The 69,612-nt window shown below is 43.8% G+C and overlaps 2 protein-coding genes across 2 annotated transcripts in view; one reads left to right on the top strand and one right to left on the bottom strand.

Annotated features, from left to right (window-relative positions):
- The first annotated feature begins 8,879 nt into the window (after window positions 1-8,879).
- Window positions 8,880-59,034, top strand: PPP1R13B (protein phosphatase 1, regulatory subunit 13B). Its single transcript, XM_009072309.1, has 16 exons — window positions 8,880-9,027; window positions 16,243-16,362; window positions 18,321-18,388; window positions 38,921-39,022; window positions 40,320-40,494; window positions 40,876-41,072; window positions 42,832-42,972; window positions 44,422-44,602; window positions 49,962-50,131; window positions 50,955-51,456; window positions 52,400-53,160; window positions 54,691-54,828; window positions 54,905-55,038; window positions 55,863-56,029; window positions 57,100-57,299; window positions 58,885-59,034. Exons 1-16 carry the CDS (start codon window positions 8,880-8,882, stop codon window positions 58,924-58,926), a joined length of 3,246 nt encoding a protein of 1,081 aa, XP_009070557.1. The 3' UTR covers window positions 58,927-59,034.
- A 2,595-nt stretch (window positions 59,035-61,629) lies between these two features.
- Window positions 61,630-69,612, bottom strand: part of ZFYVE21 (zinc finger, FYVE domain containing 21) — a gene marked incomplete at its 5' end in the record, with an annotated part of 10,097 nt that continues 2,114 nt past the window's right edge. Inside the window, 6 exons of the mRNA XM_009072310.1 lie at window positions 61,630-61,665; window positions 63,149-63,291; window positions 65,371-65,424; window positions 66,271-66,362; window positions 67,019-67,094; window positions 69,145-69,313. Of these exons, the coding sequence (XP_009070558.1) occupies window positions 61,630-61,665; window positions 63,149-63,291; window positions 65,371-65,424; window positions 66,271-66,362; window positions 67,019-67,094; window positions 69,145-69,313 (570 nt within the window). The remainder of the gene's footprint in view (window positions 61,666-63,148; window positions 63,292-65,370; window positions 65,425-66,270; window positions 66,363-67,018; window positions 67,095-69,144; window positions 69,314-69,612) is intronic.

Here is a 69,612-nt window from a genome sequence, read left to right as displayed (position 1 = left end):
AGGAACTTGTCAGTGTACCTAGAATTATCTCTGCGTTCCAAAGTCTCTCACATGGTAACTGGTGTCTTGACAGTCCTTTGGTGGAATTATTTGCGTCAAGGAGCAACAACAAAATCTCTTGCTGTTTCTCCAGATGTAGCAATTTGGGAATCAAGCCAACAGATAATATGATGTAGGGATGTTGAACTCATTCTGTAGCAAGTGCCAAATTACATTTTCCACTAGAAAACATCACAAGAGGCATGTTTTATAGAGTTCTCTAACTTCAGGCTGTGTTGCTTTAGCTAAGAATGTTAAATATTGCACTTGGGCAGATGTTCTTTTAGAATCATAGAACCATCAGGGTTGGAGGAGGCTTCTGAGGTCATCGAGTCCAACCATTAACCTGTCACTGCTGGAACCCCTAAACCCTAAACCAGATCCTCCAGCACCAGATCCAGATGCCTCTTTAACACTTCCAGGGATGGTGACTCCACCACCTCCCTGGGCAATATCCCAGGGCCTCAACACCACAACAGGGAAAACATTTCTCCTCACATCCAATCTGACTCTGCCCTGGCTCAGCTCGAGGCCATTCCCTCTATCCTCTCCCTGCAGCCCTGGCAGGACACACATCCCACACCTCTCTCCAGCCTTGGCAGGAGTTTGCAGACAGCCATGAGGCTTGAGCAAGGAAGTTGGACCAGGTGACCCATTGTGGTCCTTTCCACGCTAACTGATCCTGTATCACTCTTCTGTCTCAGGCAGGTGTTAGAAGCTTAACATTTGTCAAGTCAGCTGAGGTTTTTCCAGCCCTATTCATGTCTTGCTTCTCACAGCCTGTGGACTCTGTGGGTTCCTTGTGGTGTTTACACAGTGAACTTCCAGTTCCTATTGTTTGCATTAGGTATTGTTTTCTTGGAGCTCTGGAAGTCTTTCAGTTAACTACTACATACCTTTCATTTAATAATCTGTGCCTCTATCTTGCTTGGTTGAATACCTTTAATTAGGTGACGATAGGTGTTCTTTCTTTCCTTTACCAAAGGTGTTGGCTGATATCCCAGCCCTGCAGAAAGGCTGTCACTGCAGGAGTAAGGGGCTTCAAATTCCTTAGCCACCATTGATGCTGCACTTTTTTTTTTTATTCTTTCAGTAGCAAAGAGTAAAAAACTGTCATAATTGTCCCTTCAGCAAATAAATATCAGATAGGTGTAGGGTTTGAAAGAGTGAATCCTGTTGAACACCTGCTGTCACATATGGAAGCTCATTTACTGCAGAGGGCAAAGGTTTCAGTCATGAAAGTCGTGAGAGGAAATGTCTGTGTGTTCTGTCAGTTCTTTAAGCCATCACATACATGTAGACCTTAGAAAAATGTAGGAAAATCATGTTAAGGTTTTCTTTTAATGCTGTACTTCAATATGGCTGTAAGAGGAGTTTAATAGTTTTTCTTAATTGAAATTATTTTTGTGCTCCAGGAAGAGAAGTAATTTTTTACCCTGTCAGTAAGTCTGTTGGTACAACTATTGTCTGACAAGATCCTGGTTGTGTTTGCTGTGGGCAAGGTTGTCCTGTGCAGAACATGGTGAAGGTTGATTAAATTGGTTGTGTACAAATTGAAGGTTGGGTACAAATTGAAAGAGGAGAAATTTAGGTTACATTTTGGTCAGAAGTTTTCCCTGTTCTGGTGGTGAGACACTGTCCCAGGTTACCCAGGGAGGCTGTGGCTGCCCCAACCCTGGCAGTGTTCACAGCCAGGTTGGCTGAGCCTTGAGCAACCTGCTCTGGTAGGAGGTGTCCCTACCCTGGGCAGGGTTTGGGGCTGGATCATCTCTAAGCTCTATTCCAACCCCTAAAATTCTGTGTTTCTATGATCTCAGAGTAGATCAAATTTTAACTTTTCAGTGATTGCAAAATAGCAAGTTAATGTAACTAGTGCATGAGCTGATGCAAAAAATCTTTTGTGAGAGGGGTATATTGAAGTACGTTTAGGTAATGTGAAATTTTCAGATATGGTCAAAATCATCCATGTTATCCATGAATAATATTACCTTGTTTGCATGTTTGAGTAGCCTGATGGATGCTTAAGTTTATCAGCATGGTTTGGATGGTTTTAGTAGCCCATAGCTGAGTGCTTCATATTTGAGTGTCTGAGATGTACTCCCAGTTCTGTGGATTCCTTTGCAGCCCATATGGAGGCAATTGGCTTCCAAATTCCAAGTGTAGTAAGGAACTGTTGGTTTCACAACTCTGCATTTTGGCAGAAAATTCGACTCGTTTTTGTATTCCTTGCAAACTGAAGTCTGTTGGTTGCTGTACCTTTGTGGCTTTTACTAATATAGTCAGGAGGCATCACTAGGCTTTAATTTTGTCCTGATCTCAATGTTTGTACAGCTTGAGTGTGAGGAGGATGTGAGGAAAGGTGCTGAGGAATGTGGAGAGAGTTATTTTTCACCCCATGTATGAGGAAGGGAGATGAAAAGATGTTAGGTAAAGAAATCTGATGAAAACCACAGTAATTGGTAATAACTTTGCTGAATCTCTTGATGCTTTTCTTTGAGACAAGGCTTGGAAATATACAGCAGGAAATTCTGTAGATCTGTTGTTCAATATAGCAACTTCATTCTGAAGGTAAATAATTATTGTTGCTGGTGGATAACTTTTGTATTAGATGGACTTCAAATGTTTCCTTTTAATATACAGAAGTGAAATTGTTTTATCTTTCTGCTGTTTTCCTGGGGTTTACACATAATAATTCCAGAGATTTATTTGGGATTTGTTTGCTCTGAAATCTCCGTGGTATAAAGAAATACTCATGACTTGAGTTGAGACAGTATCTTTAGATGCCTTTAATTAAAACAGTTCCGGGGTTATAATTTCGTAGTCTGGTTTGTTTTAAGATGTAATTGCTTAAAGCTTCACCTAATTAAGACTATAATCTCAAAAAGGGGCAGTGCTCGTACTGCAAATCAAATCCAGTTAAAATTCTGCTTTAGTGCTTGAAATATGCAGCTAGAATTTCTGCAGCTGTAGGTGATGTGAGTTTGTGTAATGGCATGAATTCCAGGCAGGCAAACTTGTGTGAGAGAATTGATGATTTGTGACTTTTGTCTGATCATTCTACGTGGGAAGTTGTGCGTATTTAGAATGTCTCATCACCAAATCCCAGAATCTCAGAATCAGTTAGGTTGGAAGGGACCACAGTGGGTCATCTGGTCCCACCTCCCTGCTCAGGCAGGGCCAGCCCAGAGCACATGGCTCAGCATTGTGTCCAAACAGTTCTTGAACATCTCCAGTGAGGGAGAATCCACAACCTCTCTGGGCAATGTGTTCAGTGCTCAGTGACTGCACAGCAAAGAAGTTCTTCCTCGTGTTCAGGTGGAACTTCCTGGGCATCAGTGTTTGCTGTTCCCTCTTGTTTGATTGGTTTCCCCCACTGAGCAGAGTCTGATCATCCTCTTTGCACGTCCCATTTCTGGCCTTGAATCCATTCATGAGGTCCCTCTCAGTTGTCTCTTCTGGAGGCTGAACAGCCCCAACTCCCTCAGCCTTTGCTCATCCCTGAGGTGCTCCAGTCCCTTCAGCATCTTCCTTGCCCTCCCCTGGACCTGCTCCAGGAGCTCCATGTCCCTCTGGCCCTGAGGAGCCCAGAACTGGACACAACACTCAGGTGTGACCGCACGAGAGCTGAGGAGAGGGTAAGGATCACCTCCCTGACCTGCTGGCAGTGCTCTTCCCAATGCATCCCAGGACTCCATTGACCTTCTCAGCCAACAAGTACACACTCTTGGCTCATGGACAGCCTGTTGTCCATCTGGACCTCCAAAGGGATGTTTTTAAACCTCTTCACCTCTTACTTGCCTCTCAGTCTATAATTTAGAGTTAAAACTCCATTGCAGTAGCACCTTGAGTGCAGTAGGCTCTCAGGACTCCCAGGTTAGCAAAATCCATGATGAAAGTTATTAAAACTTCTTGGGTGATGGTGAAGTCTCTACAGTGCAAAAGAGACTTACTTTGAGGAAGTCTTGTCTTTTCTGATTGTTCCTGTCTGGGGACTGTAGGCACAACTAAATGCTCTGAAATTGCAAAGCACAAGAGCATGAATGGATGTTTTAAAACTCTTCATTAGGGGAAAATGCATAGTGAGAGGATAATGCCTTCCAGTTCCTGTGAAATAGAAGGAATGAAGTTGGAATTTTTATCAGCAATGTGTTTTCTGCTTTATATTCATTGTGTTTTAGCCTTGTGTTTGAAATGTCTGTTCACTGACCTGCTGGCAGAGAAGGGTTTTAGGTTCCTTTTTTTGTTTTCATTTACACAGTGAAATTTCTCTGTTGGTTTAAAGAAAAAAATTAAAAAAGGCAAAAGGAGAGTCTAACGTGACTGAACAGCAGTGAGTGAATTCAGCCATGTTAAATATCCAGTATGTTCCTACCTTGCAGTCATATCCCTGATAATTCTTAAACTGACAGAAGTCATTAACACAAAACTTCTCCATTATCTACTATACCTTTAATATCAGGTAGGACTTCCTATCTCTAAATTGAGATAATGAGAGTAATGAATAGCAGAAAGGGGAAGAAGTCATGGGTTTCATTTTCTTGGGATGTGGGGGGGGTTTTTTGTTAACCTTTGGTTCGCTGCTTGAGTGATTTTGCTTCTAAATTTTCATAGATGTGACTTATTTCTTTTTTAATTGATTGTTGTGGACATAAAATTATATGCAGGTGCAGTATTATCCTCTGAGTTTTTGCCAGGAAGAGGGCATGGAAAAAGGGGGAGACAACATACTAAGAGGAACATGTCCAACTGCTTGCAAAGCATCTGTTGGGCAGAGAAGATGTGGGTAGAGTATTGAGCCTCTCCTAGAATGAGGTCATCTGTAAGGTGAGAAATGAGTGAGATGACAGAGTAGTTTCGAGGGCAGGTTGTGAGGTTTATTGCTTATCTGGCATGGAAAAGACCTGAACTGTGAAGGGATACTCTAGGGTTTGCCAGGAAAAATCAGTAAAAAGGGTTGAGAATTCATCAAGTTGGAATCAAGCCATTGGTTTGGGAGCAGGAGCTGTAGAGGAGAGGAACAGACAGGTAACACTGGTGAGTGGGTTGAGCAGGAGGAGGGCAGTGCAGGATTGTTTGGAGCTTGATGTTCATTGTGGAAACAAATAGATGATTTCAAAGTCCTGAGGTGACTTGTTCCTGAGTGTTAGGTTGATCCTGTTGTGTGACATTGTGTTCAGGTATTAAAAGTTGTGAATGATTGAATTGAGAGATTATCCAAGAAATGTTCCAGTGCTTTACAAGATGAGGTTTATCCAGCTGTTCCTGTTTAGGAATCAATCTAAAATGAGAAATTCAAGGATTTATCAGTTCCCCTGTGTCCTAATCTTTGGCTAAGAATGTTTTTTTCATCAAGCTGATTTAGTTCAGTGGGTGTACTGTGTATTTCACTAGTGTATGTTTCACTTGTGCTCTTCAGCAGCAAATTTCCAGGCTCCATCCATGCTGATTTGTATTTTCTCTCTCTGAAATACCTCTGGTTCTTATTCCATCCCCACCACAACTAAGGACAGCTATGATACTGATTTGAAAATCTAACTCATATTGCCATCATGCTCAGTATTTTGACTCATGTTGTGTATATTTCAGGACACTTGTCTTGCAGCCCAGTGTTTCAGTTCCTGGGGTATTACTCAGACAACCTGTTAAAAATAAATCCTTGCTCAATCAGGTTTCTTTGAGGAGTATTATGCCAATGGTTGGCTCTAGCACCTTGTTTCCTCATTAGTGAGATGCCTTTCCCTGGGCTGAAACTGTGACACCCAGCTTGGCAGGAGACAATATTGGTACACCCTGAGCTGAGGGAATCAAGTGGTGTCCTTGAGGTGCAGTGAACTTTGGTCTGGTTTTGCCAAGGGGACTCTGAGTTTATGTAGTGGTTGAGAGCTGAATTTGTGGGCGATTGACAGAGACACAATAATCACATCACTAAGGTTTTTCCTTCTTTCACAGCCTGAGTGCAGGAGCAGATAGATGATCTTGAATATATGAAACATGTTTTCTGGGCCAGTGTTCCTTCTACAGCAAAAAAAATAAATCTCAACTTGGAAACCGTGTAAAATCACATGATGTTGAGCCACTCTGTCCTTTTACAACAAGGTAGCATCTTTCGCACAAGTGATTTAGAGGCAGGATGCATCACATCATGACTTCAGTAGAGCCAAGGTCTCTCGGTAGCCTCATAAAGCTCTGTCAAACTGGTGTTGTTTAATCTATTTAATTTACTTATATATTATAGTTTCCTTAAATGTAATGGCAGAGGGAAAAAAAGAGGAAAATATGTGTTTTCTCTTGCCCCCGTGGCTAGAAGAACTAGAGAGTTTAAATAGTGGTAAGGAAAGCTTTAACTAGACATGAAACTTCCTCTTGCACCAGGAATCCTGGATTTCTGGGCTGGATGGCTCAGGGAAGTGGTGGAATTTCCATCATGAAAGGATTTTTAGAACAGGTTAAACAAGCATCTCTACAGAATAATGTAGGTATAGTTGATCTGCCTGAGGCCAAGAGACTGCTTTAGATGACCTCTTAAGGTTTCTTCTAAGCCTGTTGGTTTATGGTCATATATGACTCTTCCTTCTTACATATGAATTCCAGTACTAGGTTCCACATCAGATATTTGTTGTGTAAAAGATTCCAGAGCCGCTGAATATGGAGATTGTCTGAATCTTCTGTTGAGGGAAAAACGACATTTTGAGCTGTTTAGAGTAGGTGGTTACTTTGGTTATTAATTGCTGGCAACATCCTATAGTTTCCTCCAGCTTGTACTATAGCTCTTGCTGTGGCTTCCTTAATGCTGTTGTTGGAGAAACTCGGGTGAAATTGAATATATTTACAGTCATAGAATCACAGAACCATCAGGGTTGGAGGGAACCTCTAAGATCATCAAGTCCAACCATTAACCTGTCACTGCTGGAACCTCTAAACCCTAAACCAGATCTTCCAGTGCCACATCCAGATGCCTCTTAAACACCTCCAGGGATGGTGACTCCACCACCTCCCTGGGCAATATCCCAGTGCCTGACCATTATACCATAACAATATAACATAACTCCCCTGTCAGGGAGTGGGAGAGAGCCATGAGGTCACCCCTGAGCCTCTTCTCCAGGCTGACCAAGCCCAAGTCCCTCAGCCCTTGCCCATGTGCTCTAGCCCTTTGCTGCCCTCGTTGCCCTTGGCTGGACTCGCTCCAGTGCCTCAATGGCCTTTGGGCAGTGAGTGCCCAAAGCTGAGCACAGCACTGAGCTGGGACCTCCCCAGTGCCCAGTGCAGGGGGATGACACTGCCCTAGTGCTGCTGCCACACTCTGCTGGAGCCAGGACAAGATGCCCTTGGCCTCCTTGGCCACCTGTGCACACTGTTGGTCACACTGAGTTGTGCCACCAGCACTGCCAAGTCCCTTTGTGCCCAACACCTCTGTCCCCACTCCTTCCCTAGCCTGGAGCTGCATGGGCTGTTGTGTGCCAAGGGCAGGACCAGCACTGAGCCTGACTGACCCTCATGCACTTGTCCACAGCCACTGGTCAGGTCGGTCCAGGTCTCTCTGTAGAGCTTTCCTACCCTCTGTCCTCACTGGTTGCTTCTAGTGTTGAAGTGGAGGTACTTGAAAACCTCAGGGTACAGCATACAAACTTGGCAGGCTGAGGGAGAGTAGAAACATGGACTGAAATAGCCTGGAGGACTGACAGGAGACTGAGCTTCCCTCTTGGGCTTTCTTGGAATTTGCCCTGTGTCTGGAGCAGACAGACTGCTCTGGCTCAGCGTCTCGCTCTTGTTCATGCAAATCTCTGGTTTGGCTGAGATGTCTGTCCCACAGATAAAAGTATTATGAATTTTTCTTCAAGAATTGCCTATGCAAATTGAAGCACAACTCTTGTGTAAGTTTGGAGTGCTCATTTAATGAAGAGCTGTTACATAATGAGGTTTAATCTTTGTGGTTCAGTATGTGGTGCCACATTTTATTTGTGGGAAAGATCTGGAAGAAGTTTTGTTGCGGACAAAGTTATGAATCGTGTCACATTCTTTAGGGCCACCTGTTGTTCTGGGATCTTTTGCCTTCTAAACATCAGGTTCTCTCTGTTCCATCCCCATGAGTTTATAGAACAGTTTTGTGACTACAGATGAGAAATTAGAAAGTGCAGAGAGAATGGATGAAATTATTTGGTTAATTTTAAGCTGGAGCTTAGAATTAGGTGTCTTGCAGAGGATTTAGTGAACCACAGGAATACTTTGACTACAACCTGAAGCTTCAGGTGACTTTCCCTAAAATATGTATTTATTTGCACCATTTAAATGCTACAGTTTTAAGCATCTAACATAGCCAAGACTTGGTCCTTCCCTCCCAGCCTAGTTTTCAGACAGAACTAATCCATTTCAACTGAAGCTTTTAAAATATAAAATGTCAATTCAATGCACTATCAAAAAAAGAGAACAAGGGGCAATAGATACGAATGGAAGGAGGGGAAATTTAGGCTGGATCTTAGGCAGAAGTTTTCCCTGTTCTGGTGGTGAGACACTGTCCCAGGTTGCCCAGGGAGGCTGTGGCTGCCCCAACCCTGGCAGTGTTCACAGCCAGGTTGGCTGAGCCTTGAGCAACCTGCTCTGGTGGGAGGTGTCCCTGCCCAGGGCAGGGGGTTGGGGCTGGATGATCTCTAAGCTCCATTCCAACCCCTAAAATTGTACGATTCTATGACTAAATCTTTGTCAGAGTTACAGGAAACTGAAAACTACTTTGGAACATGGTAACCAACCGTAATCATACATTTACAGAGGCATTATAAATCTTACCCATAATCCTTTTCTTCCCTTTTTAAAATTAATATTCTGCTCCTTTTTGTTTCTTTCAGATGATCCTAACTGTGTTTCTGAGCAACAATGAGCAGATCCTGACAGAAGTTCCAATCACACCAGAAACAACCTGTCGCGATGTCGTGGAGTTCTGCAAGGAGCCTGGAGAAGGAAGCTGCCACCTGGCTGAGGTGTGGCGTGGGAATGGTGAGTGAAATGTTCACTGCCCTTGGATTCCAATATGTGTCCCGATTTTCAAAATGTAGGACTGACTTGTCCATATTAATTCTTTCAAATTCTACTTTGGTTTTTTTCATTCAGGCTTTGATGCAAAGCATTGGAACTCAGTATCAGTAAAGATTGATGTCATTCTTGACTCTTTTCTGTTCTGTTTTCTTCCTCAGCAGTTGATAAAATGCATGTGTAAGATCTGTTAGTGTTCTAAACAAATGATAGGAGTATGTGTATTTTCACTTCTAGAAGCCATTTAGTTCCAATAGGATGGAGAGTATTTAAATGACAATATGGAATCTCATGATGGTTTTTTCTGTCCAGGGCTGCAAATCACCATCTGTATTCTTTCCAATCCTATTTCCTCACTGTTAGGCATGTGAGCACAGCCTGAAGTTTAAGAAGGGGCATAGAATTTTTCTTTCTAGATCATCAGGTACAAAAGGAAAAGTGACAAAGTGCTTGGGCACATGAGGAAGGGCTGAGAGAGTTGGGATTTTTAAGCCTTGAGAAGAGGCTCGGGGGTGACCTCATGGCTCTCCTCGTCTCCCTGCCAGGGCTGGAGAGAGGTGGGGGATGTGTGTCCTGCCATGGCTGCAGGGAGAGGATAGAGGGAATGGCCTTGAGCTGAGTCAGGGCAGAGTCAGATTGGATGTGAGGAGAAATGTTTTCCCTGTTGTGGTGTTTAGGCCCTGGGATATTGCCCAGGGAGGTGGTGCAGTCGCCATCCCTGGAGGTGTTTCAGAGGTGTCTGGATGTGGCACTGGAGGATCTCATTTAGGGTTTAGTAGTTCCAGCAGTGACAGGTTAATGTTTGGACTCGATGATCTTAGAGGTCTCCTCCAACCTTGATGGTTCTATGATTCGATGATATTACCATGAGTAGAACATGGAGATCACTGATTTCAGCTCTTTGTTATCTGCTCAGTATTGAGCACTGTAGCTCACCCAGTGTTGTGAAGTTGACATCTCCATGCATACAGCTGAGTATAGGAGCAAAATAGTGCCCAGAGCTTCTACTTGTTGTTGGCTCCAAGTTTCTTTTAAAACTCACATGAAGGTGCTTGACTTTGTCCACAAGCTTCACTTGCTAAATTCTCGAGGTGGCAATTGTATAGATCTGCTGCTTTGAAAGTGTGGAACAGAAGAGACTAGAGAGAATGAAAGAAAAAATTAAACACTGGCCTATCTTTCTGCATCTTTGAAACAGACCCTGTAGGGTCAGCAAAAAAGACATCCTGCACACTGGTTTTAAGGCTCTCTGGCAGGAATTTCAGTACAAGCTGAAATTTTGTTGTTCTTAAACGTAGGGCACCGTTACAAAATCTGTGACCCCAGCTCCTTGACCCAAAATACATCCATTTCTCAGTGAAATGACCTGATCTTGTTTCTGTTTTTTGACAGGGCATGAATATGATAATTTTTCCTTCTGCTGCTGCTGTGAGCTAAATTGAACTCCTTACACTGAAGTTTTTTTCATCTAATTTTGCCTGGAGCAGAGATTTGATGTAGAAAACAAGACTAAACAGTTAAATGCAACAGTTACAACAACGAAAACTTTAAACTGTGGTTCTGAGTGGGAAGTGTGAAGCAATTTGCAGTGAAACTGCTGCGTGTTGTGCCAGTGGAAGAGCATATTTTCTCTCTTCTGTTTCACTGTCTCTGAGCCCTCAGCCCTTATCCTCAAGAGAGGTCTGTGAGAGTTCCTTCAGAGGACATTTTGGGTAGTAAAATGCAAAAGTTTGGTTTTCAAAATTTTGGTCAGGCACTGGGATATTGCCCAGGGAGGTGGTGGAGTCACCATCCCTGGAGGTATTTGAGAGGCATCTGGATCTGGCACTGGAGGATCTGGTTTAGGGTTTAGGGGTTCCAGCACTGATAGGAGAATGGTTGGACTGGATGATCTTAGGTATCTCCTCCAACCTTGATGAGTCTATGATTCTTTGAAAAGAAATGTTAATACAGCAGTTCATGTGTTGACTAAACACATTAGGTTTATTCCCACAATATAAGTGATCTGTTTTCCTGGCAGCCTCCCCGTGTGGCACAGATGACAAATCACTACTCTTTGTGAGAGAGAGATGTCTACCAATCCTTGTGAATGTGCTCAACTCCTCTCTACAGGTAGCCACATCTTCTTTTAAATGGGTTGGTTGCTTATACTTTAACAACACAATAAATATTACAGAATCACAGGATAATCAGAGCTGGAAGTGACCCTTGAAGATCATCCACTCCAACTCCTGCCCTGCACAGACATCCCTGACAATCACACCCTGTGCCTGAGAGCATTGGCCAAACACCTCTGGAGCTCTGTCAGCCTTGGGGCTGTGACACTGCCCTGGGGAGCTGTTCCAATGCTCTTGGGGTGAGCAATAGTTGACAAAGTCAGTAGTATTCATGACTGATATCTCAGTGTACTTTGTACCACCTTGTGCCTTGTCAGTTTGAAGCTTCCTCTTCTCACATGGATTTCTCATGTTGTAACAGGAGAGAAAAAACCCCACAGAATATCTTCCGCATTCCACAGCTATTGCAAACAGGAGTTGGAAAGGAGGCTGACAGACAGGTGTGATGCCAGGAACTTGTAGTATGTTTCAACAGAGAATGGATTTCAACCACTAAATCCACCTAGTACTCGATTATTCACTTCGTTTACATCTGAAATTGCCCTTCAGCAGTTGGTATTAATTGGCATTCCTCAAGGTAGTGGTGACATAGAGGCAAGAGAGTGTGAAGGAAATAGTTGTTTACTACGAGTGTACTACTACAAACCTGAAAGGGGAAGACTCATTCCAGGTCCTGCAGCAAACTCCCCTGCTGTGGAGATAATCCACTGCTCTGTATTGAGATTTCATGCAGAGCAGGAATAAATGTGCTTATTGCACGTAGCAGGATACTTGTAGTCAGGAGAAAAACAGATTCTGAAGCCTGAAACTTATTTTACATAGTGGATCTATAGTTCCAACAGAAGGATTTTGCAACTCTCTTCTGAAACTTTGGTGTGGTATCTGTTTCAGTTGTAGAATATCAAGGTTGAAGGAGACCTCTAAGATCATCAACTCCAACCATTAACGTGTCACTGCTGGAACCCCTAAACTCTAAATGAGATCCTTCAGTGCCACATCCAGACACCTCTGAAACACCTCCAGGGATGGTGACTCCACCACCTCCCTGGGCAATATCCCAGTGCCTCAACACCCTCACAGGGAAAACATTTTTCCTAGCATCTAATCTGACTTTCCCCTGTCTCATTTTATGACCATTCCCTCTAGTCTTCCACCATAATCTTAGAGGGTGTTTCATTTTGGAATACTTAAAATTAGCTCATCCTTAAAATTTTTGTTTAAAATCAAAGGAGTCCAACTTAGTTCTTAAAAATATTTGAGAATTTTGATCCAACTTAAAATTTAAGGAAGTTCTTGCAAATAAGTAGGGGTAGCTGCATACATCATGGTTTTCCACTTTGTTATTTGTGAAAACAACTGTTCTCTAGGGTCAGCCATGTCCTGGGGGCCATCAGGCAAGGCATTACTAGATAAGGGAGGTGATTGTCCTGCTCTGCTCTGTGCTGGGGCAGCCTCCCCTGGAATATTGTGAGCAATTTGGGGTGCCACAGTGTCAGAAAGATAGTAAGTTATTGGAGAGTGTCCAAAGAAGGCAAGAAAGGTGGTAAAGGGCCTTGAGGGGAAGCCACAGGAGGAGTGACTGAGACACTTGGTCTGTTCAGCCTGGAGAAGAGAAGACTGAGGACAGAGCTCATGGCTGGATAACACTTCCTCAGGGAAGGAAGTGCAGGGGCAGCTCTGACCTCTTCTCTCTGGGACCAGGGACAGGACCCAGGGAATGGGCTGAAGTTGTGTCAGGGGAGGGTTAGGCTGGAGATTAGCAAATGGTTCTTCTGCCCCCAAGAGGTGTTTGGGCACTGAACAGCTCCCCAGGGCAGTGTCACAGCCCGAAAGCTGACAGAGCTCCAGAGGTGTTTGGCCAATGCTCTCAGGCACAGGGTGTGATTGTCAGGGATGTCTGTGCAGGGCAGGAGTTGGACTGATGATCCTCAAGGGACCAGATGATCCTCAAGGGTCACTTCCAGCTCTGATTATCCTGTGATTCTGTAATATTTAATGTGTTGTTAAAGTTTAGCAACCAACCAATTGATTATTAGTTTATACCCATTCTCCTATTTCACTTTTTCTTCATGCTCTTCTGTTTAAACTGCAAAAAATCAGTTTGAAATAGTGTTGTGAAAACAATTCCTGAGAAATATGTCTGCAGCTGTAACGACTGGGGAAAGTTTATCTGTAGCTTTTCTTTCCATGCTTTGTTTTGATTTTGATTGTTAAAGAACAGGGATTTCCAGAAAATGTCTTTGTGTTATTACACAGCAATATAAGATCATGCTTCCTTCTAGTAGTTTTTATGGACTTAAAGGATTTAAAGTGAAGGAAGGAATGGAGACTTCAATTCTCATCATGTCTGAAGTCAATTGTTCATGCCTATTTCTTCCTTTCTTTTCCCAATCTGTTCCATGTAGCTAAGTTGCTCAGAGTAGTTAGTGCTTCTTTATCTTTCTTTCCTCTGTTTCACTTCTGTTATTACTTTAACCTGTTTTCTCTCTAATTTAGGGCAACACATCCCAAATTATTTTGGGGAAGGAATTGCGAAAGCAGTAAAAAATGTCTTTGCCATTTCTTTCCACTGTCACATTTGAAAAATTATTAGCCTTAATTACTCAAGGTGCATTATGCAAATGAAACCTCTGACTTTGCCTAGCTCCTAGGACCAAGGCCTTGCTGTTAATGAGGCACCAGCTGAAGGAGGAGTGAGGCTGCAGCCACTCCTCACCATTCCAGGAGGAGCCCAACCCTGCTCAGACATCCAGTGTCTGTACCTTCTTACCAAGCTTCAGCTCTTGCAGAGTTCACCTAGCAATTCTTCTGTTTGGGAAAAAATCCCTAAAGATTCTTATCTTCTGTTTCCTGAAGTCTCTGAACTGAAGAGTTCAAATATATTTATGCTCTATGAACTTTGGACGACTCATGCTGCAATTTTAGTGGATATGCTTCAAAGCACTTGAAGTCTGACTTTGCTTTAGGAGTTGAAAAACCTGAAAGTCATGTTTTTAAAATGCCTTTTCAGACACTGAGGTGTAATGAGCCACTGACCTTATTCTTGTGTGCATAAACACTATTGACAATGTTTCTTGGCTTCCACTTGAGGGAGGAACAAGAAAAAGTTAAGAAAATCATCTATTTTTTTATAATCCGGGTGTTGTGACCTTTGTTGTTGTGAGGTTTTTCGGTGTTATTTTTAGGAAGATAAGTTAACCAGTCAGCTGATTAATATAATTAGCTTGTGGTTCAAAATGATCCTTCCACATTGACAGCAGCTAGATCTGATTTTGGCTAAGGTGTGTTAGTCACTGTTACCTATTGGACATGACAGATGTTGACAAAACATTTCATTGTATCAAATCCTTTATGAGTTAAGTGATGAGGTTTTATTCACACAATCAGTCAGGTTGGAAGGGACCACAGTGGATCATCTGGTCCCACCTCCCTGCTCAGGTAGGGCCAAGCCAGAGCACATGGCTCAGGATTGTGTCCAGGGGGTGCTTGAACACCTCAGTGAGGGAGAATCCACAACCTCTCTGGGCAATGTGTTCAGTGCTCAGTGATTGCACAGCAAAGAAGTTCTTCCTCGTGTTCAGGTGGAACTTCCTGGGCATCAGTGTTTGCTGTTCCCTCTTGTTTGATTGGTTTCCCCCACTGAGCAGAGTCTGATCATCCTCTTGGCACTTCCCATTGATGGCCTTGAATCCATTCATGAGGTCCCTCTCAGTTGTCTCTTCTGGAGGCTGAACAGCCCCAACTCCCTCAGCCTTTCCTCATCCCTGAGGTGCTCCAGTCCCTTCAGCATCTTCCTTGCCCTCCCCTGGACCTGCTCCAGGAGCTCCATGTCCCTCTGGTGCTGAGGAGCCCAGAACTGGACACAACTCTCAGGTGTGACCTCACCAGGGCTGAGTATTGTTCTTTAAATGCTACAATGAAGTGTCCCAAGAGTATCCGGATGTGTATATCTAAGCAATTCTAATATAGATAGATTTCATTATAAAAATCTGTCATGTGGTTTTCCCAAGCTTTCCCCAAAATGTCTGTTATATCATTTTGTCTTTTTATGTAAAATGGGTTAAGTGTGAAACAGATGACAAGTTGTCAGTGCTGCTTTTCCTGGGAGGAGATCCTGTGGTTTGGGTTTTGGTGGCAAAGAGGCTTTTAGGAATGGAGAAGGCAAAATGCAGAGTTTGATTTTCATCAAAGCCTGATTTTCTGTAGTACTATTGGTTTGACTTGGTGCTGCATGTAGAAAGCTCATTCAGTCTCTTCTAGTATGCTTTTATTCTGGTTAGAAGATATGTTTTAATATTATGCTTCGGATTAGATCTTAGAAGATCTTAAAATGGAGATTTTTCTTATCTTAGACATTTGGTAATCAATGCAAGTGTAATTATACTTGAAAGTGGGAGATAAAAAGGCAAAAAAAATTAAAACTTTGCTTTTCAAATGTATTTCCCTTTCGAACTACTAAATATATAATGTGAAGCCTCTTAGTGATGATATATTTGTTCAGTTTCAGAGAAATAACCACACTGTGAGAATGATTTCTATTTCTTTGGGGAAAACAGATCAACTTCTGCATAGAACTCATTCTGTATTTGTTCAGGGAGTCACCAGTAATTCCACATGTACCGGAAGTGACTCCCTGGCACAGAGTATTGGAGTGGGAGCACCTGCTCAAGTTCTTAGGGGATGAAATGTCAATATAATGCTAAGGCTTTTAGTCTGAGTGGAAACCTGGAGGTTTAAATGGAGTGAGTCATTTTAAGGATAGAACACAATATCCATCTGCTGCTGATGGGGAGCAAAGTTGCTGTTTCCTAAATTAGGGCTGCTAAATGCTGGTATTTTTGGTGTGGCTTTGCAGACCAGTTGTGCAGTTCTGTGGAAGAGTGAGCTGTGACACAGAACAGCTTTGCATCCCAGCAGATCCTGCTGTTGGTGCTTGTTGCTTGGACTTTGCCTAACATTGGATAGTTGGAGTTGCTACTAAAATGACGTTCTGATCCTTCATGAGAGTTTTAGATTGGTTAATTGAAGGAAGTTAAGTGCTGAGGTGTTTTTGTGCTTTCAGAACGTCCCATCCCCTTCGATCACATGATGTATGACCACCTGCAGAAGTGGGGACCCCGCAGGGAGGAGGTCAAGTTCTTCCTGCGGCATGAGGAGTCACCAGCTGAGAGCAATGAGCAGGGTAAGTACACTGAGCCTCTAGTGCTGCTACCTAAACACATTTCTAAGCTTTCTGAAGGGAGTTGGTTGTCAGTTCTTTCTCTGAACATGAATAGCTACAGGTAATACGACTTCCTTACACCAAAGCCATCTTGAGTCTTCTTCAGTGGCACCTTTATACTTCTCCTCAAATTTCCTTCTCTAGAAGAATTTCTGCCAGTCTGCTGAGTAATAGGAAGATCAATTTTTATTCTGCGTAGTTCTGATCCAAAAATATTGCTGTGTAATAGACTTGATGCAGTTTTTTCTCATTGAAAGTTTGAGAGGTCCAAACTCATATTGAGTTTTGAGAGGTTGGGGTTGTTCTTTTTGACCTCCTGTTCTTTCAGTTGCACCAGAGAAAGATTTTAGTTTCTAAAACGATTCAAATTAGTTGCCCAAGTCTATTTTACAGGCATCGTTGACAGATATTTCAATGCCTTTTACTTTCTCAGTACTTCATGTAGATATATTTAATAGTGGTGATAATTTGCATCACCATCACTGCTTGGTTCTACATGAAAAGGGTGTCTATAAACCAGTGCTCTATTAAGTGCCTTTCTTAAAAGGCTGGAATGAAAAAACAGAAGGATTTTAGTTTTCTGATCTAACTAGTATAGACTGTACTTAATTTAGGAGAAGAGTTTTGAGACTCTGCATTATATACTTGATGTCTGTCAGGCTGCCTGAAGGGTAGGAAAGGTATCTGTGTTTGCATGCTCACATTGTCCTTACTCAGCTCATCTGAATATGCTAACAACAGAATTTCAGGTTTTGGCTGTGTCCTTATTGCTTTGAGCTGAGGTTTCTTCCTTGTATTTCTAAGTAGTTCCTGGTTGCTTTGAATGCCGAAGTATCAGGCCAAATACTGTAAGAGGAGTTTCTACATTCATTAGGTTCTTGATAAAATATTTTGTCATCTTTTGAGCAATACAAAATATGTTAAGAAATTTAAGATGGACCTGAAGCCAGAGAGCTTCGTGTACAAGGAAGATGTTGCTTCTGAACGAGGGTTTTTAATTCATCATTGACCTATGGATTAATCTGTAGATTAAAGTTGTTTATAACTTTACAAGTCAGAAAAGCTTTTTCTACTTATATTAATTTTTATTGTTATTCAACTGGAGCTGCTGCTTCTTTTGGACACGAAGTATGAAACTTGAGTAGTCACACTCAGGACATCGTTGTCCAGACAGAAGTCAGAAAAGTAGAGCTGCATGTCTGTCCTTTAAACAGAGGAAGGCTGTAAAGTAAAAGATTTATTTAATATAACGACGTGGAACTGTTGGAGCAAGTTCAGGGGAGGCCACGAAGTTGCTAAGAGCACTGGAGCATCTCCCCTGTGAGGACAGGCTGAGGGAGTTGGGGCTCTTGAGCCTGGAGAAGAGAAGGTTGTGTGGAGACCTCAGAGCACCTTCCAGGAGCTGAAGGGGCTCCAGGGAAGCTGCAGAGGGATCTGTGTTAGGAGCTGCAGGGACAGGACAAGGGGCAATGGGCACAAATTGAAGGAGGGAAATTTAGATTAGATCTTAGGCAGAAGTTTTCCCTGTTCTGGTGGTGAGACACTGTCCCGGGTTGCCCAGGGAGGCTGTGGCTGCCCCAACCCTGGCAGTGTTCACAGCCAGGTTGGCTGAGCCTTGAACAACCTGCTCTGGTGGGAGGTGTCCCTGCCCAGGGCAGGAGGTTGGGACTGGTGATTTCTAAGGCTTATTCCAACCTCTAAAATTCTGTTACTGTGATGATTCTATTTCTGCTGTTTCACTGCTTACAAAGAATAAACTAGTAAGAAGTAGTTGGAACTAGCAAAATAAAAATTCACCAGTAAAAGCTTTATATAAATTCTTGAACAGAATTCACAGAACATTCAAGAACAGATTTAAGAGTAAAAACCAGTTGTGATGAGAACTGACCTTTGCACTAAGAGTGATCCTTTATTTTCAGGTGGACGTCAAGCCCAGAATCAAAGAAATGGCATCAATATCCCTGTGGAGAAACGTGTGGAGAATGGGGTATGTGATAAGTCCTGAAGGTTTGGATTGATGCAACTCCAGTGCTTCATGTTCTTAAAATTATTCCTCTGCAAGATACATCTTAGTGGGGAACCAGTGACAAATACATTGATCTTGTTCTGATTGGTTTCAGTATAAACTGAATGGGACAGTACATATTTTTCATCAGCTAGTCTGAAGTTCTGACCAGAAAGAAAGCCACATATGTGATGTGAGAAACCCCAGAGTCTTATTACTTACTGCATGTTCGAATCTGTTTTATTCATCCTGTGTGAAGGGAAAATCCACCTGCATTATTCTTCCATACTAGTATTGCCTGTCCAGACGTCTTTTCTTGTTTGATTTATCTCACTGCTGTTGATTCATGACATAGCCTTGTATGTTAAACAGGAGGATGTGTCCATGAACTGGGATGTTTTCAGGTGCTGGTACAAGAGCTTGCAAGCCCCAGAGCCATCCCTCTTTATACTGTATTTATGCACTTGGTTCATCTATACACCTGTTCTTTTAACTAAACTATCACTGGGTTTCTAATTTGAAATACATATTGCATAGCATAGGCAACCTGTGAATCCTGGCATGAACATCCTCTCTTTTACGAGTAAAACATCTGCATTTCATTCGAACTTACCATGGCTTAAAAACCTTCTACTCCTGAGCTGAAACTCACCTTACATCCTTCTCTCATGTCTTATCCTTGTCTCATTTACAGCAGTGACAGGTTAATGATTGGACTCGGTCTTAGAGGTCTCCTCCAACCCTGATGGTTCTATGATATGATATAATTCTCAGTACTAATGAAGACTCTGCAGAGCACAGGCTGTTCCTGTTTGCTCAGGGCCATTCTGCTGCCTTTACTATAGCACTGTAGCTATAGTTTGCTGTTCTAAACTTTCAGTAAAAACATTTGAGCTACCAATTCATAGTTGTGTTGTCTCTGTGAAGCAGTATCAACTTCACAGAACCATCAAGGTTGGAGGAGACCTATAAGGTCATCAAGTCCAACCATTAACCTGTCACTGCTGGAACCCTTAAAACCTAAACCAGATCCTGCACTGTCAGATCCAGACATCTCTTAAACACCTCCAGGGATGGTGACTCCACCACTTCCCTGGACAGCCTTTTCCAGTGCCTGATCAAACGTGCATATGGCTCCTTCTTGGGGTAAAATAAGGCTTAAAAAGTTTAGAAGCAACAAATTTGGGTTTTTCAAGCTGAGATGTCTTGAGGGTCTACAGGGAAGCTGCAGAGGGACTGTGTTAGGAGCTGCAGGGACAGGACAAGAGGCAATGGGGACAAATTGAAGGAGGGGAAATTTAGGTGAGATCTTAGGCAGAAGTTTTCCCTGTTCTGGTGGTGAGACACTGTCCCAGGTTGCCCAGGGAGGCTGTGGCTGCCCCAACCCTGGCAGTGTTCACAGCCAGGTTGGCTGAGCCTTGAGCAACCTGCTCTGGTGGGAGGTGTCCCTGCCCAGGGCAGGGGGTTGGGGCCAGATGATCTCTCAGGTCCATTCCAACCTCTGAAATTCTATGATTCTATAAAATCAAAAATAACAACTAAAATGTTCCCAGTGATTGTGTTGATCCAAGCATTCTGTGCTTGGATATTGCCTGATAACTAACATCTAAAATTCACACGCACACGAGAACAAAGTTGTTCAGTCAGTTTGCAGCTCTTTGCAGCTTGTTTTGTGTGTGGCACGTGGGCCTGGTGGAAGGAATTTTTTCCCCCTATTCAAAGCAGTTAATCATGTATTGCTTTCCACGTTCCTGTTCTTTAGGGCACATAAGCTAACAGCCTCTGCTGCCTGGATCCCTTTATCCTGCTCCCATTGTCACATCGACAATGCAGTGAGATCATAGCCCTCTAAAGTGCTGGGGGGACATAACTCTTTCATGACCTCCCCTGATCTATTCCTCCCTGTAGGTTGTAGCACATACACTGTGTAGAGGCATAATGGACCTGGGAATGGGGAATGGCATGTGCAGGATGCCTGAAAATCTCACTTCTTGCCAGCACTAAAGGATGGGATAGTAAGGCTTTGTGTTTAATTCCATTTGCTCTGAGGTTTTATGGGTGAAGCTCAGACCTTAGAACTTGAATAACTCTGCTATCTTACTTCTATTCAGTCCATTTTATTATCCTCTTTAAATGCCAAAAGTTTGGTCACAGTATGTAAAATCTCTTAGGGAACTGATACTTTAAAAAAAAACTTTTGCCAGGTTTAGGAAATTATAAAGACTAAAACCTCAAGGGGTTATATGAACGTCAAATTGTGGTGGGTTTTATGACCCCAAACGGTACAAATTAGGTTTTGCAAGTGTTTAAAACTAAGACTTTTTTTTTCAATTGTGCTAAGTTTTAAATCAGAGGGGGAGGGGGAAAACGAGGTGGCTTCAGGATCAAGGGTTTAATCAGCTTACACTTACGTAATGCATTAGGCTTATTCATTGTTACTGGCATGCTGAATGTTAGACTAGCCCTAAAATCCACACAAACCAATGGAACACTGAGGACAGCTCAAATCTTACCACATACTCTGCAGTCAGGTATGTTTTTATTGTGTGTCCTTCTTTAATGATGAAATAGTAGATTTTTAGTTCTTTTTTTTCTTTACTTAATATCTGGGTAGAGCTGCAAGTGTGACATGCATGGAAAACTTTCAGGTGAATGTTTGCTTTGTGGATTGAATCAATAGTCTTGGGAAAAATGATGGGTTATCTGTGTGGAATTCAGTGTGGATGATTCTATTAGTTGGCATTTTGTCATCTGCAGTAGTGGGTTTTTTTGTTCTTTGTGGAACTCTGATGTGCTTGATCAGCAATTATTTAAATATTGGTTAGCCTAAAATCACATTATGTAAATGCTTAAATTTCATTAGATTATCTTCCAGGTTAAAAATAGAAGAGGTTAAGTCTCTCCCAACAGTGCAGTGTGTTGCTGTGAAAGGAATCCTTACCTGTAAGTGCTCATCTGAGAGCTTTGCATCCTGTGGAGCTAAGTCTCAACAAGGAACTCTGTGAGGATTTGTGAACTGACAAGTTCTCTGCATCCTGTGCTGACTTTTTGATGTTTGCTTTTTGTTTACAACTTTTCCTTCTTGGAAGTGGAATTATGGTGCTGTCAGGACCTGATCTCTTTCTGCTGCTACACAAAGGTGAAGTTAAGATTTACATAACTAAACATTTCCCTTTGCCGGGGCATTGGGCAGTGTCTCAGGAGAGATTCTCTTCTCTGAGAACAGCTGCCTCTTCCTCTTTGTTGTCCTTTCTTTTGCTCCTCTATCTGAGCCAGCTGGGTCTGAACACAAGTTGTAACAAGGGAAATTCTAAGTGAATTGGGGAAAAAACGTTTTTTTCGTTAAGAGTAGCAGATATCGGCAGAGACTGTTTGGAGTGTGTGGGAGTGCTCTGGTCTAGGTGGAGCAAGTCCTGAGCAGCATGGAGTGCTCTGGTCAGTAATTATTGAGCTGTGTGACTTGTAGAGGCTCCTTTCTACCAAAATCATTCTTCGAGTCTGCGACCAGTGGCCATGAGACAGTGGTCATACCATGCTAGGTCTTGTTTGCTTCCAGATGCCCTAGCACGTTCCAAGCTTTATTCCATGGAAGCAGCAGCAGTGTGTGAACACTGAGGCAGAGCAAGAATAGGTGTAGCCACTGGGGGTCAGTGGCAGACAGGAGAGGGATGGGGAGCCCCATCCTGGAGCAGCCACCAGCCAGGACAGGAGAGGGATCAGAGCTCCTCAAGGTTAGTCCCAGAAAGAGGAGTGACCTGATGATGACAGTTGTCAAGGTGAAAAGGTAATCACATAACCCAGAAGTTTCCTGGAGATGAGAAAACAGGGAAGCAGATGTAGCTCAGGGCGGGAGGGGGAAGGACAGGGGACAGGAACACTGTAGAAATGAAGTGTATTGGATTGGATTGAAGTAGATCGGTGTGATGAAAACAGTTGGAATATAAATGCTGTATTTGTTTGCTGTTTTGCTTTGTTTGAATGATTTTGATATTTGATGATTTACCTGAGGAACATAAAATGTCAGTTTGTGTTCTCCTGTGCCATTTGGTGCCATCACCCCTGGAGGTGTTTGAGAGTTGTCTGGATGTGGCACTGGAGGATCTAGTTTAGGGTTTAGGGGTTCCAGCAGTGACAGGTTAATGGTTGGACTTGATGATCTTCGAGGTCTCCTCCAACCTCGATGATTATATGATTTTCTTTTTAACTTATTTTTGCTGTTTCCGATATTAAAATTGCTCTCTCCATTTAGAGAGACTGATGGAAATAAGCTTTTCTTAATGTGACTGAAGCCTTTGCCAAGAAATGCAAAGTAGAACTTCATTTTATCTCTCGCTACAGAATTTGTTTTAATATTAGTGTAAAAAACTCATGTAGAGGAGGAAAAATTCACTGTTATCCCAAACTGGAGATGGTTCTTCCCCCAGAGGTATTTGAGCACTGAGCAGCTCCCCAGGGCAGTGTCACAGCCCCAAGGCTGACAGAGCTCCAGAGGTGTTTGGCCAATGCTCTCAGCACAGGGTGTGATTGTCAGGGATGTCTGTGCAGGGCAGGAGTTGGACTGGATGATCCTCAAGGGTCCCTTCCAGCTCTGATCATTCTGTGATTCTGAGAGTTCTGTTCAAGTATCTCAAATCAGGCTTTGAGCAAAAGTTTGACAACAGGTAATCCAGCTGTTTTAGCATCAGGACACACTGATACTTTGCTGCTATGGGAATTGTTAGGGAAATTCCATTAACAGGTGTGCTAAATCTGCCACATATATATACAGGCGAAGTGGGTTTTGATAGTAGTGATTTGATTTAGGAAAGTGTATGGTTACTGATGGAGAGTAGATACCATCTACTAGATTCCAAGTAGGCCAATGGAATCCTGGGATGCATTGGGAAAAGCATTGCCAGCAGGTCAGGGAGGTGATCCTGTCTCTCTGCTCAGCTCTCATGAGGCCACACCTGGAGAGTTGTGTCCAGTTCTGAGCTCCTCAGCACCGGAGGGACATGGAGCTCCTGGAGCAGGTCCAGGGGAGGGCAAGGAAGATGCTGAAGGGACTGGAGCACCTCAGGGATGAGCAAAGGCTGAGGGAGTTGGGGCTGTTAAGCCTCGAGAAGAGACACTGAGAGGGACCTCAGTAGTGGATTCAAGTCCATGAATGGGAAGTGCCAAGAGGATGATCAGACTCTGCTCAGTGGGGGAAACGAATCAAACAAGAGGGAACAGCAAACACTGATGCCCAGGAAGTTCCACCTGAATACAAGGAAGAACTTCTTTGCTGTGCAGTCACTGAGCACTGAACACATTGCCCAGAGAGGTCGTGGATTCTCCCTCACTGGAGGTGTTCAAGAATTGTCTGGACACAATTCTGAGCCATGTGCTCTGGGCTGTGTCTGCTTGAACAGGGAGGTTGGACCAGATGACCCACTGTGGTCCCTTCCAACCTGATTCTGATGCAATCTGTGTTCCATCCATCAGAACTGCAATACAGCTACACTGTATTTCAGTGCCTGTGATGTGGCTTGTCAAACTCCAAGCTTAGAGCTTAGACAGACTTACATGTGGTGCCAAAATCCTTGAGTACAACTGTATGTTGTTCACCAGTTTTAGCCATTTGTTCTATACAAGTGTGACCAGATAAAAAGGCATTAAACATCTCATGTGCATTTTGTCATGTCTACCTGCACATGCAAAATAATCAGTTTTTCTTAACTTATGAGGTGAAGATATAACGAAATCTAATTGTGAGGGAAAAGGTAAACAAGTTATATTTTAACAGGTGTTTTAACCTCAAGAGACGAGAAATATATTTTATGTACTTTCTTTGAAGCTTCTCATTTGAAATATTGAAGGATAAAGAGCTTAGTCTGGATAGAAGTTGTTCTTTCAAGCTGAGCTGCAAATTCAATTTAATATAAGCTTGTAAGTACCAAGTCCCTTCTGTTTGTAACATTTAACAATGTGCTTGGGAGAGGCTGCCACTCACACAGGGCAGGTTTGAATCAAATTTGGTCAGATTCAGGGGTCTCACAGCAAAGTATGAGCAAATCATTGCATTCAAAGATGACTAAAAATATCTAGGCTCAAGGAATTCCAACAGTTTCATAGAATCACAGAATTTTTGGGGTTGGAATGGACCTTGCAGATCATCCAGCCCCAACCCCTGCCCTGGGCAGGGACACCTCCCACCAGAGCAGGTTGCTCAAGGCTTCAAGGTTCAAAGCTTTCAGTTTGCAGAAAAAGATGTTTTTCTGAAGAAACTTTCATGGAACACTTCCCTTGTAGAAAAGGGCAATTAAATCGGATCCAAGTTTCCCTAATTTTCTGCTGCAACTTTCTCTGTTCTTTTTATTAATGAGACAAAAGTTGTTTTCCCTTCCACTTCTATTGCCAAGGTGTTCCCTTGCTCAGACCTTAGGTTCCTGTCAGAGAGGGTATTGCTTGCCCCTCCAGCAGGCTCCTGCACCATCACATTTCTAGTTCAGTTCCTTGGTCTGCACAGTGGAGTTTGGATTCTCTGCAATCTGATACAGTTTGTCTGTCTCAAGCATTTTCCGGATGGTTGGCAGTGTCTCGCTCTTCAAAAACTAGGGGAAACAAACTCAAGTGAAGTACTTAAGGGAAAAAATAAATTAGGAAATAAAATAAATTACAGTCTAGAGCTAATTTTAATGCATACAAAGGGGTTTTGAGTTCCTGCTGGACTAGAAATCCCAGTCTCTTCACACCTCAGCCAAGGAAAGTTATGTAGGGCAGCATCTCTACACAGCTAATAATTGTGTGATCTCACAGAAAGAGCTTCCATGGGACTGCAGGAATTCAGGTGTCCTGACCTTGTGGCTCACTCTGAGGCCTTTTTTAGGCAGTCACATCATTTTGCATTTGAATCATTAAGAACAGTGTGTTGATATGTCCTGTGTGATCTCAGACACTTTTTCAGTCCATCATGGCCCAAGTTCCTAGACACATCTCATGAAAATAATTTCTTAAGTTTCATCACACTCTGTCATTATTTTCCTGTTACAATTTTAATTATGTTAACATTAGTTCATGACTAATATTCACTCTTGATGTCTGACTTAATTTATTTTGAGGAGTCTAAGGATTACTTGAATAATCGGGACCAAGAAACATTCTTGGAACCCACTCGGAACATTGTGAAAGGACCAAAACTTTTCCTTCATGTCTTCTCCATGGGTTTACATAGTTTTTAATCTCTGTCACTCTAGATACCATATAGATAGATATAGATGGCCATGGATATGAGAGATGCAGTATATTTGTGTATACAGACACTTGCACACAGTCACAGTCTACAGTTTTTATAGTTTGTCTGAGCATCTGAGGTGGTTCTGTTCAACAAGTTCTGGGGAATGAACATGTGGGTTTCTATTCCATGATAGCCAACAATGGCGTTCCCGTTTTGCAGAGGAAAGCCCTAAACTGCCGCAGTCACTCAACCTCCACCTTTAATTCCCATTTTTACACCTCTGACTTTGCTTTTTCTCAGTCACAGCTCTGCAGTTTTACTGCAGTACTTGGTTGCAGATATCCCTGGGAGAGGGAGGATGAGAAATCCTGTGTGTTTGTTTGTTTCACCTCTAGATATGGGCTATAAATTCATCACTTTGTATTGCTCCATGTTCACAATACAATTCGCTCTCTTCCCTGGGCTTCCCACTAAATGAAGCCTGTGGAGATTTGCCTCCTGTTGTCACTGCACATTGAGATCCTGAGTTTCTTGGCCCTTATATAAAGTTGAACCAGTTGAGGATAGATGAGTGTCCCAGCTGACACATAACATTATACACATTAGCTCATAAAGTAAACGTTACTCAAAGACTTAATTTGTTGTTTTTCATGGAGTGTTCCTGTGCTTTCACAGCCCTTAACCCAGCACTATGGACCTCAGTGCCTTCTGTCACAGCCCTGTCCTTTCGCAGCCCCATTAGGGTAGTTTTTAGTCAAGCCAAATATTTCACTAATAAGTTATTGCAAGGAAGATGAGACTTGTCCTTTTCTGTAATACTTTACAGGAGAATTATGAAATTCACTGTGTCAGTGCAGAGCTCTAAGAGCTCAAATGTGAGAGCTTGAGAGCTTAGGCTGTCCCTGTGCCTCTCTGAGCAGGAGACTCTTGTGGTCCTCACGAGGCCAACTCTTCATTTTCAGTCCACCTTTAGAGTTCTGCCTTTTGTGCAGCTGTGCCATCTGCAGATCAGTGTTTCCTCTCATCTTTTCCACAGTCTCTGTGGTGTTTCTCTGGCAGTGCTGCCGTGGCCTCCTTTCTCTCCCACACCTTTCCACGTTCACTGCTTGTTCGTCTCGTGTCCTGTCCATCTCGCCTCTGCACACCAGGCAAACCTATTTCCCATCTGCATGTTTTTTTCCCAGGCAAGTGAACCTTTCCATTCCTTCCTCTATTGTCTCTGCAACTACCTCCAGCTCTAATTGTTGTCAGGTCTGTTCCCCCTGCAGTGTTCCTCGGATCAAAGCCGAGAGAAATGAAAGTCCCTCTGGCTAATTTAGGAGCAAGGGAGTTGAACTTGTTTTTCTTCTCTTATTCCTAGTGGATGATCTTACTCTACAGCTCATACCTTTTCTTGCTTGCTAAAAATAAGCCTGTTCTTTATGCAGCTGGAATAGTCACTGTATTGTGCTTGGACATAGAGTTCTTCAGTGTCCTTATGGAGACCCATTGGGCTGGATCTCTTGTGTAAGTGCACTGAATCATGCTTGAATTCCTTTCTTGAAAGAAGGAAGAGAGGGTGAACTTGTATGTCTTTCATGAGTTTGACAAGGTAAATTACAACTTTTTATCTTTTGGTTTGTTTGGGTGTTTTTTTTTTAGAGACAGAAGAAATTGTTCATGGGGTTTAGTATTTTCTGTCGTGTTTAGTGTTTAAAGATCCTCAGGTCTAGGTTTTGGCTTGTTCTGGTCTCCTGGCTTGCAGCTTGATTTATGCTGTTGCACACATGCTTTAGCTTTATTGCTGCCTCATTTATTCAGCTTGTTGCATGCAAGATTTAAGAAAAGGCTGAATTATGTAGGTAAAAGCATGTGGCAAACTCTGGAAAGGTTATTTGCATAGGATTGTGGTATCTATTCTGACTTCACTGTTTGCCTTATATCTTAGCCAGTCTCTGTTGATAAACTGTTCCAGGTGGTATGGTTTGCTGTCACTTTAAACAGGCAAATTACATGCAAAAATGAAGCATTTTCCTGATCCTTTTGGTACCCATTTTTGATGCTGCTACAAAAATACACATGGCACAAACAATTTGTGTGTCTTTAAAGCGAAACTGTCTATATTCTTGTATTTTTGACCTGCTAACTGTGAAACGACTGTGTATTGCCCAACATTTTCCATTGAATATGAAAAGTGCAATGAATCAAGCTGATTACAGTTGACAGCTGGCTTGATCTTGCAGTGATTAGGTCTTTTACTGCTGGCAAAATCCACTAGCCTTTTCCGTTGGCTGATTGTTGATGGATGCAGGGGGACAGTTTTGCTATCGATAAAGGGTTGGGGCAAACCTTCATTCCATGTGGGGTAAGATGAAAAGGTGTCCTACCTTCCATTGATTGCTCCAAAAGCCATGCAGGAGGTCCTGAGGTGGGCACAGTTGTAGGTTTGGCTAGTTCACAACGAGCAGTTCAAGAGTTAGGGAGCAGAGAAGGGGAAGATGGAGCTGAAACACGTGGAAGCGACGCAGATGTTCACAGCTGCTGGGCACTGCTGCGAAATAAAGATGTGCTCTCTGACAATGACATGGGCAAATAGCAAACAGGTAATGAATTCCTTTCCAAAATAGCTTAGTTTGACACTTTACTGGGCGTGTTAAATACTTTATGGCTCCTGCACCTTGAATGATTGTGGGTTTTGTTGCCACCTAACCTCAGTGTGGACCAACTTGGGTTTTCTAATGCTTTATTGTCTCAGTTAATCAGATTTTGTTACATGCTTTGCTGTCTCTCTTACATTTTAAGACCTAATGAAAAGCTTCATAATGTCATAGTCAACTTTTAACACTTGGGGGTTTAAGTGGAGTGTAAGTTGTATGCTAAGGTCACAACTACTCTTTCAATTACAGGAGACATTTTCAGTGCTTTTGTGTCTTGGAAATGTTTTATTCTGCTGTTCTCCTAGAAGTAATATAACATCACCACAGAAAAATTTCATCTTGAACAATTACTTCAGAGAAAAACTGAAGACTTAAAGCAACCTGTTCTGGTGGGAGGTGTCTCTGCCCAGGGCAGGGATTGGGACTGGATGATCTCTAAGGTCCATTCCAACCCTTAAAATCCTGTGAAATAAACACACAGTTGGTGCTAAACATGTTGTTCAGGCTAATGATAAGTGCATCTTAGCCATCCTTAGCAATGCTGACAGAATAAGCTGTTGCTTTTCAAAAAGACCCAGAAAAATAGAATTCCAAGACTGTTTGTAAAGGCACCAGACAGTGTATTTTCAACATGTAGAGTCACAAGTCTGTTACTCAGAATCACTGTGAGTAAAAGAATTGTAAAGAAGTCTGAAGGTTTGTAGGCTAATGATAAGTGCATCTTAGCCATCCTTAGCAATGCTGACAGAATAAGCTGTTGCTTTTCAAAAAGACCCAGAAAAATAGAATTCCAAGACTGTTTGTAAAGGCACCAGACAGTGTATTTTCAACATGTAGAGTCACAAGTCTGTTACTCAGAATCACTGTGAGTAAAAGAATTGTAAAGAAGTCTGAAGGTTTGTACACAACTGCTCTTTCTGCAGGATCAGGAATGCATCATAACTCCCAGGGTAATTCACTTTTGTTAGCAGGATGAGGTTGATATTTTAATTCAAATCAGCCACTGAGTATTTTGGCCAATGCTAAAGCTAATGTAAACATGCTTAAGGTTTCTGTGGCTGTTTAAAAGTGGCTGCAAGGACAAGGAAGAAACTCCTTCAAACAAAGAAGTTCCAGATAGCACTTTCCTATCTTGTAGAAGTAATTTATAAGCAATCTATTTCAGATGTAGCAGATGTTCAGTATAGGCTTAAATACGCTTCTAATTTTGAAAATCTATTTTAAACAGTTTCCATTTCGGTGAAGTTGTTGTTAAGTTCTGCCTTTTCTTAGCTGCTCAGCTGAAAATAGAAGTCAAGCCTCACTTGAGAGATGTCTAAGAAAGCAGTACAGGAAAACAGGAGCTGTGGAGTCTGTGATGCTGAGTAGACCTCAAACAGTTGAGTATAGAGTGGTGACTGTTGCACTTAGCATCAGCAAGTTGGAGGAATTGCTAATGAGATAATATAGTTTGAGATCTAAAATCTTATCAGCTACAGTTAATGTGCAGTTTTTTTCAGCAAACTGCTATGGTTGAAGTGAGTTTATTCCAAGAAGCTCTTAGTGTATTTATTTTCACAATGCAATGATATTTTATAACAACATTTTTGAAGTTTTCTGATTCTGTTTGTAATGTTAATTGCAGGGTTATTTAATTATCAGGAGATAGCACGTATTAGGTAGGTTTTCCTTTAATTCCCAATGTTCTCTGTGCCTTTTCTGGGTTTAATTAGCTTGTTCATTTCCATTAAGCTAAAAAAAGGCACGTGCTATTGTCATTGGATTCTTTAAAATGGATTTCTGCTATCGGCATCTTTCTGACCCAATTAAAAAACAGGCAGGGCAGAGCTGTGGATAAAACCACTAAACTGGAAATAATGTCATCCATGTCCAGATCAGCAAAAACTATTTCGGTTTAAATAAAAGCAGATACTTTCTTTTGCCTTTTTATAGCGTGTCACATGAGTTTTCAAGGAAGATTTTCAAGTTGTCTTTGTTGTGCATGGCACCAAGATCAGGTTTTATGGAAAATGGGGTAAAAAAACCTATTGAAAAGTTTTAAATTTGGTGATGTATAGGGTCAGTAGGTTTCACACATGTAAGGAGGTCTGAATCACTCACCTTCAGCAGATGCTTCACCTCCAGTGATGGAGAATCCACGACCTCTCTGGGCAACGTGTTCAGTGCTCAGTGACTGCACAGCAAAGAAGTTCTTCCTCCTGTTCAGGTGGAACTTCATGGGCATCAGTTTTTGCTCTTTCCTCTTGTTTGATTGGTTTCCCCCACTGAGCAGAGTCTGATCATCCTCTTGGCACTTCCCATTCATGGACTTGAATCCATTCCTGAGGTCCCTCTCAGTGTCTCTTCTCGAGGCTTAACAGCCCCAACTCCCTCAGCTTTTCCTCATCCCTGAGGTGCTCCAGTCCCTTCAGCATCTTCCTTGCCCTCCCCTGGACCTGCTCCAGGAGCTCCATGTCCCTCTGGCCCTGAGGAGCCCAGAACTGGACACAGCACTCCAGGTGTGGCCTCATGAGAGCTGAGCAGAGAGACAGGATCAACTCCCTGACCTGCTGGCAATGCTCTTCCCAATGCATCCCAGGACTCCATTGGCCTTTTTGGCCACCAGGGCACACTGTGACTCATGGACAGCCTCTAAGACCTAGTTGTTATAGAACTGGTATAATATACTCCCATATCTTCCATCTGTTCTCACTATCATTGTGCCAAGAACAGGTACTCAAAGAGTGTGTTGGATCTGCCTAGGAGGAACCTTTAAAGCTTTATTGCCCACTGGGCTTGTTAAAGCATCCCCCAAAGTTTGTTGCTTTGAATGAGGCTTAAGGCAAAGATGTTACACATGACTGATGAGCTGCTGCTGCTTATGTCCAAGTGAGCATTGGAGAACCAGGAAATCTTCTGCTGTTTCTTTCTTTCCTGCTCTGGCAGTTTGGAGTTGTTCAGCCAGAGTTGTTCTTCCTTTGCAGTAAGTGCTGCGCAAGGAATGACACACAGATGTGAGAGCTCCCTGGTTTGGGGAGGCCAGGAGTTGTCAGAGCCCTTATCCCAGTCTGGAATTCACTGGCTGGGGAGTGCTCCAACCTCCCCCTGTTCGTTTTGTGCTTGTCATTCTGCTTCATTCTGGGAAAAAGCTGATTTATGTAATAGACTTCACTCCCTTTTTGTCCACACACTCATGTACCTTGTTCCAGACCTGTCAGTTCTGTTTATCATGTAGCTCTGTAGATTCCTGGGGTTTGACAGCTCTACAAAGGTAAATTCCTAGTGTGGAGGTAAGTTCTGTATTCCCTCCTGTGCCCTAGGAAGTAACAGCAACTCCTGTAGGTTATGGAAAGCTGAGTCTTTCAGGAGGTGCAATAAATGCAGAGCATTTACCTTGCATTTCTATGTAACCACTTTAAGCCCTCTCAGGAGCAACTTGCAGTACCTTTCTGGCCTCTGCCATCCTCTCCTAGCAGAGTGGTGAAGATGATGTTTTCTTCTTGCCATGGCAAAATTATGTGTGTTCTTAAAAAAACCCACATTGAGGTGGTAAATTCCTTCATGAGCCCAAAGGAGTTGCTTCTTGGATTTTCTCTCTTTGTCGCAGTTTCTGCCTCTTAACTCAGTACTGAGTTTCTTTAGGGGGGTTGAGGTTTTGTTTTTGTGGTTGGGGTGTGTGTATGTCCCCACCACCCTTTGCTATGCTGATGTCCAAACTTGGATACAGAGTGTTTTCTTTAACATTCATTCTGGGTGCGGTTATGGTTACCTGTACCATCACAAATGTTTTGGGGAGAGAAGGGGTGGAAGACTTTAGAGAAGGATTGTCTCCTTTTGGGGAGCATTATGTTTTTTGTTTGGTTTGGTTTGTTTGTGAGGTTTTTTTAGCTAAAAAAGGCCATTTGGCCATAAAGTTCCTTCCCTGTGCTCCAGTCTTAGAGTGGCAGCTTATGGAAAGAATAAATGTTGTAGCTGGGTGGGATATGTGCTGCACTATCTTCAGAAGCTAGTCTGTATTGACTTGGCTATCATAGAATTTTAGGGGTTGGAATGGACCTTAGGGATCATCCAGCCCCAACCCCTGCCCTGGGCAGGGACACCTCCCACCAGAGCAGGTTGCTCAAGGCTCATCCAACCTGGCTGTGAACACTGCCAGGGTTGGGGCAGCCACAGCCTCCCTGGGCAACCTGGGACAGTGTCTCACCACCCTCACAGGGAAAACTTTTTCCTAATATCCAACTGAAATTTCCCCTCCTTCAATTTGTGTCCATTGCCCCTTGTCCTGTCCCTGCAGGTCCTACCAGTTGTCTATAAATTAAAAGGTGGTTGGAAGTAGTGGATACAAGCAGAAAGAGTTTCTGGGTTGCCCTTTTGATGGGCAGAGTCAGAACCAGCCCTTCTGGGCTCCCAGGTGACAGCTAATGCACAGACTTTCTCGCCTTGCTGGTTGATTACATTTTATTCATGTTGCACCTTGGCAATTGGTGGTTAAACCTCAGATTCATTTCTGACTGTGATGAGAGAGGAGGGTGGAACAAAGTGCAAGAAGTAGTAAATGAGGGAGTAAAGTGGAGGTGAGTGATAGGAAGACTAGGAAATGTGAGAGTTCATTGTACATGATTCAGTGTACAGGAACATGCACAGGAGAAGGTGGAGCTTGGCCAGTTTCAGGAGGCTTGAGGTGCTTGAACCTACAGTTCCAAATGCAGGGCTTGGGGAAGGGAACTTAAGAAGGTTTGTGTGGGAGATGGGTGTGATGCCTAGCTCAAAAAGAAGGAAAGAATAGATAAGGGAACGTAATTAAATGGTGGCTCTTGCAAACCTAGAGAAAGATCTGGAGAGATAACGTGCAGGAAATGATTGGTAAGTTCTTGTACTTTTCTGTGTCATTTCAATGGTCACGTTGGGCTTTGCTGTGGCTGTTTGAGTGGCTGCATCCTGTGTGTGGTTCTGGTGTCCTGAGCGTAAGAACATGGAACTGTTGGAGCAAGTCCTGAGGAGGCCACAAAATTGCTAAGAGCACTGGAGCATCTCCCCTGTGAGGACAGGCTGAGGGAGCTGGGGCTGTTGAGCCTGGAGAAGAGAAGGTTGTGTGGAGACCTCAGAGCAACTTTACAATACTTGAAGAGCCTACAAGGAGCTGGAGAGGGACTCTGTGTTAGGAGCTGCAGTGATAGGACAAGGGCTAATGGGTTCAAACTGAAGGAGGAAAAGTCTAGGCTGGATGTGAGAAAAATGTTTTCCCTGTTCTGGTGGTGAGACCCTGTCCCAGGTTGCCCAGGGAGGCTGTGGCTGCCCCAACCCTGGCAGTGTTCACAGCCAGGTTGGATGAGCCTTGAGCAACCTGCTCTGGTGGGAGGTGGCCCTGCCCAGGGCAGGGGTTGGGGCTGGATGATCTGTAAGCTCCATTCCAACCCTAAATTCTATGATTTGGTGTTGCTGAACCCAGACATGAGACTGCCACTCATTACTGTGTTCTGCAAAGCTTTTGACTGTTTGCTGTTTTCCTTTCAAGCTCTTCTGAAATGGAAGTCTCAGGTGTGGGTTTGGCATACATTTCCTTATTCTTTTCAAAGTAACTCTGTTTTTCCTACTGCAAACTTAGAAAATCGTCAGAAATTAGTATCATCATGGGTTAAACACGGAGGCAAAGAAATGCAGAAAATCAGACCACATCCCAATTAACTTCTTTTAAAAAATAACCCATTCAAAAGGTTGGTCTTATGGGGTTTTATTTTAATAGTGGCATAATTAGATTTCTCTTGAAAGAGTTTTTGGATGGGAGTAAAGGCCAAAAAACCACTGGAATCTGCCCTTATTGCTTCCATCCTTTGACTCCAGTCCACCTTGCCTGTCAAAGAAATATTTAGAGTTCAGGTGCAATTTTTCATTTCCCCCTGGGGGTTGCCAATGAATAAGTCATTCCTAATAGCCCAGAAATATGTAGACTGAGGAGTTAGTGATGATAAACAGAACATATACAGAAAGGAAGGAGGAATAAGAAAATGAATTTTCAGAGTGACAAGGCTAATAGGTAGAAATAAATATTAAAGGAGGTTCCTCTCCTTAATTAAATGCCTAAGGTCTGATTTGTTTTGAGGCTGCTTGTAAACTGGTTCCCAAACTATTTAATTACTGCTGTGCCATTCATCTCACCTGGCTCAAAAATATTAATCATCCAATGGTAAAGTATTAGCTGTGTAGCAGGAGGGTGATGTCAGAAGCTGAAACTCCAGTTCATTGCAAATTCCATCTTTCATCATGCCCCTTTAAAGTGCATCTTCAACGGCACAAATGTGATTCTTCTAAGATTCTTGTCAATGTGAAGAAATTGGTGAATACAGGTGTGATCCTTGTCTTGAGGCATACACAATACTTCCTCAGTGCCTGATAACGCAGCGTTTCGTTTAGGAGTTCCTCTCTGAGTAAATGCTGCTGTGAATCAATGAGAAGAAATCTCCAATTCAGCACAACTGTCTGCTTTGATGTATCGCCGCGTGGCAAATGAATCCGTGGAATCTGGAGGAGTAGGTGTTTGTAGTGGCTTTTTAGTGCCTCCTTCAGCAGGCAGTGCTGTAGGAGGTTGGCTTCCCTTGCTGCAGGAGAAAGGAGGAGGTCTGGACCTTCCCTGTGATAGGTTGTGTGTGTTATGAGAGGTGAGTGTCTCACTCGGTGCATGGGATTGTTAATAACTGGCATGAACAGCACCAACCTAAGAATCTGAGAAACCAACAGCTTCGTTAAAGAGCTGAAAATGCAGTGCTGTGTTTGTCTAGGATGACCTGAGGTTCTGAGGAAGGACTGAGACTGAATTTTTTTGGTGGTGGTGTTTGTAGGCAGATTATTCCAAGCAGATTCAGCTCATACAAAATGCTCTAAATGAACTGATTGAAGTAGTTCTCAGCAAGAGAAAGAGTCAGTGTTTTTCATGCTGTTCCATGGGACCTGAAACCAGCAACAGTCTGAGGTTTGATGCCAAGGAGGAATTGTGCTCAGTCCATTCGCTGCCTTCGCCATGTGGATGAAAAGGAGCAAGCGGCGAGTGAAGCTCCAGGTTCAGTGCTGTGTATTCCTCTGTCTCTTTTCTCTTTCCTCAGGGTAGCCCTTGGAAGTGAAAGGGGCACTTACTGGTGTTCAGTGAGGTGAACATGAAAAGATTTCTCATCGGGTGTTTGCATTTAAATGGTTAATTATCACTGTTTCCCATGTTCTTGTGCTTTGCCATCTGTGAAAGCCTTTTAGACATTGCACTTCCTAAGTGGAACATTTTGCAGTAGTTAATAGCTTCTTCAAGGAGATGCTAATATTTGCATTAATCTCATAATTAGTCTGTATTTTACATGCTATAATGTCTGGAAAAAGTGCTGCATTATGTTGTGAGATATCCTTTCAAATATGCCTATTTAAAGCTGTAAAACCTCTGAGCTTTGGGATTGAACTGGAGGGTTGGTTTTTTTTGTTGTTTCTGGTGCTTTTACAAACCAGTTTCTTATTGTGCATCGCAGGTTACATTTCCCATGTAGAAAATTTGTAATTTTCACTTGCTGAAATGGCTTTTTTCACTCTGAAATGTTCACAGCCCTTACACAGACACCACTTTGTCAGTCTGGATATTGTTTTAGCAAGATCTCGTAGCAGAATAGAACCTCTCTCTGTTTCTTGGGCAGTGTTAGACTCAGAATTATTGCTGGAAATTCAGTTATCAATGTTGACGACTTAAACTGGTGATCAGAGCAGAAAGAAGGGAAGTATTGGAGAAACATTGTGTAGTCTGATGCAAGTTGTGCATTTCTGAGGGAGCACATGTGTGTGTTGAGAAAATACTGTCACTTCACACACACTCCCCTTTTTCTCCTCTGCCTTCATGCCATGCTGAGTCTCTGTAAGGATTCCCTACAGGGCCCAGCAGAAGCAGATGTAGAGCTGAGTTTTTCATGGCACTTGGTCATGCCAAAGGAAGTCAGCAGAGCCTGAACATGCTTTGGGAGCAGTGTCTGTTTTTTTCTGTTATTTTCTTGTCACAAGTAAGCACATTTTGGTTTGTGGGTAGCACTTGGAAAAGCTTCCTCACTTTCTTAGCCAATTAGTGCCTTTCAGTCTGTAATTACCAGTGAAATGTCTCTCTTGGTGGCCACAAGTGCATGTTTGGCCTTCAAGGACTCTGTCCTAAGTCATGCCAATAAAAAAGGTCCAAGCTAACCAATTCAGTTTTTAGTTTGTTTTTAATAACTGTGTTCACTAACAAAGTACTGAAATAGAAAATGAGTATTTCAAGTGGACTTTTTATTCTAGTTCTACTTTTCACTTTAGAGTGATAACTAACCAAATGCATAATGACTTTTTAAATTGCTTCTCTACTATAAATAGTTTTCATTATTGTTGACTAGTAAGACAAGTTTCAGTTGTAATATCCAGTAATATATATATATATTAATTCCACTTCTTAATGTATTCAGTGGGAAATGTTCAAACAGGTACAATAACTTTCTCTAGACATTTTAGCTGACGTGTCTATATTGTGTCCAAGATGTAACAGCTTTGTTACAGAATCATATCATAGAATTTAGGGGTTGGAATGGACCTTAGGGATCATCCAGCCCCAACCCCTGCCCTGGGCAGGGATACCTCCTCACTAGATCAGGTTGTTCAAAGCTTCAAGAGTTGTTGGTCCAAACCTGGCATATTTTAGTGACTGACCTCAAGGTGCTTCTCTTACCTGAAGAATTATATGAAGAAACATGAAAAATCAATTCAGGTAGCAAAACAAAACAAAACAAAAAATCAGATATTTTAAAACAAATAGTATTTTTCTGTCCTGAATGAAGCTTTAAGAAACAGGTGTGTATTAGGCATTGGTTGAAGAATTGATACTGAAGTAGGACTTTGATGTTGGAATAGGAAAAAATGTCATTCCAAGTGGCTGAGATGATGTGGTATCAACAAGATGTTAGAGAAGGATTTTACTTTCCTTAGAGTTTTGCAGGGGATCTGTCAGACAAGGTCACTGGAAGTCAGTGGGGCAGGCCCAGAGCAGCTAAGTCAGCTTTCCGCTGGGATCAAGTGTGATCAGATCCACAACTGATGTGTGATTGACTCCAGTGGGGTGTGGTGGGTTTAGCTTTGTTTGCTCTTTTCAGTGTGTCTGTAAAGCCTTTGGACCTCATTCCACTTTGTAAACATCCACTTGAAAGAATTTTATTTAGCAATATATCCTAAATACTGAATTATCTTTTCTTTTCCAGCAGTATTGACTGTATTAGGGGTAGGAAATGATGTGACTTCTGTTTGGTTTGCTAGTAGTGTAGTCGTGTTCTGGTAAAAATACTGAGTTGTTTGTTGAATTACTAGTGTGCAGCTCTTGCACTGATCCAGTAAATGGCATGTAAATACTTTGAAACAGATGTTGGGCTGTTTTGCACTTTGCAGCATCGTTTGTCTAAGTCTGGTCGGTGTTTTCGTCCTGTGCAAATGCTTAAGTTGTGGTTAAATCATAGAATTCTATGGTTTTGGCATTTTGAGTGGCAAAGGAGGTGTCTGGGAAGTGTCAGCTTCTTGTCTTGAGATGGCCTAGGAAAAAGTGTGGTTGAAGTAACTGAATGTGCAGCTGTAAATTCTGTTTGCTGGCAGAACTGTGAATGTGCTGAAACAAAGCATTCATGCTGTAAAACACGAGATTTGGTGTCACACATTGTATGAATTTTCAATCATTTTCATCAACTGCTTCTCTATCCTAGTGTTGTGGATTATGTGTCAGCTTTGAAATGCCAAAGGAGTGATAAAGTTTTGTTAGTGTCTGGCATTTCATGGTCAGCAGGACCAGGGAGGTGATTCTGCCCCTGGACTCGGTGCTGGTGAGGCCACACCTTGAATCCTGTGCTCAGTTCTGGGCCCCTCAGCTCAGGAGGGACATTGAGGGGCTGGAGCAGGTCCAGAGAAGAGCAACGAGGCTGGTGAAGGGACTGGAGCACAAGTGCCATGAGCAGAGGCTGAGGGAGCTGGGGGTGTTCAGCCTGGAGAAGAGGAGGCTCAGGGGAGACCTTATCACCCTCTGCAACTCCCTGACAGGAGGTTGGAGTCAGGTGGGGGTTGGTCTCTTCTCCCAGGCAACCAGCAGCAGGACAAGAGGGCACAGACTCAAGCTCTGCCAGGGAGGGTTAGGTTGGCTATTAGGAAGAGATTTTTTACAGAGAGAGTGCTCAGGCATTGGAATGTGCTGCCCAGGGAGGTGGTGGATTCACCATCCCTGGAGGTTTTCAAGCTGAGACTGGATGTGGCACTTAGTGCCATGGCCTAGTGACCACAGTAGGGTTGGACTTGATGATCTTGGAGGTCTTTTCCGACTTGGTTGATTGTATGATTCTGTGATAGCCAGTTACCCAAAGGGGAGCAGCTTTGCTTCACTTCTTACAGACTGTTTTTCACTGATTCCTGCCTTAAATGCTTCAATCTGCCAGAAACTTCATCTCTGGATGTGAGCTCAGTGGCTCTGTCTATCACTGATTAGTCTTTTTTTTAGCTTCTTTGTTTCATCCCCCCCTTTCTAAGTACTAAGTAAATTCTTTTACTTAGAATATTTCTCTGAAGTTTTCTGAATGTATTTGCCCTATACCTTTTACGTATAGTTTTATTCAGGGTTTAATGAACAAACTCATATGCAACTTTTTACAATAACACACTGGTGTGACATTGTCTGTTCTGCAGGTTGGGAACCCACGTGTTGAGCTCACTCTCTCTGAACTGCAGGACATGGCTGCCAGACAACAGCAGCAGATTGAGAACCAGCAGCAAATGTTGGTTGCTAAGGTAATGATTTTATACAGAGCATCATAAATACACTTTTTTTTTTGACATATCCAACCATAAGTTTCACGGGTAGAGAAAAACACGCTAATTCATTCTAGATGAGCTCAAGAAATAGCTTGAGAGATCTTTGAGTGAAAGAAATTATTTTAGCAAAATAATCTTAGCCTAGGCAATGTACATAGAATCATCAGGGTAGGAGGAGACTTCTAAGATCAAGTCTAACTATTAACCTGTCACTGCTGGAACCCCTAAACCCTAAACCAGATCCTCCAGTGCCACATCCAGATGCCTCTTAAACATGAAGGGCAATGAGGCTCATCAGAGGTCTGGAAAACATGTCCTATGGGGAAGGGCTGAGGGAGCTGAGTTTGTTCAGCCTAGAGAAGAGGCTCAGGGGTGACCTCATGGCTCTCTGCAACTCCTGCCAGGGCTGGAGAGAGGTGTGGGATGTGTGTCCTGCCAGGGCTGCAGGGAGAGGATAGAGGGAATGGCCTTGAGCTGAGCCAGGGCAGAGTCAGATTGGGTGTGAGGAGAAATGTTTTCCCTGTGAGGGTGTTGAGGCCCTGGGATATTGCCCAGGGAGGTGGTGGAGTCACCATCCCTGGGAGTGTTGAAGAGGTATCTGGATGTGGCACGGCAGGACATGGTTTAGAAAGGTTCCAGCAGTGACAGGTTAATGGTTGGACTCGATGATCTCAGAGGTCTCCTCCAGCCTTGATGATTCTCTGGTTCTGAGTGTGTTCTATAATGTGCCTTAAATGCTTGGAGTACCTAGGAATCAACCTCTCCATTCTGTTGTTCTTTCTTATGGAAATAATATTTAAAAAAACCAATTTTCCTTGTGTGCCCAGCAGAAGGATTGTTATTTAGAACTGGAATGTTTCTTTGCAGCAGTTTAGCTTGTTTAAAATGGTCTGTTGGATATCTTTTATCATCTTTGGGAAGCTGGATAACAGCATTGGAAATTGATTTTGCAACAGCAGGAAAACTGTTAGTACTGTCAGAAAACAACTGCCAGAGGAAGCTTCACAGATGCATTTGGATGAGTGTTCAGACTAGGACTGTATTTGCATATAGATGTAAACATCGTGGTTTTGGTCTAAAAAAGTCCTTAATCTCAGCTCGAAAACAGATTTGTTAAGTGTTTTTTCTAGGACTGCTACGTATTTTAACTCGATGCAACCTGTGATTTGTGGAAGTGGAAGCACATGATGGTAGTGATAGGTTCTTTTGAAGTTCTTGTTGTTAAGTAAGTGGGTGACATGTAGTTCTTGTCTGAAACTCCTCGTTCTGTCAGGAGCAACGTTTGCGGTACCTGAAGCAGCAGGAGCGGCGCCAGCAGCAATCTGTGTCCGAGAGTGAGAAGCTGCAGAAACTCAAAGAACGTGTTGAAACCCAGGAGACAAAGCTGAAAAAAATCCGTGCCATGAGGGGACAAGTGGACTACAGCAAGATCATGAATGGCAACCTGTGTACGTGGAACTCCTGAGGGATTTGTTTCATTCACTGTTCGCTGCACGACGTAGCAAATAGTGCTCTTTATACAGAGAGCTAGTCAGTAGAGCACTGAAACAGGATTGCAGACACACTGTTTTTTGTCTCACAGGGGCTGTTGTGTGTCCGTGAAATTTGTACATGGCAGAACTTTGTTTGCTTTCTGTGTTAAACATCAAGACAGAATAAGTCTCTAACAGTAAATTTTACGACTATTAGCGAATCTGCACCACAAATCTGTTCCATGTCCAGACATCCACCAGATTTAAAGCTAGCCTGTTCTATTTCTTAGCATTAACAAATTAACCATTTCTGCTCTGTTTAACTGTTTTTTGTTGGTTTTATCCTGTTCATTTTAGCAACTGAAATCGAGCACATCAGTGCCATGTTCCAGGAAAAGCAGCAGGAGCTGCAGGCTGCAGTGTTAAAAGTAGATCAGCTTACTCAGCAGCTGGAGGACTTAAGGAAAGGGAAGCTGAACGGGTTTCAGTCGTACAATGGACAGATGACAGGGCCTGCAGCTGTAGAGCTGAAGAAGTTGTATCAAGAGCTACAGGTAAGTAACACAAAGTTGCTATTTGGGTTATAACTGCAGGTTTTAACAGGTTGTGTTGTTGCTCTTCTGGGGGGACATTTGGTTCTGTTCCATCTCACCGAAGTAGTGTTGGAATGCTGTTCATGTCTGAGGTTGTGGTTGGCACATAATCCTTCCTCAGAAGGAGCTTCATTAGCTTGAACAGCTGTTTTTGTTGTTTTTACACTGGTACAAAGTGTGCAGGAGTTCTGAAGGGCATTTCTCAGCCCTTACCACTGAGATACTGAATGTTAACAGAGTCAACTTGTTTTAATCTCTCTCTAAGAATTTCTCCTAAAGTTCATTTTGGTTCTTTTCTATTTTGCAACTCACTTAAATGTCATCTTAACTGACTGTGCAGTGAAAAAAGCAGCAGAGTGACAGGTTAATGGTTGGACTCGATGATCTTAGAGGTCTCCTCCAACCTTGGTGGTTCTATGAAAAGTAAATTTATATTGTGAAAACTTAGCTGTAGTGTCTGGTGTAAATTGGGAAAATACGTAAGATTTAAGTAACACATTTTAACAGAGGCATCTAAAATGAAAGCTGCACTGTACTGTGCAGTGCAGCTGGAGGATATTCACAGTGTTCCTTGTGTCACTGTTGTTTATCTTCCTCCAAGAAGATTGTTGCAATTTCTCACGTGAGCAGTTAAGTATTCAATCCATACTGCATGGTCTAGTAACCACAGTTGGGTTGGACTTGATGATCTTTGAGGTCTTTTCCAACCGGTTGGTTCTATGATTCTATGACTTTGAGGGCTTATTTTATTTACTTATGTACTTTATTGTGGCCAAGGCAACAGCTTTAATGTATTTAATATTTCAAACTTAGTCTCACTCATTTCTTTACCTGAGCAAATACAACCTACAAACAAATCCTTCATGCTTTCATGAGGTAGGAATAAGGGTCCTGTTTTTCCCCTTTCCCAATTTAAACAAGGCATATCTGCCTTTGAGTGTTTCTCACTGCAAAGATGCTCAATAGATGAAGATTTCTCCCTTGTTCTTCACAGTATGTTTATCAAGACTTTAAATTTGCCTCAGGTGTTCTTTGCATGTAACGTTACCATGCAAATTGGGACACTGAGACAATGTCAGAGCTAGTGAAGGTATGACAAAATGCCAATGGCAAAGCAAGAGAAGTAATTATATAGAGTGTCATGGTTGATTTAAACCATAAAGGTAATCCACCTTCTAATCTACTGGAAACCTGCTGTGAAGGTTTCAGTTTAATCCCCATGCAGAGTGGAAAATCTGTGCCCAATCCCTGCACTGGCAACTCAGTTCAAGTGTCATGTGCAACTGGAAGCAGAGTCCATAGCATAATTTCTGTTACAAGTTTTCTATCACTTAGTTTTCTTGATGGTCAAACTGTCTTGATTTAACATAATCATAGGAAATGTTGCTTAGAAGTTTACTTTTTCACAGTAGAATTCAGTTTTGCTATGTCTTTATGCCTAATTCATCAATCTGTTGCCCATAAATGGGATGCAATCTGTATGTATTTATTAGGCATCCATTAGTTTCATCAGGACATCCTCTGTTTTCTTTTAAGGGCTGTTCATGTTTGCAAAAGCTAATTTGGTGCAATGTGTGGAAGTGTAACATTAGACACATGGGAAAAAGTTGCTGATCCAAGTTGCTTTGGGTTTTTAAACACTATTAAAAACCAACTTGACAACAGACAGAAACTCCTAACAAGTGGTTTTTTTCTTTTGTTTCCTTTTTTCTTTCTGAAGATCCGAAACAGGCTTAACCAGGAGCAGAACTCCAAACTTCAGCAGCAGAAAGAACTCTTGAACAAGCGCAATATGGAGGTGGCTATGATGGACAAGCGAATCAATGAGCTGCGTGAACGACTGTACAAGAAAAAAGTTGAGGCACGTCAAAAAGAAAACATTCCTGTAAGATAAACTGTTAAAAGGGCCACAATTCAGTTTGTCCAGGGCCTAGAAAAACTATAGAGAATCTCACTTTTGCCCAACCAAGTAATACACTTACATTTGGAATCGTAGAACCATCAAGGTTGGAGGAGACCTCTAGGATCATCAAGTCCAACCATTAACCTGTCAGTGCTGGAACCCCTAAACAATATCCTCCAGTGCCAGACCCAGATTCCTCTTAGACACTTCCAGGGATGGTGACTCTGCCACCTCCTGGGCAATATTCCAGTGCCTTCCCTCTAGTCCTCTCCCTGCAGCCCTGGCAGGACACACATCCCCCACCTCTCTCCAACCCTGGCAGGGAGTTGCAGAGAGCCAGGAGGTCACCCCTGAGCCTCTTCTCCAGGCTGACCAAGCCCAACTCCCTCAGCCCTTGCCCATGTGCTCTAGCCCTTTGCTGCCCTCGTTGCCCTTGGCTGGACTCGCTCCAGTGCCTCAATGGCCTTTGGGCAGTGAGTGCCCAAAGCTGAGCACAGCACTGAGCTGGGACCTCCCCAGTGCCCAGTGCAGGGGGATGACACTGCCCTAGTGCTGCTGCCACACTCTGCTGGAGCCAGGACAAGATGCCCTTGGCCTCCTTGGCCACCTGTGCACACTGCTGGCTCCCACTGAGCTGTGCCACCAGCACTGCCAAGTCCCTTTGTGCCCAACACTTCTGTCCCCACTGCTCCCCCAGCCTGGTGCTGCATGGGCTGTTGTGTCCCAAGGGGAGGACCAGCACTGAGCCTTACTGAACCTCTAAATAACCTGTGTTAAAAGTAGCTTCTTAACAATATTTTAAGGCCTCTCATAGATATCCAAAACCAGTTAGAATGTGTTTCCTTTTATTATTCTTTGTGGCACAGGCAATGCTATATTAAAAATCTGAGCTGTTTCTATTTCCAGGAAGGAAAATATGACACTGTGCTGTGTTTCAAATGGGGTTTGTAAAATCCTGATCTTGCAGTATGGAAAATGGATAAAAATATAAATGATCTGATAAAGTTAGGCATAATAGTTGTCTGGAACTTTACAAAGAAGGACTGAATAGATCAGTTCTGGATTTTCATGTATATTCCTAGCTGGAGGTCTTGCTTTTAAAAAAACCTCATACATATTTGATCATTTAAGAACTCATTTTAGTCTGTTTGCCTAAGAAAAGCACAATGAAAGAGACCATATAAAGGGTTCTAGAGCAGATATATGTGCTGGGACTAAGAAATCTGATTTTTGACGTGTTGATTTCTGCATTTCTTTCTGTAGAAGCCTGGAGTGTGATAAGGTAATCACTAAGGTGCCTTAGCTACAGTGCATGGTTCTAGATAATCAACCTTAGACCTCCCTGTTCATGCACAAAGGCCTGGATTAAATGGATGTTCACATTTCTGTTTGTCTGATCTTTTTCAGTTGAATCGTATTAATGGAACTTCATCCCCTCAGTCATCCCTGAGTGCTTCAGGAAGGGTGGCAGCAGTAGGACCTTACATCCAGGTTCCCAGTGCTGGCACTTATGCTGTACCAGTGGATCCAGTTAAACCACAGTCTCTCACCATTGCTTCTAACTCAACACACGGCAGGTCAAAATCAGGTAAGTCCTTATGTGATGTTCATTAGCACATGTGGTTTGAAAAGGAGAAATACAGAAAAGGAGTCATTGTAGGAGACCCAGAGTTGGCATCATCTCTCTGGTGGAAGAGGCAAGTTTTTTAGATGTCTTCACAGAATCAGTTTGGGAAGGGACCACAGTGGGTCATCTGGTCCAACCTGCCTGCTCAGGCAGGGCCAGCCCAGAGCACATGGCTCAGGGTTGTGCCCAGTGGTTCTGGAATATCTCCACTGAGGGAGAATCCACAGCCTCTCTGAGCAATCTGTTCAGTGCTCAGTGACTGCACAGGAAAGAAGTTCTTCCTCATATTCAGGTGGAACTTCTTGGGCATCACTTTTTGCTGTTCCCTCTTGTTTGATTGGTTTTCCCCACTGAGCAGAGTCTGATCATCCTCTTGGCACTTCCCATTCATGTCCTTGAATCCATTAATGAGATCCCTTTCAGTTGTCTCTTCTTGAGGCTGAACAGCCCCAACTCCCTCAGCCTTTGCTCATCCCTGAGGTGCTCTAGTCCCTTCAGCATCTTCCTTGCCCTCCCCTGGACCTGCTCCAGGAGCTCCATGTCCCTCTGGCCCTGAGGAGCCCAGAACTGGACACAACACTCAGGTGTGGCCTCACCAGGGCTGAGCAGAGACAATCTTGACCCAGTTCTGTGAATTGGACATGAAGTCCAATGCCAGATGTGTGGCATTTTTGCCTCTTCACATGAATTTTTCTTAGGAGATTGAGTGTTTTCTTTGGAACTTTACTGGCTGATACAGCCCTAAAAGGAGCTCATGTTCCTTCAGTTTCTCTGTTATTAAAGGCTTAGTTTGTATGTTTGGATATAATAATGAAATCAACTTTGTGGCAAACTATATTATAAACAACTATTTACAGTTTGTTGCTTTTTGTCAAGTAAAGCAAAGCTAGTGAGCAAGGAAAAGTAATATTACCTCTCAGAGGGAGATAGAATAGGAAAACAGAATAAAACTATGGGAGATTTTTGTTCCATTTCAGAGGAATTTGTGGTGCTTGAAGCATTTCTGAGATGGAATAGCCTTAACATTGATGCTCTTTGCTTGTTTCTGCCTTACTTAGTGAAGTAGCTGCTCCTGCAGAGTACTCCCCAGAACTTTGTCCAAAACTGGCTCTCATGTCTCCCACAATCAATAATTCCATCTCCATTGTACAGTGGAATTGTTGTTACTTGATTTGCATTGGAGACTGAAGGAAGTAGGTCATGAAATTTGTGTCTCCAGTTCTCAATCCTAAGCAGGTCATGATATTTGTGCCTTCAGTTCTCAGTCCTGGCAGAGCTCACCTCTCTGCTCATATCTTAGCAAAACCAGAGTTCTTTAGAAATGGTTAGCTAGGAAAATATCCATAATATAAATCAAAAGGCAAGATCCCACTGGTCTAACCACAGGACTTAGTTAAGTGGTCTCTAGGAGAGGTCTGAAAAGGAGATAAGGAATCACCATTAGACCAGAGCAATATTCATATACATTCCAGTGCTTCAAACTGAATCCTCCAGCAAAACTTGCAGCATGTTTCCAGGTGGAGAGGAGGAGATGGAGGGAAGACAAACTGTACCTCTCAGTAGGAAAAAACCCCAAGGTCAGGAAGTCAAACTGCTTCAGGAGAGCTGGAAATAGATCCCAGTCTTTTCCATGGATGTTAGTGATTTAACAACACCTCTAAAAGCTGAAGGTGTTCAAAGCTGTGTCAGCCTCAGAAGATACTCATACCCACTCCTAGACCTACCCCAGGAGGTTAACATTTTGGTTTTATAAAAGTAATTATTCTGCCTTAGGACTGACTTTGTGTTTATTAATCTGAAAGTACCTGAACAAAGTTCTGTAAGATAAATTTGTGTAAGGAGAAGCTCATATGCTCCCAGGAAGAAAAGCAATTGAGAATTTATTCCAACTGTCATGCTTTTATTTCTCATTATCTGAATATTCCTGTTCTAATTTTCTCCATTGTCATTGTCATAATTTTTCCACCACTTTTTTTATTTTTTTTTGTCTTTTTTTTTTTTTCTGTGTAACTGGATCTGCCTTGGTGTGTCCTGTAGAGACAGACTGTGGGTGTGTGAAAAAATCTCCAGACACCTGGAAGGTTTCTGATTTAGACATAATAGTGGAGCCTATTCTGTCACCTCCCACTTCTCTGCAGTCTGCTGTTCACAATGTCATCCGCCTGGCACCTACTCTGTTTGACACCCAGCACTGTGAGTCCGTAGAAGATCTCTGGCTAGCTAAGAACTCAGCACTTAATATGGTCATCTGAGCTCTTGCATACAGATGCATATTAAACAGCATCTCTAGAACCTGTGGTGTGCTCTGGCTTGTAGAAGATGCTGTCGAAATGTCAAATGGTTGAGCAGTTGCTTTTAATCTATGAAGGAAATGGGTTTGCAGCTAATTCATCCCCTGGAGTGTAGTGGGTGTGAGTGGATACAGGTACTCACTGCAGTGGTGAGTACCAGTATCCCTAGTAGTAGTACTAGAGATGAGTTTTCTCCTCTGAAAAAACTTGACATTTTCTAAATGTTACTAGAAAATCTGTGGTGATGATCAAAGCATGTTTTGGTGTCTCTCAGACTGGTTAGCTGTATAACATGCAGGTTTAGGCTGAGTTACTTTGTGGGAAGCTTTTAAGTTTCCATCCCCAGAACTGAGATAAAATCTCACTCTGTCTAAGTCAATAGCAAGAATTTTGCTGCCTTCCATTGCACAAAGATCATAGAGTCAACTGGGTTGGAAAAGACCTCCAAGGTCATCAAGTCCAACCCTACTTGGTGTGTCTTCAATTACTATAGGAAGTGTCCTGGATCCAGACCTACAAATTAGGCCAAGTCAGAGAAAATGCACAAAACTTCCTGTGTCTACATGTCACTGTCTTATTTATGTCAATACAAAATGGACTAGGGAAATAGAGTGGGTGTTAGGTAGTCACAGGCAAGAGGTACATGTGGAGGAGAACATGAAGCTAGTGGGCTGAAGTGGCTGTGGGTGGCTGAGAGCAGGAGCTGGAGAGGCCTCATTGGAAGGGAGTTGGGCAGGGGTGTCTGGGAGCTCTGTAGCCCAGCCAGAGGTCACAGAAGGCAGATGCTCTTTGATTGCCTCCTCTCTGGCACCATACACTGCACGTGCAGATTGCAGCAGCAGCTTTAGGTGCATGAGATTCAGCTTGGGTTACCCGAGAGGAGCACTCAGGGGAAATGCTGGTGGGAAAGTGCCTTAGAGATCATCTAGTTCCAACACTCTGCCCTGTGCAGGGACACCTCCCACCAGAGCAGGTTGCTCAAGGCTCAGCCAACCTGGCTGTGAACACTGCCAGGGTTGGGGCAGCCACAGCCTCCCTGGGCAACCTGGGACAGTGTCTCACCACCAGAACAGGGAAGTTAGAGAGAGGAGAGAAAGTCTAAATTTACTTCAGAATTTGGGGATGAACTTGCTGATATCTGAAATTCCAATGATTACAGTAAGTTTATGTCTATCTATCCTTCTGGTAGAAGAGTGTGGGCTTGAATTTACAGGTAAGATGATCTAATTCTTTGGGACTTTTGCTGTTGTTTCTGTAAGTGCTTTCCTAATAACTAAACCTATGGCTCAAGATGCTTTCACATGTAGCATGATTTGCTTGTAACACCTTCTGTTGATCTTCAGCACAAAGGTTTGACTCAGCCATAACCTTACTGGAGTTGCAGAACTTCCTGTGTATTTTGTAAAAAAAAAATAAATTAATTCAGTGCATAAATAGTAATTTCAGTACTTTTTGAAAATTATTGCCATTATTGAGGGTCAGAGTGTTTAGAGAGTCATTGTTTTTGGTCTCGCTCATGGTGACCATGCGATTAGAAACAATAACAACCAAAAGCAACATCTTCAGTTGGATGTTGTCAGGACTAAATCTGGGCCTCATTACTTGACTTCCTGGCAGTTGGCAAGTGATAAGTTGTTTCTGGACTGTGCTATATTCTCAGTGTAGAAATATGCAAGTGTTAACCCTGTTTTGAGGGACACTCAGTAAAGGCTCATGGATAGAAGGTAGAGAGGTGATGTTAAGTTCACTGTCATCAGAACATTCCAATGCAGCTCATCCTGAGAGATCTCTGTACTAGAGAGAGGATGGCAAAGTATTTTGGAGATGGCCCTGCTGGTTCTGGGGGCTTAGAATGGAAACAAAATGGGAAATTTGGCCATTAAATACCTGATTTTCACTTGGTGTTGTCTTACTATGGAGCCCAGAAATCTCAGTGAACCTCCACACGTGCACAACCTCCTCCATTTAGCTGCTGCAATCCTCTAGTAAAGTGAGTTAGGTGTTACATGTCATCTTGACTCATCTGAAGTGCTGCACTGAGATCCTCACAGGCTATAGGGAGTGGGAAGTGATCTCTGGTCTCCTTAGAGAGAGAAACCTGAAGTTTAATCTTTTAAAGGCAAGTCAAACCTTAGGATCTAACCAAGGATCTACTGAGTTAGTATAAAACAGATCTAATTATTAGGCTGTTTAAACTCTCTTGGGTTTACTGAGAGAACAGAAATAGTCTCACACAGTTAATGAAGTAACACATCAATGCATCTAGGACTTCATTAAGGATTTGTTGCCTCAGTTTTTGTGCAGCTTATGCATGAGGTTTTGCCTCTGATGGAGATAAAAGCCCAAGACTTGTGTCTTGACACTGTGAGTTGAAGTTGTCAAGTTGACTTTATAAATTTTTGTGCCATTAAGTCTCTGGGGCAATTCTAATCAGGTGAGTGTGTTGAGGGAAAACAAAAGGTAAGTTCACCACCACTTCCAGCAAAGGAATGTGTGTGTTCCACCCCACTCTGAAAGGAGGTTTCACATTCTGTTGTGAGGAGTGACCTTGGGAACCATAGTGTAAATTTGGAGTAAGTCTACTCAGAGCTCATGTAGACAGCAAAAAAATAACTTAGCTTTTAGCTAAACAAACAGCAAAAAACCCCTTAGTTTTTAGCATGATCTGTCAGTGTGTCTGGGCAGGACCCAAAGAATTGTGTTGCTGAAGTGTTTCTGTAAGGAGTTTTCTTCTGAGTCTGTTTACCTTCTAATAGCAGAACATACAACGCTCCAAGCAAAATTTTAACCATCTTTTTTCCTGTAGAAATTTTCCCTCCAATCTGCATGCCAAAGGGTGATGAGCAGCACATTAGATACAGTCATTTGGGTTTCGGTATCGACTTCTGAATCAAACATGAATAATGATTTGTCTCCTTCCTAGAATCAAATTAATCCTCTTGTAATCTAAACTACTGCACATGTTGTTTTGCTTGTTTGCCATGCTGGTATGGGTTATCTTAAATCTAGTGTTTTTGTCTGTTTTCAAGCTAATGATGGAAACTGGCCAATACTTAAACAGAGCTCAGCCCCTGTGGTAAAACCCCCTCAGATCTCCAACGTGGACTGGAAGGAATCAAGCATGGACACAGCTCTAAAACAAGGAACTATATCCAGCCAACCTTTGCCAACTGCAGTTCTAGGAAGTACTGACAAGCTGGTGGGTTTGATCTCTGCTACATCCCTAGATCTGCTTTGCTGAACGTGTGAACCTTTGGCTTTGTGGCTGAACTCACCTCAGTTCTGTACACATTGTGTTTCCCTGCTGATGGTTATTTTAGATAGATATTTAGAAAATTGCCTTTGTATTCTTCCTGTTCCTTTCTGTTCTTATCCCACTAATATATGGGGGTTGGTTCAACTTCAATAGTTTGTATTTCTTCCTGTTCTTTTCTTTTATAGATCTTTTCTCCCCTTTCCTTCCTTTGCTTCTCCTAATCATGTCCCCTCCTTCCTGTTTTTCTAATCCATATCTTTGTTGCTCTTTTTCCTTGGTGTAGACTATCACTTTTTCAAGGCACCCATAAAAATACCAGAGAAGAAGTTATTAAATCCATCCTTAAGTGAACCCACTGGTGGTATCTGCACTGTCCTTCTAGTACTTCATGAGCTTTTCAACACTATAAAGAATAAGGACCTGGTCTTAAAGTGTGATAAGAGAGTTTATCAAAACTACTTAATGTTGTCAAATATGCTGTCACCTAGACACTGAGATCCAGCACCTGGAGCAGGTTACTCAGGCTCTGCATGGATGTAGATAGTTTGGGTGGAGATGAATGTGTTACGGCTGAAGGTGCCTTCAAACAGTGGCCTCTGTCTGAGGTTTGAGTGATAAATTCAGGAGGAATCATAGAGATTAAGGGGCAAAAATGGTTTATATTGACTCATTTGCTGTCCCACAGGTTTATCAATGTACATTTTGTTGAATGAGGAATGTGTGTTACTCAGTCAAGTGGTATTTACTATTTGTTGTTCCTGCATAGGGTCTTGATCTGGGGAAGGTGCCACCCACAGTTCCTGGTGTAAGCAAGCAGCTGCCTCAAAACTATGGGACCTATCCAAGCCCAGTTCCCTTAGGAACAGGTTCCACAAACTCCCTGGAGAGAAGGAAGGATGGCAGCCTGCCCAGACCTGGCACCAGTATAGCAAATCGGCAGAGACCAGTTCCACTCCCACCGCCCAGCAACGTGCACCAGCCCAGCTCCTCACAGCAGATCCAGCAGAGAATCTCTGTGCCCCCCAGCCCCACCTACCAACCTGCTGGTCCCCCCTTGTTCCCAGGAGGGGATGGCAGGCCAGAGCTCCCTTTAACTGTGGCAATCAGACCTTTTCTGGCTGATAAAGGCTCAAGACCTCAGTCTCCCCGCAAAGGACCACAGACAGTGAACTCCAGTTCCATCTACTCCATGTATCTTCAGCAAGCAACACCACCAAAGAATTACCAACAGGCTGTGTACAATACCTTAAATAAGTCAGTAAAAGCAGGTAGAGTATATTTTCTTTTTTTTTTCTTTGAAATTGACTGTTAAGATCCACTTATTTGGCTTAGTTTAGTTTGTGTATCAGTTTGGAAAACTTGTCTAAATCTGTGAGGAAAGTTATTTTTATGTGTGCAGCATAGCAGGAAAAATAATAGAATCCTCAGGGTTGGAGGAGACCTCCAAGATCTTCAAGTCCAACCATGAACCTGTCACTGCTGGAACACCCAGACCCTAAACCAGATCTTCCAGCACCAGATCCAGATGCCTCTGAAACACTTTCAGGGATGGTGACTCCACCACCTCCCTGGGCAATATCCCAGTACCTGAACACCCTCACAGGGAAAACATTTCTGCTCACATCCAATCTGACTCTGCCCTGGCTCAGCTCAAGGCCATTCCCTCTATCCTCTCCCTGCAGCCCTGGCAGGACACACATCCCACACCTCTCTCCAGCCCTGGCAGGATTTGCAGAGAGCCATGAGGTCACCCCTGAGCCTCTTCTCCAGGCTGAACAAACCCAACTCCCTCAGCCCCTGCGCACAGGACATGTTTTCCAGACCTAAATGATCCCATATATTTTTTAGGGTGATACATATATTGATTTCCTTGTTATTTAAAACAAGCTGCAATTGGAACAAAACAGTCTGGAAATTCTCCCAAAACTTTCATAAACAAGTTGAAAAAAAAGTGTCTAAATAAGAGACTTTTTCTCTCCTTATTGTTGATGAAAGAGGAAAAATATTCCAGATGTTCCTTGTAGCTTATAATTGTAAGATGCATCAGCAGCAGGTGAGTATTTCTGTTCTGATAGGTCCCAGTACCATTAGCTTGATTCATTTTTCCTGTGTCAGTGTCAAACAAGCAGCAGCAGAGACGTGTGGTTTATCTGTAAATACCATGTGATCTGAGCACAGTTCTTCACCGTTTTCCATCTTTCTTTCCTGCAGTTTATGGAAAACCTGTACTACAGTCTGGTTCCACCTCTCCCTCCCCCTTGCCATTCCTTCACGGCTCTTTGCCAGCCCAACCTTCCTCACAGCCTCAGCCTCAGCCTGAGGTCTCTGACAAAGATCCAGAGCTGGAAAATGCTCCACCCCCCAGTGAAAACAGCAACGTGGAGAACATTCCTCGCCCTCTCAGTCCCACTAAGCTCACACCCATCGTGCACTCCCCCCTGAGGTATCAGAGCGATGCTGACCTCGAGGCCCTGAGGAGAAAACTGGCCAATGCGCCGCGGCCCCTGAAGAAGAGAAGTTCTATCACTGAACCTGAAGGCCCAAGTGGACCCAACATCCAGAAGTTGCTCTATCAGCGCTTTAACACTCTGGCTGGAGGGATTGAAGGTGCTCCTTTCTACCAGCCAAGCAACCCACAGGACTTCATAGGCATCTTGGCTGATGTGGATAATGGGAATGCTAGCACCAATGGCAACATTGAAGAACCAGTTCCTGTGCCACCTACAGTCCCTGTCCCCGATGAGCCTCCCCCTTCGTCAGACGCCAACGATAACGAGCTACCTTCTCCTGCCACCGAGGAGCTGATAAGCACTGAAACCACAAACCAAACATCTGAGACAACTGAAGACAACAACAACAACCTTGCTATAGTCCCTTCCACTGAGCAGTCGCCCAGTCCCACGCCAGAGGTCAGTTCTCCTGTAGAAGATGAAGCTCCTTTGCCACCTGCTCTTCCTCCTCCACTTCCTCCAGTAAGTAACAAGGCAAAGGAACAGTTTTGTGAGCTTTAAGATTAGCTGTGTGTTTGAGCAGAGCTGGGAGGTGATAAGCTCCTGCTCAGTGCTATGTTTGCACTTCAAGCTTCATGACACCAAAAGAAAAGCAAACCAGTCTCTGATGGATCATTCTTTACTCCTGTAGCTGTTTCACAAGGAAAACATGGACACAGGCAATATGTGCATGTACTGTGGTTCAGAACCTTTGGGGTTCTACAACTCTTATTATAGAACCCCAATTAAACCCATTATTTTAATGGAATCTCAAACTCCAGAACTAGTTCTACAACAAGAGTTCTACAACAAGAGTTGTAGAACTACTTCTGGAGTTTGAGATTCCATTAAAAATACTGGGTTTAATTTCTCCAGGCCTACAAAGATAACTGTTTGTATGGAGCTACGGGTAAGCTCTGTCAGTGAGAAGCTTTGTAATTTGCAGGCAAGCTGCTGTAGCTGTTCTGGGGGAAGTGCACTCCTTTCCTCCTCCCAGCAGAGAGATGAGAGCCCAGGGCTGACTCCAAGAACAGCACAGCTGACTTGGGATAGCAGAAATGGTTCTCTTGTCACGTACTTTGAATTGCTTCCAAAGTCCCTCCAGCTGCACCAAAACCTTTTAAATACTTACCATTGCCAAAATCTACTGCATTTGGAGAATGGAAAATGCAGAGAAAAGTGGATTGTGATGTGACTCACTCTGAGACCAATGTTCATCTCCACTTGGTTCAGGTAGGGACCTTGCACTCCTCTGAGCATTGGACTGCAGTGTGCCCAGGGCCTGGATACTCGTGGGAGAACAGGATGTTACTCGTACTGGGAGAGGTTTATTTTGCCAACTGAAATTGCCATATAAATAGAAGCAGAAATGAAAACAGATCTTACAGGGCTGGAGGCTAAAATCTTTCTGTGAAAGTCATAGTGAATAATAGATTCTTTTTTTTCCCCCAGAAATTGACAAGGACACAGGTGAAGGATTCAGAATATTCTCAAAACACACGTCAGTGTGTCTGAGATCTTGAAAATGCTTCTCCTGATGACACCTGCTAGAATGTCACATGAAATAGCTTCATGTTCTGCGCTTTGCTTTCCCACAGCAGAACTCCCAACTTGCCAGGCCTGAGCTGCAGCAGATCCTTTTGCCAATTCTGAGCACAGACTGATACTCAGCCTTAATTGTGTTGTGCTTTCCAGGCTAAGCACAACTTTCCAGTGTCTCACAATCCACCAGAAACACATTAAGCTTCTATTAGATACAATTAAGATGAAGGTGCTTAAAAAACCCATTGACTTAGGTACTTTGTACTATATTTAATTAGAAGCTTCAAAATTACATTGGGTTGCTTTTATTTTTAACTGAATAGATACAGTGTGGTATGAAGCCTTTTATTTAGAGACTTAAATAGAAATGTTTGCATAGTTCCAAGCAGTAAGGAATTCTCAGTCTGGGTAAAACACAACTGGTTTTCATGCTTGCACAACTGATTCCTTCCAACCTTCATCTCTACTCAGACAAAACGTACCAACTTGAAGAAACCCAACTCAGAAAGAACAGGCCATGGTTTGAGAGTGAAGTTCAATCCCTTGGCTCTCCTCCTGGATGCTTCTTTGGAGGGAGAATTTGATCTGGTGCAACGAATCATATACGAGGTAAACTTGAAACAAAGACAACCTCTTCCCATGTTTAGCCCAAAGGAAGTGCTGAGCTGTTTCCTGTTTTCCATAGGTTGATGATCCCAGTAAACCAAACGATGAAGGAATTACACCTTTGCATAATGCAGTGTGTGCTGGTCATCACCACATTGTGAAGTTCCTGCTGGATTTTGGTGTCAATGTAAATGCAGCAGATAGTGATGGGTGGTAAGTGGCAACATTTGTAACCTAACAAATGGGAGAAACAGCACTTCAGAATTCAGGCCAGACCTGTTTGGGGAACAATTTCCTTCCCCTTTATCCCCTTATTCACCCTCAGTGAATTTGCAAATAATGCTAAGTTGGGTGTGAGTGTGGATCTGCCTGAGAGTAGGAAAGCTTTACAGAGAGATATGGACCGACTGGATCAGTGGCTGAGGACAACTGCATGAGGGTCACTAAGGCTCAGTGCTGGTCCTGCCCTTAGCACACAACAGCCCATGCAGCTCCAGGCTGGGGGAGCAGTGGGGACAGAGGTGTTGGGCACAAAGGGACTTGGCAGTGCTGGTGGCACAGCTCAGTGTGACCAACAGTGTGCACAGGTGGCCAAGGAGGCCAAGGGCATCTTGTCCTGGCTCCAGCAGAGTGTGGCAGCAGCACTAGGGCAGTGTCATCCCCCTGCACTGGGCACTGGGGAGGTCCCAGCTCAGTGCTGTGCTCAGCTTTGGGCACTCACTGCCCAAAGGCCATTGAGGCACTGGAGCGAGTCCAGCCAAGGGCAACGAGGGCAGCAAAGGGCTAGAGCACATGGGCAAGGGCTGAGGGACTTGGGCTTGGTCAGCCTGGAGAAGAGGCTTAGGGTTTTTACATACAATCCTTGGCTTTCCTGGAGTCAGGTAAATCCTGGAATCTACTCCAGTTGCTTGGCAGGTTTTGGACAATGTGTACAAAGAGCCGTTTCCTTTAGGAACAGGCTCTGCATAGCAAGACCCAATAGTTAGGATTCATGGAGGTTTATTTTTTCACATGTTCGTGGTTTTGCTTCATTTCAGGACTCCCTTGCATTGTGCTGCTTCTTGCAATAGTGTTCACCTCTGCAAACTACTGGTTGAATCTGGGGCAGCTATTTTTGCTTCAACTATAAGTGATATAGAAACTGCTGCAGACAAGTGTGAGGAGATGGAAGAAGGTTATATCCAGTGTTCCCAGTTCTTGTATGGTAAGCTGTGGCACTGCCTGACAAACTCTTCTAGCTGGACTAACATTCAGCCTGTTTTGTTTCTCTCATCTATGTGAAACATCTGCTTAGGCCCCAGACTTGGCTGTACATCTCAACATGTACCTGAGCCTTCTGAGTGCTGAAAACATCTTTTCATTCCTGTTCTGGTGGTGGGACACTGTCCCAGGTTGCCCAGGGAGGCTGTGGCTGCCCCAACCCTGGCAGTGTTCACAGCCAGGTTGGCTGAGCCTTGAGCAACCTGCTCTGGTGGGAGGTGTCCCTGCCCAGGGCAGGGGTTGGGACTGGATGAGCTCTAAGGTCCATTCCAACCCCTAAAATTCTATCTAAAAGTCTGTGATTATGATATTGCTCATAGTCCTTCTGGTTTTTAGTTCCTACACAGGCTCCTTTTAATGTTACAGATTTTTCAAATTGTAGTTTGGCTTCTTTTCAAGGAGATGCTTCCACAGGGAGGTTTTGACAGCAACAGTGAGTTGCTAAGTATTTTGACAGGGATAGTCTAACTTCCAGATGCACCAGTTTCTAGCAGATCACATGAAGGAAGGAGTATACTTTATGAGCAACTAACGTAGAGAATGTCGTTGGTTACCAAGATACGTTTTGCAAGAAATGCACCTTGATGGAGCAGACAAATTGTGAATTTCCAGCAGATCTAAAGCTTCATTAAGGCTCTACAGCCCTGACACTGTGCTATTTTCAGGTGTCTCAAGTGTACAAGGGCTGCTGTAGGAAACAAGTCTGAAATACCTAGTGGTTCTATAAAGCTGCTTTGCTCTAACATTTCTACACTGATTTTCATCTTCATTTTAATAAAATACTGTAAAAAGAGAAAAACCTCATGCTCTAAAATAGTTTAAAATATTCTGGAATATTTGGTTTTCTCCTGCAGTTAAATCTCTGACCATTTCATCATGGAAGTGCTGAAAACTGTGCATGACATTTAATTACTGAGAGACTAATACTTGGGGCACTATGTCAGTACTAAAAGTCTCAGGGGGATAAACAGCCTATTTTCCCAACTCAATGTACTCTCCACTTTGCTGTAACAGGAGTGCAGGAGAAGCTGGGAGTGATGAATAAAGGGGTGGTGTATGCTCTGTGGGATTACGAAGCGCAGAACAACGATGAGTTGTCATTCCATGAGGGAGATGCCATCACCATCCTGCGGCGCAAGGACGACAACGAGACGGAGTGGTGGTGGGCTCGGCTCAACGAGAAGGAAGGCTACGTGCCCAAAAACCTCCTTGGGGTGAGTTCTCTGTGCTTGCCCAAAGGCCATTGAGGCACTGGAGCGAGTCCAGCTAAGGGCAACGAGGGCAGCAAAGGGCTAGAGCACATGGGCAAGGGCTGAGGGAGTTGGGCTTGGTCAGCCTGGAGAAGAGGCTCAGGGGTGACCTCCTGGCTCTCTGCAAATCCTGCCAGGGCTGGAGAGAGGTGTGGGATGTGTGTCCTGCCAGGGCTGCAGGGAGAGGATAGAGGGAATGGCCTTGAGCTGAGCCAGGGCAGAGTCAGATTGGATGTGAGGAGAAATGTTTTCCCTGTGAGGGTGTTGAGGCCCTGGGATATTGCCCAGGGAGGTGGTGGAGTCACCATCCCTGGAGGTGTTTCAGAGGTGTCTGGATCTGGTGCTGGAGGATCTGGTTTAGGGTCTGGGTGTTCCAGCAGTGACAGGTTAATGGTTGGACTTGATGCTCATAGATGTCCCTATGTGCATGATCTGGATGTGCTGCTCTAGTGCAAAGCAGATTATCCTTATTCACAAAATCAGTGAGGTTGGAAGGGACCACAGTGGGTCATCTGGTCCAACCTCCCTGCTCAGCCAGGGCCAGCCCAGAGCACATGGCTCAGGATTGTGTCCAGATGGTTCTTGAACACCTCCAGTGAGGGAGAATCCACGACCTCTCTGGGCAATGTGTTCAGTGCTCAGTGACTGCACAGCAAAGAAGTTCTTCCTTGTATTCAGGTGGAACTTCCTGGGCATCAGTTTGTGCTGTTCCCTCTTGTTTGATTGGTTTCCCCCACTGAGCAGAGTCTGATCATCCTCTTGGCACTTGAATCCATTAATGAGATCCCTTTCAGTTGTCTCTTCTTGAGCCCAAACAGTCCCAACTCCCTCAGCCTTTCCTCATCCCTGAGGTGCTCCAGTCCCTTCAACCATATTCTCTGTGGCCTCTCTGCCATGGTAAACAAAAAGTAGAGGCTCCTGTCAGGAACTCAGCAGTGCGTTTCATTTTCCAACCTAGTATAATTGCTGTAGGAAGATATTTAATATACTTTATGCTTTAATAAGATTCCCCCCCTTGGCTAAAATACAGAGCCCTTATGGAAAAGTGGTGGCTCTATTAGGCAGCTTGGGGCCTTGGCCCAGGAAGTTCTTTGGGAAGGTTTTTAATGCCTGGCACAAGATAAGAACATAGATATGTGTGAGTTTAATACAGGAAGGAGCCTTGAAGATAACAACTGTAGGCAAGTCAGCCAGAACACTGTCGTCAGGAGAGACCAGCAATGTAAGGCTACTGAGAGCTTGAGGACAAAATGTGTCAGACAGCCTTGCAGAGCAGGAAATAAGCTCAACAGGGAATTCTTGTACTCTTGTAAAAGCATCCTTTGTCTAGTCTGGATCTTGAGCTAAATGCACCAGGTCCCTTGGAGAGCAGTGATATTGCTGCTTTTGGCAGGAGTAAGTCAGCCCTTGGCCTCCTGCTGCAGCTTCCAAGAACCTCCCTCAAAACCACTTCATTACCCAGTTCCTATTAATACCTACCCCTTGGTTATGAGTTATTTCAGTTGCAAAGCCTAATACTTTTGTTCTGTGGTTGTTTTTTTCCTTGCAGTTGTATCCACGAATAAAACCTCGGCAGCGAACCCTTGCTTGAAGTCAGTTGTGCAACAGTGCAAGGCCGTGCTGGTAACTGGAAACTTCAAACATACACTGGAGCCATCATTTCTGAGCATTTCACACAGAGAAATAAAACTGATCCTTAGTTTTAATGGTGCTTTCTCTCGTTCAGTGGACAGCAGCCAGGATTTTGGAGCTCTGCAGCTGGTTCATGAGGATTGTTTCTGTGTGACCACCAGTGGTGAGGAGAATGATACCTCCACTACCTACAGTGTTGCCACAGCTCTGTCTAAGCAGTGTTTGGAGTGCAAGTTCCGTGGTAGGAGCTTTGCTGTGTCCCATGTTCAGAGGTGTTACTTGCAGAGTGCAGATGTGCTGTCCAGTTTGCTCCAACCCCCACAGCCACTGTCCCACGTCAGGATTTGGGCTATTTTTGTTCCATACCAGTGAATGTTGAGTTCTCATTACCAATCAACTCTTTGGGTTCTAGGACACGAGATCTTCACCTGTTACAATTAAGTAGTTACCAAAGCTTGATGAAGACTAGGATTTTAGGTGGCAACATGCCAGCCACTTTAATCCTAGTCCAGACAACCCCAACAAAAGCTTTACCTAGTCTAGCATCTTGCATTATTTGCATTTAGACTCAAGCTAGAGAACTAACAAGACAACAGTATTTGTACACTTCTCCAAGTCCCAACACAGTATTTCACGTGGTGTTTTATTTTCTTCTTGTTCAGCCTACAGCACTGGTGTTACCTCTACGAACGTAAAGGTTCCCCCACTAACCACCTGAGCTTGTCCAGCCTGGACAGAACAGTTAGTACTGGAGTTGCAGCAGCCTAAGGGATTTGTATGTCTGCAGGGATGAAAGTGCAATAGTTGAAAAGGGTGAGAGTCTGGGTAAGGGTTCTACTGTGTAATCTGAAGTCTGCCTGAGTCAGTCAAGAAGAAAACATGAAGGACTGGAGAGGAGGAAGAGGAGGAGGAGGAGGGTGGTGTTGATGCTGTGTCAGAGGAGAAAGAACCAAGGTTTAGAGAAGGATTTGAGAGAGGCAATAGCTTACTGAGGAGGGTTTCTGTGGTTCTTGGCAGCCTCCACCTGCTGCCAAGGCAAGTTATGCAATAACCTGTTCCACTACGTTGTAGTCTCAAGCAAAAAAAAAGCAAAGAAACCCCACAACCAGGCACTTCACTGGAGTTTTAACTGTACATGATTTTATATACCAAAAGTCTATTTTGAATTTCCCATTCTAAGTTTTAGCCATACTTCTTGTAATTTTCTCCCATTTACTTACCAGTATGCAATTTGATTAACTCCTCATGTACAAGTCCTGTGTATAATTTCTATACCCATTTCTGCAGTGCTGTAACTTGCTTTTACCACAGGTTAGCATTAACTGTATATATTGTGGTGAGAAGTGAAAGGGTTATTATTATTGTTGAAGAATTTGCTACATGAATGTGATGATTTCAAGAGCCTATGATACACTAATTCAGAGAACATGTAAATGTGCACAATAAAGTACTGCTGAGGCATGGCTGCATTCTCCAGGGTCTTTGTACAGGGCACAGCAGCAGAGCAGAGAATTTTAGGGGTTGGAATGGACCTTAGAGCTCATCCAGTCCCAACCCCTGCCCTGGGCAGGGACACCTCCCACCAGAGCAGGTTGCTCAAGGCTCAGCCAACCTGGCTGTGAACACTGCCAGGGTTGGGGCAGCCACAGCCTCCCTGGGCAACCTGGGACAGTGTCTCACCACTCACTTCTCTTCAATTTGAACCCCAAATGTGATGTGATGATCTGCAGGCAAACACTGCCTGGAGGTGCTGAGTTCCAGCTCTGAGCTCACCTTCCCTCCCTGCTCTACCACCTACCCTGAAAAGGACTTGCCAGGCACTTGAGAACCTCCTCACACTGCTATCCCAACTGTGACAATTAACTTCTCCCTGATTTTAGTGCTGTTTATAACAAGTTCAGAGCTCAGAGACCACTAAGTTCTCCATCACAAAATTGTCACTTTTTTTTTTTAAATAAGTGAATTAATTTATTCATGTTTGTACATTAAACTGTATACAATTTCAGAGAGCATTGCCAGTTAGATTAACAAAAGCTAGTTACCAAAACAAGAAAATACAAAACTAAAAATCATTCTGGAAGCTTATTCAGTACACAAGTGAAGTTTCAAAGTCATGTTCAGGTAAGACCAATTTGGTGAACTAGTTCATGTTTCAAATGAAATATGTAAAAAAAAAACCCCAAGTGATTTCTATAAAATCATAGCTAAGGCAGATTTGTATTTTTTTGATACATAGATGATTTTGAACATTTGGCTAGAGGGAGAAAAACCTGAGATCTATACCCAAAAGCTATTCTCTGCAGCAGAGACATCCACGTTTGTTTGCTGCCTGGAGCAAACTGTATAGAAGTGTCACTATAAAAGTTGTGCTGTACATTAGCTGTAGTGCAGGTCACTTGCTCATTAAGTGCCAAGAAAGGCTTAACAAAATATACAAAGTCTGAGGAGGTGAGGCTGTTTAAAGCATTAACTGTATACATATTGCACACTACCTTCAATACTCATGGTTCAGGACTCACGTTGCCTTTGCCAGTTCTTACGTAATGAGCCACACTGGAATGAGAGTCAGGACAGCCAATGTTTCCAGCTGTCAGATCAGCACACAGGAGGAGGCAGAGCTGTGCAGGCTGCTCTCCTCCCTCGGGGGCAGAGGCTGCAGCTCTCACTGGTCCCGGGACTCATAGAGGAGTTTTGTTGCCTAACACAAAGGCAAAATGTTTTTAACTCAAATTTCTCTTGCAATGCTTCATCTCCTCCTTACCCCTGCCACCAATCTCCTTTAAATCCAAGCCCAAAAATCATAGAATTTAAGGGTTGGAATGGACCTTAGAGATGATCCAGCCCCAACCCCTGCCCTGGGCAGGGACACCTCCCACCAGAGCAGGTTGCTCAAGGCTCATCCAGTCTGGCCTTAAACACTGCCAGGGTTGGGGCAGCCACAGCCTCCCTGGGCAACCTGGGACAGTGTCTCACCACCAGAACAAGGAAAAATGTCTTCCTGATATCTAACCTAAATTTCCCTCCTTCAATTTGTGCCCATTGCCCCTTGTCCTGTCCCTGCAGCTCCTAACACAGATCCCTCTGCAGCTTCCCTGGAGCCCCTTCAGCTCCTGGAAGGTGCTCTGAGGTCTCCACACAACCTTCTCTTCTCCAGGCTCAACAGCCCCAACTCCCTCAGCCTGTCCTCATAGGGCAGATGCTCCAGTGCTCTTAGCAACTTCATGGCCTCCTCTGGATTTCCTCCAACAGTTCCATGTCCTTCTTATGTTGAGGACATCAGAACTGTGTGCAGTATTCCAGGTGGGTCTCACCAGAGCAGAGGGGAAGAATCATCTCCCTTGACCTGCTGCCCATGCTCCTGTGGATGCAGCCCAGGATTCCATTTGCTTTCTGGGCTGAGCTCACACTGCAGCTCATGGGGAGCTTCTCATCCACTGTCACTCCCAAGTCTTCCTCTCTTTTTCTCCATCTAAGGCATTGCTAGTGTTCAGGAAGTGCCAAGTTGTACTCGCACAGCAACAAAGTTTGCTGAGCACAGAGTTAAATGCTGGGTTAGGGATCACTGGGGAGCTCAACAGATGCAATAAAGCAGCAAACAGCCACACATGTGCCTGAGCTTATACACTGCAGTTCTGATCGGCAATGGATCAATCAGAATGGATCAGATGAATGGAATTAGTGTGGTTGGTGTTTTTTCCCCACCATCACTTCAACTCAGGAAACATGAACCTTCAGTTCATTTACCCACACAAGGCCCAGCAACAAAAGATTAGTCCCCTGTTTTCAAAACTCACAACTTCTTTGAACCTTCACCAAGTAGTAAACACACCTGGCTGAGCTGAGGTTCAAAAAGAGTATTTCCTAATGCACATTCTTCAGCCAGTAACAAAAACCTAAGAGACTTTAAAGTCTTAATTCTTACTTTTCACCTGATGATAGACATAAGATCTTGGGAAACCCTTTGTAGTATCTTCTGCAGGTACCTGAGCATAAAGCTAAAGTCATGTTCATTACAACCAGAGCTTCACTACATCCATAGCTTCTGTTTTCTAAGCAACAAGGACCTAAAATCCTTAATAAAACATAAGACAAATACTCCAAAAGCTGCTGCTCTCTTCGTGCTACTAAACACCCCTGTAAAGATTTTTTTCAGCCTTCTCTCTCTCTTCTGCTTTGCTTACCTTATGCATAGCTGCCAGCCAACTTGCTGACAGCTTCTTGTTACAGCTGAGGTCCTCACAGGCAGTGAATTTCATCTGTGTTAGCTCCTCTGACCCTGGCACCTTGTACTGCAGGATCATACCTATGGCACGAGTGTTGCCACCTGAAAAGAGAAACAACACCTTGAACAGCCACAGGTTTTACCCACTAAGCAACACAACTTCTCTTCCAGCTAATAAACACGTGGAGGAACATGCTCATCCCTCAGCTCAAAGCATGAGCAGCTGCACCAACAGCTGCTGGACCCCAGGAGGCTGTGACCAAGCTGTTGGTGCCAGGCAGGGAACCTGCAGCCTCAGCACTGCTTCATTCTCTCTGCTCTTCTCTGAGGCAGAACCTCTGTGAGCCACCAGGTGAAGCCACTTGCTGCACACACCTCCAGCACCCTCACAATTTACCATCACCAGTAACACCAGTTTCATACTGTGTCCTGCAGACTGCAACCTGAGTTCCCAGTGTCCAGTCAGACTGATGGTAAATGGGATCCCTGCTGGGTACAGACTCTGGCAAAGCAGCCACAAGTCCCTCCAAACCTGGCAAAGGTTGGGACAGAGGCTTATGCAAGACTGGAGAACAGCTGGCAACATCACTGATTTCCTGAAGGAAACTGCTACAAAAGCTGCTGCTCTGACCCCAGTGTGATAGGGAGATGTTTACATCTCTCCCTCTGGCTGCAGAGCTGAAGATAAACCAAAGCCAAAACACTGTGTTCAGCATGCCATGCTCTATTGTCAGGACTTCCTGCAGCAGCAGAGCATAAACTAAGCCCCAGGAGCAGCACCAGCACACAGGACACGTTTTGCAGAGCTCTTTGGGAAGGGTCTGCATGGGAAGGCTCCTGGAGGCTGTTCCTGCACTATCCAAGGAGCCAAACACATCACAGCCTCCATCTAAGAGCTGGATCAGAAGCCTGGAGCAGTGTTCATAAAGCAGCTATTTGCTCCTCTCCTAGGATAAATGCTAATCTAAGTTCAGCACTTGCTACCCTGGTCAGAATAACACATTAAGGGACAACTTAAACCAGTGGAATTCAAGCATCTACAGCCTTGACCAGCCAGGGCTACCACTGCAGGGCATTACTGACTCAGGCAGAACACACCTTGCATAACAAGAGATCTTTCTTTTAGACATGTGGAAAAACAAGCCATTAATTAACAGTTCATTTATCCAGTGCAGAGATTTATTGTGTCCAGTAAGACATAAGTATATTAGTCATTTCTGGTATACCAAATTCAGCACCTAAAGCAGGTGATATGTAACCCTGTGTACTACTTCTCATCTTCCCTTCTCCCTTCCAGCAGGGACAACAGCACATGTGATCTAAAGAATCTGAGAATTTAGGGGTTGGAATGGACCTTAAAGATCACCCAGCCCCAACCCCTGCCCTGGGCAGGGACACCTCCCACCACAGCAGGTTGCTCAAGGCTCAGCCAACCTGGCTGTGAACACTGCCAGGGTTGGGGCAGCCACAGCCTCCCTGGGCAACCTGGGACAGTGTCTCACCACCACAACAGGGAAAACCCTTTCCCTAGTATCTAGCCTAAACTTCCCCTCACTCTCCAGCATCTTATAGGCCATTCAGATACTGAAAAGTTGCTCTGAGGTCTCCACACAACCTTCTCTTCTCCAGGCTCAACAGCCCCAACTCCCTCAGCCTGTCCTCACAGGGGAGATGCTCCAGTGTTCTTAGTGACTTCATGGCCTCCTCTGGATTTGCTCCAACAGTTCCATGTCCTTCTTATGCTGAGGACACTAGAACTGTGTGCAGTATTCCAGGTGGGTCTCACCAGAGCAGAGTAGAGGGGCAGAATCACCTCCCTTGCCCTGCTGCCCACACTCCTGTGGCTCAGCCCAGGCCTGGGTTGGTCTCTGGGCTGAGCTCATACTGCAGCTCATGCTGAGCTTCTCATCCCTTGTCACCCCCAAGTCCTTCTCTTCACTGCAGGTTTCAATTCCTTCCCCTTCCAAAGAAGGCCTTGAGTGCTTTAGTTCTCCTCCAAAACATTCACTCTCAGTTGATGAAACAGACAGATGGGGAGGAACAGGTACAGGTCAGATCTGAACATCACTCGAGTTGCACAGCAGCTGCAGCTCAAGGCCATGAGCAGCACTGCAGAGAGGGGTGGGAGGAGGGTCAGGACAACATGCTGGGGTGAGTCGTGCTCAGTGGCACTGGTGGTACCTTCAGTGACAGGCTGGCTCTCCAGAAGGCTGGTGTAAGTGTGAATATCTTTTGCTACCATCAGAGGGAAGGCAGGCAGAGAAAAGATAAAGCAGTCAGAACAGTAGTGACCAAGGAATTACAGGAGCAACATGTGACTCAGCAACACATCTGGCTGATTTGAGCACCAAGAGGAGGTCATTAACATGCTGCACTGACTCAACCCTGCACAGACAGGCTGTGCCATCAGAAAAACCCAGCAGTGACAGACGTGTGGATAAAGAACAATTAGGGAAATTCCTGACCTTGTTTGTTCTCATTTCAGGCGAATCATAGACAAGTTCATCCTGAAACACTCTAAAATCTGGTAAGAGATGAGGCAGTAAGCAGCTGCACTCAGATTCAGCTGTTCCCAGTTTCACCTGGACACCTCTTTATCCTCACAGAATCACAGAAGGGTTGGGTTGGGTTTGTTTCATGTTGAGTGAAATTAAGGAAACAGTTTAATTATCTATTTTTCCCTTTTCCCTCTCCTAACAACTGTTTGTACCAGCAGAAGAGAAATCCCAGTTGGATTCTGAAGTGAAAGCTACTAACAGTTTGCTCCTATGAGCTTTGAAATCAATGGACATTTGTATTTCACCAAGAGAAAGGACCAGAGCAGATGACAACCACCCTGCTCAGGGTTATGAGAACCTCTCCCATATTACACCTCTAACAGAACTTCTCAAGTCTTAGGTTCCCCCAAAATCCCAACATGGACAGGGTTTCACACACTGCACTCTGCTCTGAGAGCAGCAGCACCTAACACAGTTACACTGGTTACCAATGACCTAGAAATGCATTGTCTGGCTCAAAAAATAATTACAATTTCACTATGTTTTTGCTTCACAGTTAATTCGTATTCAATGAAAAATTTACCTCCAGGGGTAAATCCCTCTGTGAGTATCTGAACAGTTGAAATCTGTACAATTTCAATTTCATAGTGGCTGTCTCCATCCAGGACCAGGTATCTGCAGAACAGAAGAAAAGCTTGGTTTAAAAAACGAGTTCTTTCTACAATATCAAGTCCAAATCCAGAGGAAAAATGTATCTCAGTGATGCTGTTTATGTATTCTTTGGGGTGAGGAGGGAGAGGAAAGCAGGAGATAACTATTTTGCATCAAGGTTCTTCACTTACAGGAAAATAACCCCACAAAACCTGCAGTTCAGTTTGCCAGGAGACCCTTCCAAAATGTTACCATTCCTCCCAAAGTTCTGGAGGAAGAGGAGAACACAATCTCCAGTGTTCTAGTCAGCCAAATTACAGGGGTGACCCAAGTAAAGCTGTGGTTGTAATGTTAAGTCTTAGAATCGTTCCCAAAAAAGCTTTTTTCAGTGGATACAGATTTTTCCTGCCTCTGCTTCCCATGATCCCTCCATTAGATGGAAAACCCACTGAATTCCAGTGGCATCAGTGAGTGGAGATCCTCCATTCCAAGCCATTCTGATCCACACTGCCAGAAAATCCAAACGAACTTACTCCACTAACGTTTCTAATCCCTCTGGTCTGATTACTCTCTCCAGTATCCTCAGAGCATGTGACATATTTTCTTTGGGTTATTAGACAACAGTAGAGCTGTACGTGCACCAATACTTTAGTTTACAAGGGTCTGTCCATCCTTCTCACCTCTGGTTGTTGGAAAGTCGACAAACCATGAGCTCAGATTTATCAGATGTTCCCAGAGTCACAAAGAATGTAGCACCTGGAAAGAAATGTTTCAGTAGAGTTCAGGAAGGAACATTCATATCTCAAAAAGGACAATTAATTTTTACTTATTAACACACTGAACTGGGTGAATTAAGAGGTTAATTGAAATGTTAAACTGATAAACATCAGCAGAACACTCAATGAGAAAAAGCTGATCTTGAATTGATGCAGAGTATTACAGAATTATAGAACCATCAGGGTTGGAGGAGACCTCTTAAGATCATCCAGTCCAACCATTAGCCTGTCACTGCTGGAACCCCTAAACCCTAAACCTGATCCTCCAGCACCAGATCCAGACACCTCTCAAACGCCTCCAGGGATGGTGACTGCACCACCTCCCTGGGCAATATCCCAGTGCCTCAACACCACAACAGGGAAAACATTTCTCCTCACATCCAATCTGACTCTGCCCTGGCTCAGCTCAAGGCCATTCCCTCTATCCTCTCCCTGCAGCCCTGGCAGGACACACATCCCACACCTCTCTCCAGCCCTGGCAGGAGTTGCAGAGAGCTATGAGGTCACTCCTGAGCCTCTTCTCCAGGCTTAACCTGTTCTGAATCACAGGACCTTTCACACGTGCTCACATGTGGCAAAGAGAGGCAATTAAGGACCTTCTGTGGTCACCAACGATTGTTTCAGTACTGCTCCCTGCAAAACATCAGAACAATCTAACAGCAGGACCTGCCCTTCAGTTCTGTGCCTGACAAACAGTAAGGACACCTCTTTTTCATTACTGAAGGCTGGATCAGTCTCACTGTGGGGTCAGTGAACTCCTGTTGTGTTTCTTCCCCCTCAAAACTGCTTTGACATGGGAAAAGCCACTGCTGCTACACGAGAAGTGATTCATAGCTTGGAGCAGACTCCACACCTAACCCCTGCACTTCCTCCGTACCTCACACTCCCTGCATTGCCTAATCTCAAAACTGCTGCTCTGGGAAGTGAAAAAAAAGAACATCCAGCTCTGCCAAGTGGTCTGCAAACCATCTCCATAACCTGAACCAGAGGGCTTCACCTCACTCCTTCAGTGCTACACAGACTCAGTGACCCCCAGCACTGACCCCATGCCAAGGACACCACAGCCACCACCACCACCACCCTCTGACCACAGTCTGTGGCTCTACAGCTTCACAGTGTAATACAGAACATGAATGCAAACAGGACAAGCTTTAAAGAAAGTCTTCAGTTTAAAAGATAACCTTTAAAAACTCATCTGCAGCCTCGTGGCAGAGCAGAGTGAAGCAGGATTTGTGTGCTACAGGGGTGAACACATTCCCTTCTGACCCCAGGAGCTCCCCAGGAACATCCACACTCATCAGGCTTATGCATTATGCAGGCTGAGAGACCACCAAAAGGCACTGCAGGATCACAGAATGTTACCAAACCTGAAGATTCAGCTTTCCTGATGTAACTGGAACACGAGTTACTGTGCTGCATGTAGTCCTAATCCTGTGCACAATTGACCACTGGTGATGATCTGCCAGCAGCCACAGCTGTGAGCCATGGGCAAGATCAAAGCTCAGGGATGAAACAAGCACTGTGTCTTGTTAGAAAATATTAAAGCAATCTCTACTGGAAAGTGCTTTCCATCCTTATTTAACGTGACAGGATTATGGCTAGAAGGTGCATTACTTCAAGGAAAATGCCAACTGCACACACATTTGTTCTCACAGGCACTCAGAACTTGTCTTTAATTAAAGCACTCTGTAAAGAATCAGAATCATAGAATTTTAGGGGTTGGCAGGTTGCTCAAGGCTCATCCAACCTGGCTGTGAACACTGCCAGGGTTGGGGCAGCCACAGCCTCCCTGGGCAACCTGTGAGAGCATGAAGTATAAACGGAGAGGTGCAAACCTTGACTAAGCAGGGTGAACTTCTCTCTAAACAAACTACTAACACACAACCATCCCTTGGTGAACAAGCAGCACGGCAAGAAAACAGCACTGAAAGGAGACCAAGCTGCAGCTGGTTAGACACGAGGCATTACTGCTGGTGTTCATCAGAACTGGGATAAGGAGGGAAGAGCAGAGCTGTGCGTTCAGCCCTTACCATTCATGAGCACCTTGAGCTGTTTGTCGTAGAACTCGGACTCCTTCTGGGAGACGAGGGCGCACTCGGCGCACTGCCGCACGGGGTCCACGAAGCACATCCGAGGCAGAGGCACTTTTTTGCTGCAGCACTTGTCACAGAAACACTTCCCACACCTTCGGCAGTGATGCTGGGCACCAGAGAACACCTTGTTATTGGTTTACACAGGAAACTGATCTGATCCAGTGACCCCATTAAATCCCCTCCTCCCCAGCAGTTTCTCGGGTGCAAAATGTAAGTTGAGGGATGGGAAGAGGAAATTTAACTGCTGGAGTGGCAGGATTAGACACTCTGAGGATTAGACACAAAGGGCTGGGAGTGGGATGAACAGCAGTACCCTAAGCCTTTGCTGGCACTCTGTAAAGATGATTCTAAAGACAGCAAAGGGCTTTAGTGTTCAATAAATCCTTCATCTCATGCCAATAAAAA

The sequence above is a fragment of the Acanthisitta chloris genome, unplaced genomic scaffold, assembly GCF_000695815.1.
Source record: "Acanthisitta chloris isolate BGI_N310 unplaced genomic scaffold, ASM69581v1 scaffold11743, whole genome shotgun sequence".
NCBI lineage: Eukaryota > Metazoa > Chordata > Aves > Passeriformes > Acanthisittidae > Acanthisitta > Acanthisitta chloris.
The sequence above is the reverse complement of the archived record's forward strand: the minus strand, read 5'-3'. Positions and strand labels throughout refer to the sequence as shown.

Coding starts and splice junctions, on each gene's coding strand:
- PPP1R13B (XM_009072309.1), top strand. CDS start 8,880: ATGATCCTAACTGTGTTTCTGAGCAACAATGAGCAGATCCTGACAGAA. Junction 16,363..18,320: donor AGCTGAGAGCAATGAGCAGG/GTAAGTACACTG, acceptor CTTTATTTTCAG/GTGGACGTCAAGCCCAGAAT. Junction 39,023..40,319: donor AGCAAATGTTGGTTGCTAAG/GTAATGATTTTA, acceptor TCGTTCTGTCAG/GAGCAACGTTTGCGGTACCT.